At 46.4% G+C, this 72,089-nt stretch overlaps 1 protein-coding gene across 1 annotated transcript; it reads left to right on the top strand.

The window, feature by feature from the left end:
- The first annotated feature begins 66,457 nt into the window (after positions 1-66,457).
- GPR12 (G protein-coupled receptor 12) lies at positions 66,458-68,809 on the top strand. Its single transcript, XM_028504752.2, has 2 exons — positions 66,458-66,643; positions 67,344-68,809. Exon 2 carries the CDS (start codon positions 67,359-67,361, stop codon positions 68,364-68,366), a length of 1,008 nt encoding a protein of 335 aa, XP_028360553.2. The 5' UTR covers positions 66,458-66,643; positions 67,344-67,358; the 3' UTR covers positions 68,367-68,809.
- The last annotated feature ends 3,280 nt before the right edge of the window (positions 68,810-72,089 follow it).

Raw genomic sequence — 72,089 nt, 5'->3', positions numbered from 1 at the left:
CAAGTCTCAGGTCTAGACTGCAAGGGAGAGGGCAGAGAAAAAGAGAATCCACTTCATCAACAGGTGCAAACTGTATTCTCCAATATGCCCCTACCGGCAATTAAATGAATATTGCATGTTAATTTCCTCTGGGATCTGTGCCTAGTTCTTAATTAGCTTAAACTCTGGAGGTGAAGAGGAGGGACTAAGCTCACACAGACCCCCCAACAGCCAACATCAACCTCAGTGTGAAATCTGGGAAGTTGTGGGAAGGGCAATGGAACAGAGAGGTGCACTATAGTCACCATGATGGTGACAGTGATTGCTGCCATTAACTTAGTGCCCCCTGCCCTTTAGACACTGTTTCTATGCCCCAGGACACACCTGTAAAGAAATCGGCCCCACCTTCACTCTGCATGGAGGAAACAGGGACCCTGAGTAGTCATGTGACTAGGAAGTCTCAGAGCCGGGTCTTGAACTCAGGACACAGGATTCAAACTCTTAGACTCTGTCTACTGTCTCCCCTCATAGCACCTCTGTTATTTTGCTTCAGCTGCTCTCAGCAGCATATCACTAAATGGAAAGAATAAGTATAAATATTTAAAAAGAAGAGGGAAAATGTTTGTGTACAATTTACATAATAGAAAAGTCAAGACAATTAAGTGAAAAATAGTGAGAATTGGTATTTAAATCCTTCTTTGTCCTCCATCATTAGAGACCAAATGGCAAGAAATAACGACTGTTGTAAGGCTTTTCTCAGTTTACCCAGGTCCTCTTAGGAATAAAAATGTATTTATCTCAATCTTAATGAGTTGAACCTCTATCCTCGGAGAATCATTCAAATTCCATCTTTTTAAGGGAAGCATGCAGTCATGTGTAGAGATATGCATAATAAAAATGCCAATTTACTCTTTTTTCTTTACGAAGAAGAAAGAGCACCAGCATTTCATCTCTGATATCTGTATCCATGTCTGGCTTTGTCTTACCTAGTGTAATGCTCAGGAAATCTCCACATAGTAAGAGGCAAATGAATTAAATTGCTGAAATCATATTTCATCTAACCACTCTCAGTCAGGGAAGAAAATGATCATTTGCAGGGTCTTTTGGTTCACATTTTGGAGACTGGCCAGCTATACTTGAGTTCCTGGCTCATTGTGATTCCAGCAGAATCAAAAACAGATGCTGTTTTTTATTTGCAAACATGGCTTTTCATTTTGGTTGATTACTTTATAGTGTTGATGGCCTCACAGACATCTTAGGACATCTGAGATAGAAAAAGTCTGATCATAGGAAGGAGGTGGGAGAGATTCTTGCTGAGAAGAGAACGGCAGTGGGAGCAAACTCCCATTAGTCCAGCTCCCAGAGTTTTCACTGTTCAGCCCCGCCAGCATTTGTTTCCCAGAGGGTGTGTGGAGTTTTAGTCCAGCCTGGGTTCTGCGGGTGAGGAATCAGGCTCTGGGTTCATGAACATTCATGAACATCGCCTTGGCATAGTCACCCCTCTCTCAGTGAAGGAGGAAAAAAAAATGAAGCTGCACCAAAGCTTGTGGAGGCTCAGGAATGGAGGCCGGGCCCTCTGGCTTGAAGTCTGCCTGGAGGTGAACTCTTTTTAGGTTTGCCCCCTGTGCTGACCGGTTCCTGTGTGGAATGAGACCAATGAGCTTTTCCACTTAGTGAATTTCCCATTTGAGAATAGAGCTGTACCCGTCACCTTAACAAATCATTGAACCTCCCGTATTCCGTATTGTGCCCCTGAAAGCATAAAGGGCTCCCTTGGCACTAGGTCTGAGACCCAGAGGAGCAGCGATCTGAATGTTTGCTTTATTCTGTCTGAAAGAACTCCCTCGGTACACTAAGGTGAGAGCAGCCCCACCTTCTCTAATGCTTTTCATTTAGTCGTTTGCTCATTTACTCCAGAAACATACACTGATGACCAGCTGTGTGACAGGCACTCTTTTTCAGCAGTGGGGACACAGAAGTGATGAGCACACTGGGGTCCCTGGTCCAGTGGAAGAGAGAGAGTCCAGCAGAGAGGTAAGGAAGCTGCCACATGCCCAGTGCCGAGCCAGCTGGGAGTGAAAGGTGCTGGGCACACAGTCAAGCTCCGCCTCCTGGGAAAACCGAGGTGGGCCTTCAAGCAAGGCCTTCAGCTGGAATGCCCCCGACACAGCACAACACAGCAACAGGGACTATTGTTTTAGAACACTCTCCATGTGCTCGGCCTTTTCAGGAGCCTGGGACCCCCGACAGGCACCAGCATAGGAGACTCCTCTGTGAATTTGACCCCATGCCTCCATCCCTGGCTGGCCCACGGGCCTTCCTCATCCTCCCCCTTCCAGGGCTCCCTGCTGCTTGACTGAAAGTCTCTGTTTATGCATCTCCCTCTTCCCTAAAACTGCAAGTCCTGTGTTGTTGATGTGTAGAAGGCATCTGAGAAATTTTTGCACAATAACTTGTCAAAGTGATAATAGTATAAAATATTATATCATATTAATATATCATTGTTTCACTTATATATTGTAGAAATACATTATTTAATTAATATGTTGATAATAGATTAGTATACGGCTACATTGTGATTACTATTGAGAGACCTGAGTCCTGAGAATTCTCACAAACCTGCAGGCACCCATTGCATTCTTGGCTCAGTGGAAGTTCACTCCTTTCCATGTCTTCTCTTTCTCTCTCTCTTTTTCTGTAAGTCAAACAAATTTCCTCAGGAAGTGATTCTATGAATAAGCAAGGCTTTATAGAATTCTTCCCCTGACTGAGGCATTGTGGGAAACAATTTGTTACCCATTGTTTTAAAAATATATGAACATGCTCTTCTTTAGCAGTTGGCAATGTTACGTTATTTCTTTTTTCTTCTTTAAATCATATTCCCATTCTATTTTCTCCACAGAATTTTGTCCTATTAAACATTTTTCTAGGCCAGATTACTTTTTTAAAGATTTTATTTTAATTTTTAATTTTTTATTATTAACATTTGAATACAGTTGTCTCCATTTTCCCACCACTTTCCCCCACTCCACTCACCCCTACCTCCCACCCTCAATCCTACCCCCCTTTGACTTTGTCCATGTTCCTTTATACAGGTTCCTTGACAACACTTTTCCTTCTTTCCCTCCCCCTCCCCTCTGGTTACTGTTCTTAATTTCAATGTCTCTGGTTATATTTTGCTTGATTGTTTTGTTAGTTACCTTAGTACATTGTTGGTGGGAATGCAAACTGGTGCAGCCACTGTGGAAAACAGTATGGAACTTCCTCAAAAAACTAAAAATGGAACTACCTTTTGATCCAACAATTCCACTGATGGCATTACACCCTAAGAATTCTAAAACACTAATTCAAAAGAACTATGCACCCCAATGCTCACAGCAGCACAATTTATTTATTTATTTTTAGAGAGAGGGGAAGGGATAGAGAGAAACATCAGTGTGTGGTTGCCTTTCACACCCCACTACCAGGGACCTGGCCCACAACCCAGGCATGTGCCCTGACTGGGAATCAAACCAGTGACCCTTTGGTTTGCAGGCCCGTGCTCAATCCACTGAGCCACACCAGCCAGGGCTAGGCCAGATTACTTTTGACTTGTGTCAATGAATTAGTCAATATGCAGGTTCTACTACAATAACATAGACCCAAACATAACAGTGTCTTAAATAAAATAGAAGATAATTTTTCCTCATGTCAACTGTCCAAATGTGAGTGGTCCAGGCCTACTATGGCTCCTCAGAGGAAAGTGCGCTCCCTCCAGCCAGGGGAGGGTGAGAAATGACACTGGTTTTCTTGGACAGCCACCAGCAACAAGAGAACCACAGGGGAAGGTGGGTGGCACCCTCCCCTCTCCCCCCCAGACCTGCCCCTCCACCAGGAGGGCCTGGGCAGGATTCTCTGTCTTCAGGAATGTCCTGGCCCCCTGGGATTCCTGGGTCGGAGGTGAAGAGGTGAAGCATGTCATACAGACAGTCAGTGGTTCTCAGGACCGCCAGCCGTAGCCCTTCTGCCGGAGGGTGTGTCGCATTTCCCTCTGTCCCTCTGGTCCTATTTCCCTCTGTCAACATGGGAGACATCCAGCGTATCTTGTTTGCATAACGTGGATGCTTTCGCAGCTTAGCATTCTCTATTTCTACAAATAAATGCTTTTATGAGAAAACTGAAATGTCAGAAAAAGAGCGACAACCTACTTTAAGGTCGCTGTTGCCTCGCAGCAAGGGTGTTTAAAAATAACCCCCAATCTGCCGTGCGCTCACAACTCTCGCTGCGCAGGCTCAGCGGCAGGCCTCGTGCGAGCCTGGAAGGTGGCGTGGCAGGTTCCAGCCTGGAGCGTGTGATGGGAGGGTGGGGATGCTATTCTCAGCTGCAGTGCTGGCACCTGGCTGTGCACCGCCCTGCTGGTCAGCTTCTGCCTAGGGGCAAATTGTTGGCCCTCAGAAGGGGGCTTCTGGTATCCGTTCCCAGCTCTGGTGAAATGGCTTCAAGTCCAACTCGGAAGTGCTCTGCAGGAAGGAAAAATCTGAGGGGCTGAGGTCACAGGGCTAAGATGGGTATGACTGTCAGGATGTGGCACCAAGCGGACACACTGGGCAGACTCCTCAGTGAGCACCAGGCCCTTACCTGCAGGATCTGCTCCAGCAGCACTGGTGGAGGAAAACCCCGGGTTTCTGCAGTAATTTTCAAGCTGTGCTCCAAGGATGCCAGTGGTTCTGGGGAAGATTTTTAGTCCTTTATTTATGCTGATGGGCTGTGTCTGTTACTCCAAGTATGGCCTCCCCCAAGGATTGCTGCATTTCACTTGAGGGCATATTCTTTGTGGGGGTTTTTTTACTGTGCAGTTTTTCCATTACCATTTATCCTGCTTATACCTCTTCCACCTCCACCTCCCCCCAGCAATCACCACACTGTTGTCCATGTCCATGAGTCCTTTTTCTTTTTGGCTCAATCCCTCCACCCCCTAACCCTCCCCCCACCAACACTGTCAGCCTGCTGGAGAGCACACTGGTAAGTAGGGGGATGGAGCCCTGCTGTGGGCTCCCTGCAAGCCAGCAGCCAGGGTAGATCTGAAGGCCACAGGGCTCCGCACCATGGGGCATCACCTTGGACAGATGCCCCACACACCTGTGTCCAAAACTCACCCTGAGCAGCACTGTCTGAGCTGCTCTTCCAGTCAGAGCCAGGGGACAATGGGAGGGAGAAATCGGATCTCTGTTTCCTGAGAGTTTCCATAAAGACCAGGATTGGGGCTGGAATCTCGCCAAGCAGGGACTATCCCAGTGACTGCCTCCTTTCCATCTCTGCATGACGGGACTGTGTAAGGGTTAGGGATGGGACCGGTATCTCTCCAACCAGGCCCTTTAACCAGGACCCTCTCCTTCTGCTAATGATAATATAAACACAGTGTGGGTCCCCTTGCACCCAGGATTCCCACACGCTGAAGAAGAGGAAGACCTGGGGAGGTCTGGAGTCGTGGGAGCCAAAAGTTAAGAATCCAGTGTTTTCTTCACTTACTGAGCATCTACTGTGTGCCAGGGACCATGCTAAGTGACTTGTGTACATATCTCACTTAATCTTACCCCTGAGAGGTAGGAATCTCTATCCCCATTTTAGAGAAGAGGAAACTGAGGTTCAGAAAGTTTAGGATCTTGCCCTGGCTGGCATAGCTCAGTGGATTGAGCGTGGGCTGGGAACCAAAGTGTCCCAGGTTCAATTCCCAGCCAGGGTACATTCCTGGGTTGCAGGCCAGAACCCCCAGCAACCGCACATTGATGTTTCTCTCTCTCTCTCTCTCTCTCTCTCTCTCTCTCTCCCTCCCTTCCTTCTCTAAAAATAAATAAATAAAATCTTTAAAAAAAAAGTTTAGGATCTTGCCACCATTTAGGCTTTAACCCAGGTCTTTCTGACTTTGAAGTCCATCCTCTTAAACCTGGAGGTTTCAGGTCTATGGGAAAAATGCAAAACAGGTCACATTTGTCCTTAGCGGCCTCCCTACCGCTTGCTGCATGTGACATCTTCTTTCCCCTGGTGCCAGTCCCTGTTCTTCATGCCCTTCCCAGGCACACGTGTACTGGTGCACACACCCTCAATTATCTCCAGCCCCAGCCTACAGCCGGTCAGCCCCCAGTCATGTAAGTGAAGGCATCCTTGGTGCACTCACGTGTCCCACCTGAGCTCCAGCGGCCCCAGGGCCCCAGGGGCCCCAGCCAAACTCAGCCAAGCTTGGCCCAGAGCAGCAGAAATCCCCAGCTGACTTACAGATTCATAAACAACAATAAATGTTTCTATTTTTTAAGCCACTGAGTTTGGGTGGCTTGTTATTCGATAGTTAACTGGTACAGGTATGTCCACAGCAAGTGCACTTATCCCACAGGCGGCGTACACAACGCATTCCTTGAATGCCAGCCCTGTGGAAAAAATGTCAGCCATATATTTTCCCTGTATAATAAAATATTACTTGGATTTTGTGACAGCCAGAGTCATACTTCATATAATTTAGGTCCCTTTAACTTAAGTTTTACTTATGAAAGAGAATAAGAAACTGAAATTACAGTTAATGTTATGTGGTTGGCTACACAAATGCTCACTAAAAATTGATCTTACTTTCAAAGTAATTGTTTTAAAATGTCAGGGTCAAATTTTAAAAAGGGGTTTATTGAAAGCCTTGGTTACATTCTAGGAAACCGTTTGCCCACAGTTATTTGGAGGAGGCAGTGGTCTCATCTTAATGAGGTTTGGAGAGTCAGGACTCCTGGGTCTCCTTCTGATGAGTCTTCAGAATGTCGTTTTCCTCCGAGGAACCACACAGGATGTGCTGTCAGATGTCGTGTTTTGCCCCTGCCTTTAGCTTCCCATCCCAGTGCTTCTGCTGGCACTGTGACATCATCTGCTGAACCCCCTTCATTTTCCATTTAAAAACATTATTCAAACTATAATGATCTGTCAACACAATATCCAGTGTTGTTCATGAAGCAATTTCAACCAAGACCAGTGCTGTGGTCTGAATGTTGTGTCCCCACCAAATTCATATGTTGAAATCCTGCTGCCCATGTGATGGTAGTAAAAAGGGGGGCTTTTGGGAGGTGATTAGGTCATGAGGTGGAGCCCTCATGAATGGGATTCATGCCCTTATCTGAGGTCTAGAGGACACCAGGAGAAGGTGCCAGCTAATAAATCAGAAAGAGGGTCTCACCAGGCCACAACCACGTGGGGGCCTTGGGTGTGGACTTCCAGCCTCTGGAACTGTGACAAATGAGTTCTGTTGTTTATAAGCCACCCAGTCTGGGCTGTTTTGTTACAGCAGCCCTAATGGACTAAGACAACTGTTTCAATCAGGTTGCAGGCAGGTAAAGAATTTGTAAGAGGGAAACTCTTACAAACTGATTTAAGAGAAAAAAATGAACAAACAAGATATTGATGAGAAGTGAACACTCTCCACAAGACATTTTGTCATATTTCCTTGTAATTATTTTATTAACAAAGCATTGCAGATACAGATGAAGTCTCCCATGTATAATCCTCATCCCTGATCTGTTCCACTCCCTGCCTCCCCTGAGTGAAGCACCATCTGAAATTCCCATCACAAAGACAAAGACGTCACTAAAGATTTTCATCAGCATCTCTGCTAAAATGCTGATTTACTATGGCTGTCTCTATAATAACACCAAAATAAAAATAAATAAATATCACATTTTTAGTGAACACAAACTTGTCCCTAATTATTTACTATACTATATTATTAATGATATATACTGCATGTTATACATACTGTATTATAAATAAATTGTACTATGGCATACTTTATGGACTCTGTACTCTGTGCCAGATACTGTGCCAAGTACTTGTCACATTTTCATTTAATTCTCACAACAACTCCTTAAGATAAATATTTTTATCCCTGGTGCACATATATTAAAAATTAGCTTCAAAAAGTTGTTCGTGGACAAATGAAACAAATGTGTACCCACGTCCTTTTGATTTTAAAGCCTGTGTATGAAGTCTCACTCAGCTCTAAAGCTTTCTAGACTTTTAAATAAAGTTTAGTGTTAGACTAATTGGCATATAGCTTTGAAACATGTTCTTTATAAAATTGAAAAAATAATCTTGATTTTTGAAAGTCTTGACTTGTAGCCCTCCTCCCCTTCCTTATGATTTCAGAGGGTGGGACTCTTTGATTTGATCTAGAAGCTGTAACCAAAATAAATGGAAAACTTGCACATGTTTTAAGATTCCGTTTAAATACCACCAGATCTCCAGGGAAACTCCTGGCTCCTCTACCTTGCCTGCCTCCTCCATCCTCTTCACTCTGAGCCTCTCTGCTCTGCCCACCCATGTGTTTCCACAGTGTGTCTCCTGGTGCACTGCTATCCCCTCAGGACAGCCACCACCTTGTCCAGGGTTCGAGAAGGAGCACAAGAGGTCATGTCTTTCAGCCTGACAAATGAGTGAGTAAATGAGTGGACAATGACTTACCTGAAGCAGACAAGTAAGCTGAAGAGGAACCATTGTGCAAAATGGCATTTTTGAAATGGCATTTTTAAAATTGCACTTTAAAAAAGCTCTGTCCTGAGTTTTGGAAAACAGCATTTGTTATGCAGGTCCAGGGCTATGGGCCAAAGGCCAAAATATTTTAGTCTCAACTCTGCCATCTGGTAGCTTTGGGTAAATTTGACCTCAGTTTCCTCATCTGTAAAAGGTCGTGATCAGAAAATTTTCAAGATCCCCCCCAGCTGAAATGCTTAGGAAGAACAGCACCCTATCTTGTCTTAGAAGCTAGTGTCGTCTGGGAACAATTCTGAGGCTGTGGGGCTGCAGTTAGAATCCTGCTTCATGAAGTGAGTTGGGGAGACCGAGGGTAGAAGTGGGACACAGGTGTCCATGCCCCAGGCACCAGGGAAAACCCTTTCTATGTCTGCTGTCCTAGCCAGCTTGCAATAGTGCCCCCATCTGCTCTCAGTGTGCCCTGGTTTGGGCAAGCCCAGTCACAAAGCTCTAAGGCCCAGGTGAGTTGTGCTTGTCAGTCCCCTGTGCCCAGCTGTGTTCAGAGAGGCATAAACAACTCAAGTCAGCAGCACGTCCTTATGGGCTTGGCACTAACCCTTGTGGAATCTTTGTCCAAAGCTCTTTGGGAGGGAACTTTGTTCTTATGCCTAAGTCGAAAAGGTATCTGGGGGAAGCACACACCTAGACCTGAGCAAGGTGCTGGGGTGAGTGGGAAGTCCCGGTCCTCAAAGAGTTCAAGCCAAATACAGTGTAATAATAAAAATAGTTAAAGCATGAAAATAAGTAAAACGAAAATTCAAAAGTGTCACACAGGAGGTGCAGCAGATAGACAAGGCCTCCTCATGGAGTGATGAGGTGAGAGAATACAAACAAGTGCCCAGAAGCTCTGGGCAGACTGCCTGGAGGCAGTGCCATCAGGTAAGCAGCCCAGCCTTGTGTGGTACTAACATGCACCGCATGCAGGGGACAGCAGGCCCCCTGCAGGAGTCAAGACTGGGGCCCCAATTTGGTCCAGGTGTTACCTGCATTCCTGCTCTCTGGAACTTTGCAGCCCCTTCTTGCAGGATGGTGTGGAACACCAGGTCCTTGGTGGTGAGCACAGTGAGCCATTTCGGAGTGGAAACACAGGCAGCAGTGGGTGGGCAAAGGATTAGAGACTCATTTTCCTTATGGTGAAAGTGCTCACAGACACTGCATATGGCGGCTCCCTCTGGGCCAGATTTTAGGTATGTGATTAGTTATTAGCTGCAGACACACGCAAACACTCAGTTTTTCCTCCATGCCAACTTGAGCACAGACCTCAGCATCTCTTGGAATCCCTGGGCCAAATTCCATCAACATATAGCGGGGTAGAAGGAAAGTTGGCGGAAGATTTCTTAGAGAAGGCAGAAGAAGGAGTTACCACAAATGTCCTAAAACAAACCACATGCCCCAGATGCCCTTCCAGGCTGCACCCAACCGAAAGGGCAGGCCTGAGGGATTGGAGGGAGGTCTTAGGCTCTCTCTCTGGCTCAAAATATGTCTTGAGTATAACATGCCAAAGATGCTGTTATATAAAATATATACAGACTTCCAGTTAAACAGACTTACTCTCTTTATTTTTTTATTTTCTTAAATTATATTTTATTGATTATGCTATTACACTTGTCTAAATTTTCTCCCCTTTGTGTCTCTCTACCCAGCACCCTCCACTCCCTCAGGCAATCCCCCATCATTGTTCACATCCATGGGTCATGAGTACAAGTTCTTGGCTACTCCATTTCCTATACTGGACTTTACATCCCTACGGCTATTCTGTAATTACCTACATGTACTTCTTAATCTCCTCACCTCTTCACCCTTTTCCCCACACCCCATCCTTCCCTCTGGCAACCATCAAAATGCCCTAGATATCCATGATTCTGTCTCTGTTCTTCTTATTTGCTTAGTTAGTATTTTAGATTCAATTATTGACAGATATGTATTTTTGCCATTTTATTGTTTATAGTTTTGATCTTCTTTTTCTTAAATAAGTCCCTTTCACATTTCATATAATAATGGTTTGCTGTTGATGAAATTCTTTAGTTTTTTCTTGTCTGGGAAGATCTTTATCTGCCACTCAATTGTAAATGATAGCTTTGCTGGGTAGAGAAATCTTGGCTGCAGGTCTCTGCTTTTTTTAAAAAAAATATTTTTATTTTTTTAATTGTTCAAGTACAATTTTCTGCCTTTTTCCCTCACCCCAGCCCAACCCCCCAGCCCTCCCAACCTCCCACCCATTTCCACTCCCCCACTCCAGTATTGTCCATGTGTCCTTCATACTTGTTCCTGCAAACCCTTCACTCTTTTCCCCTGAAATTCCCTCCCCTCTCCCCTCTGGTCACTGTCAGTCTATTCTCAATTTCAGTGTCTTTGGTTATATTTTGCTTGTTTGTTTGCTTGTTGATTAGGTTCCTGTTAAAGGTGAGATCATATGGTATTTGTCTTTCATCTCCTGGCTTACTTCATTTAGCATAATTCTCCCAGTTCCATCCATGCTGTCAAAAAGGGTAGGAGCTCCTTCTTTCTTTCTGCTGCATAGAATTCCATTGTATAAATGTACCATAGTTTTTTTGATCCATTCATTTACTAATGGGCACCTAGGTTGCTTCCAGTGCTTGGCTATTGTAAATTGTGCTGCTATGAACATTGCAGTGCATAGGTTCTTTTGGATTGGTGTTTCAGGGTTCTTAGGATATAATATCCTAGCAGTGGAATTGCTGGGTCAAAAGGCAGATCCATTTTTAGTTTCCTGAGGAAATTCCATACTGTTTTCTATAGTAGTTGCACCAGTCTGCAATCCCATCAATAGTGCACTAGGGTTCCCTTTTCTCCACAACCTCTCCAACACTGTTGTTCATTGCTTTGTTTATGATGGCCATTCTGATCGGTGTGAGGTGGTATAGGTCTCTGCTTTCTATGACTTTGAATACTTCTTGCCTGCAAAGTTTCTTTTGAGAAACCAACTGACAGCCTCAGGAGAAACTCTCTGTAGATAACTAACTACTTTTCTCTTGCTGCATTTAAGATTCTCTCTTTATCTTTAAACTTTGGCATTTTAATTATGATGTGTCTTGGAGTTAGCCTCTTTGCATCCATCTTGTTTGGGATTCTTTGTGCTTCCTGGACTTGCATGTCTATTTCCTTCACCAAATTAGAGAAGTTTTTTTTCGTTATTTTTTCAAATAAATCTCCAGTTTCTTGCTCCTTCTGGCATTCCTATGATGAAAATGTTGGAATGCTTGAAGTTGTCCCAGAGGCTGCTTATACTATGCTCTCTTTTAGATTCTTTTTTCTTCTTGTTGTTCTGATTAGTTGTTTTTTGCTTCCTTATGTTCCAAATCATTGATCTGATTCTTGGCTTAATCCACTCTTCTGTTGTTTCCCTGTAAATTGTTCTTTATTTCACTTAGGGTATCCTTCATTTCTGACTAGATCTTTTTAATGCTGCTGAGGTCCTCACTAAGTTCCTTGAGCATCCTTATGAGAAGTGTTTTGAACTCTGCATCTGATAGATTGCTTATCTCCATTTTGTTTACTTCTTTTTCTGGAGTTTTGATCTGTTCTTTCATTTGGGACATGTTTCTTGGTGTGCTCATTTTGGCAGCCTCCTTGTGTTTGTTTCTGTGTATTAGGTAGAGCTGCTTTGACTCTGTGTCTTGGTAGTGTGGCCTAATGTAGTAGGTGTCCTATAGGGTCCAGTGGCACAGCCACCCCTATCACCCAAGATGGGTACTTGAGGTGTACTTGTGTGGGCTGAGTACACCCTCCTCTTGTAGTTGAGCCTTGATTGCTGTTGGCAAGTCAATGGGAGAGATTTACTGAGGCCCATCAGTTGCAAATATTGTCTGTGGCCTCTGACCACCAGCCTCTGCCTTCCATGTAGGATCAGTTGTGCAGGGAAAGTGTGGTGGTTCTCTGATGTGGTCTGTAGCTCTCCACTGTATGCACGGGCTCTGAGGTTTCCTGGATGGTGCAGCCCCAGCCTGCATTCTGCCCAGGGAGACCTGACATGAGCTGTAAAACAATCTGAAATGGCTGCTACTTGTGATGGGCTTGAAGATTCCTAGGCAAAGCCAAGCTGTGAATCTAGGTTGACTGCTGCTAGTGCTATACCTGGGGCCACACAGCTAGAGATACCAAGAACTGGGGGCTCACTGAGGCTGGCTGTTGCTTGTTTGTTAGGATTTAGGAAGTCGTGAAGCACAAGTCAAGACCAGCCATTCATATGGAAAAGTCATGGTTAACACTTTGGGCTGGCCCATAAGTTGGGTGGGACAGATTCTCAGGCAATCTCCAGGGTGGGGCAAATGGTCTCAGATATGGCCCCTGCCTGCTAGCTATGTGACTTTCTCAGGGGAGGGCTCAGAAAAGGGACAATAGCCTCTGCCCACCTTTCTGTCTAGGAGAAAGCCATCCCTCAGCTCCTGCTTGATACCAGACACTTCAGTTCCTACTTGTATGCCACTTGTGCCCTTCAAGCTGCTACCCTAGTGCTGGAGCTCAGAGGGAGTGAGTCTGAGTAAGTCCATGTGTGGGTTCTTTAAGGGAGACTACTTGGGACTCCAGAAGTTTCTTCCACATACTCAATTCCTGCTGGTTTTTCCAGCCATAAGTTATGGGGACTTATCTTCCTGACACTGGAACCCTGGGCCAAGGGTTCTGGTGTGGAGCTGGAACCCCTGAGATATCCCTTCCATACTTTTATCCACCACACTTGGGTGTGGGACCAGCCTATACTATATCTGTACCGCTCCTACCAGTCTGGATGGATGTGGTTTCTTTAATTCCATAGTTGGCAGACTTCCATTCAACTTGATTTCTGACAGTTCTGAGTGATGGTTGTTCTATATTTTAGTTGTGATTTTGATGTGGTTGTGTGAGAAAGATCCACTCTCTTTAAAAGGCAATATTCTTGGCAGATGTTTTAAGATTTCACACCAGACTACAATGTGTTTCTTTCACACAAATTCAGTGCGTTCTTTCCAAAAAGAATTTCAGTGAATATGCTTTTCTCCATCTTGTTATGTGGGTCACCTGAGGCTCAGGGAGATTAAATACTTTCCCCAAGGTTTTACAAATCCAAACCAGAGTTGGATTTCAGCTTAGGCCTGGGGAAGGCATCCTGCGACTTAGAATTCCACTTCCTGCTTGGATCATAAGAAAATACAGATCCTGCACTGGCATCAGGAGCCACTGGTACCTGCAGTCACCCATGCAATGACAGATTCAGCCCATGTCCTTCTCTGATGGGGCACTAAGGTGATATGTCAAGTCCCTATCAATAAAACAGTTGTTGGTCTTCATGGAGCTCAGAAGACTGAAGTGTCCCAGGTCTCCAGAGTAATCACCACAGCTCCACTGTGGTGATGCAGACAGTACCACCGTACAGCCTGGGTTGAGTCACCAGACTTCCTCTGCCCGTGTCCTCCAGACTGTAGTCTGGCATTGAAAGTGAAAGGTTTTCTTAGACTCTGCCAAGGAATAAATGCTAATCAGCCACAAAATTAGGCAGTATAGAGCTTTATTGGGGTTTGTGCGCCCGGGCAACATTCTCTGGCCCAGAGAAAGGGGGCCAGAAAAGTCGCACAGAGCAGGGAAAATGGTGGGGTTTTATTTTGGGTTGGCTCTCTGGGGGAGCTGGGGGTTGGTCCCTTGTAAACAAAGCAGCAACATATCATTGGTGGTTCCCCTCATGCCCTGGTGACATCAGCCATCTCTTCTGGGTTGTAGTTCAGCCACCATGATTGATTGTAGTCCAGCTGCCATTTTGTCCTACCCTGCCCATCCTGACAGAAAGCACATTCTAGCATTGAAGACATTCAGATACAAAGCAAGGACATAGAAAGGCTTGTGCCCTCTAACCTGAGCCTGGGTTGGAAATTGCCGTGGAGAAGCAGTGTTGGTAACACTCTCCCTGTTTTCTATGTCACATCTGTCCTCTGGGCCTGTCAGGACTTGACCAGACGTCTGGATTTCATGTCTGTCCTGATCATGTATCTGGGAGGCAACCCTAGACCCTGAATCCCCCTTAGTACGATCTACTATTAGCAGTAATAATATTATTGTTGACTTGACTATAAGACTTAGGTTATAAAAGCCATTTTCACTTCCCAACCCTGAGCCTGGATGCAAAGTTCTTTGTCCTATTTCTGGCATTTTATCTGTGCCTCCCTGTTTCCTGGTCTGTAAAACTTTGGCTTTAAAACTATAACTCTCTCTGTTTCAGTACCTTCAAGACTTGCTTCATAACTCTGCCATAATAATAAGCATGGGAGGAAACAATATAAAATAAAATGTGAAGGAAAATAAAAGACCAGCCTTCCTTGGGTTGTTTGTGGGCCTGACGCCTGACACAGCTCTGGGCCTCCTTCCTTTACTCACTGATTCCTTTAAAGAAGTTGATGATGTAGCCCACTTCTCAGGGCTATTAACAGGAATACAGGAGCTAGCAGAGACACTATCCACTATAAGGATAGTGGCTATAAGGATAGTTGGCTTATCCAATGACAACCTCTTATTAAGCACCTGCTGTACAGCCAACTCTATGCTCCTTGACACTGGGCTTGAATGTGACCCTATAGCTGGGGATCCCCTTCTCCCACCCCTTTGTAACATGTCACAGAGGCTGGCATGGCCTTCCATCTCTCCTCCCACTGCATGACAGTGCACGTGTCTTGAATGCTGGTAGTACCCCTGTCCCATGGGGATCCCCTTCCTGAGGTTAATCTCCTAAGGGTCAAGACTGAATTATTCATCCCCTAATACCTGGCTGGGAGCTAGACCCTGTGGTGGCATCCCTGACATCAGTGGTCCACGATAACAGGTCCCCTTCCAATTCTTCTCTAGACCTAGACACACCTTCCATCACCTCCCTGGGGGAGAAACAAAAGAGTTGTAGTCCAGTACTTGCCACCTATGCAACTTCATCTATGCAACTTTCATCTATGCAACTTTCTTGGATGGCTGCCTTGCACAAGGTAGAAAGTTTCACTCCTTCTCCATGAACCTGGAGCCAAGGCTAAGCCGAGTCAGCCTCATGTTGTTTCTTCTGAGCCCTCCTACCCTACCCTCCTTGAAAGGCTGAAGAGCCCCTGCCCTCAGGCAGAAGACACTCACTCCAGCTCTCCTGACTAGAGAGGATTGGGCCCAGAAAAGGAGGAGCCCCAACTAAAGAAACAAAGCTTTGAACCTGGGTTTGCTCCTTCTCCCTCAAGACACGCTTGTGACACACCTGGTTGTAACTGAGGTGGTGGGGCCATGTGGAGAGGTATGGGGTGCAAGGGCAGCTACCAGCTTCACTCAGTTCCTGTTTTGAGTTTATCTAAAATTGTCATAGAAGGTTCATCAGATGACAAAACTGAAACTGCCCTCAAAGCCTCATCCTTGCACCCTAAAGGGAAACCCTGTACCCACCCTCCTTGGTCCCATCGTCATTCTTTTGCATGTGGGTATTAGGCCTTTGTCTTGAACAGTTAAACTTCAAAATGCCTGCAGTGGGTGCCTCAGAGGAGGAAGACTCCAAAGGATGTGAGAGAAAGGTGCCCTGGTGGCAGGACAGTAGGACTTTCAAGTCTGGGAGGATGGAGAACAGCAGGAGTCAGCATCCCCCTTGCAGGAACTACCCTGGGGCACGAATGGCTCAGCGTGGAGCCTGAGTAAGCCCCCTTCCTGGCACAGAGGCCACGCAGGATCTGCCTTCAGAAGTACCCAGAGCCATGGGCAAGAAGCACAAAAGGAGGGCCGGGCTTCTTCCAAGGACACCAGATGCTCTGGAGCCTCTCATTCCCCTAGTTATGGATCAGCCTCAAAGTGACAGAGGTGTTTGCTCTTCACCACCCCAGTAGGGGTAAGTTGCCTGAGAAGAACGAAGCAATATTTCTTATTCTTCATATGTCTCGCTACAAATTTAAACCCATGATATTACTTTACAAACACACATATGGTGTTTATCAGAAGGCCACTGGCCTTCTTGATTGACACCCTATACTTTCAACTGTATTAAAATATTTACTTGTTTATTAATTATCAAGACCTGGGCCTGAACTCCTTTGTATGGCTGTAGAAGTTAATCTTTGGGGGAAAAGATTAAGATAAAATAAAATAAAATAAAATAAAATAAAATAAAATAAAATAAAATAAAATAAAATAAAAAGGCTCAAGGGTTTCTGGACTCCTAAGGAATTCAATAAGATATCATGAAAGAGGAAACTAAGAATTTTGCCAGGACAGGCAGGGACAACAGGAAGACTCATGTCAAAAAAACAGGTGCAAGGGGAAGCCAGGCCCCATGTACCAACTCCTAGAAGCAGCACAGCCATATTCCTGGGGCTGGGAGCTGGGACAGAGCCTTGCAGGGGTGTCCAATCTGAAGCCCGCAGGCTGCATGTGGCTCAGTATGGCCCAACACAAAATTGTAAATTTACTTAAAACGTTAAGAGACTTTTTTGTGATTATGTGTCGCAATGTGTTTAATGTGTGGTCCAAGACAACTCTTCTTCCAGTGTGTCGCAGAAATGCCAAAGGCTTGGACGCGCCTGTTAGCGGAGCCCAGACACATGTTGGATTTCTCAAAACAGAAGTTGAATCAGGCAGTGGGAAATATCGTTAGTAAGTCAACCCCACAGCCCTGATTATTTTTATGCCAGGCTAATTTAAAATGCTCTATTTCTATATGAATCAGTACGACTTCCGCCCATCTGCTGCTCCAGCTTCTTATTTTTGCTCTCTTCTCGCAGCCTGTTTTTCTTTTACTGCTCTGACTAAACTCTTGGAAACCACATTTACCTCCCAGCTGCCTCAGGCAGCCATTGCTCATCTGCTGCAGCACGAACTTATTTCAATGAGGAGCAGGACATTCATCACAATTATTATTATTTTTAAACATAAGCTTCAGTATGCTGTCTCCCTTCTCTGAATTTCCATTCATTTGCATACTGCTACTTCCTAATGAGAATTTCAGGTTGCATCCCCCATGAATACTGCAGGGGTCACTTGCAGAGGGAGGGAGAGAAGAGAAGGCACCAGGAACAGGGAAAGAGAACTATGGAGAAGACCAGTTAGCCAGGGGCGGGAGGACGCTGCACTGCCCAGCCATTCATCCAGGCGCTTCTCACTGTGGAAGGGGCTGCTCTGTGATGATGCTTCTTTGTAGGTCATCAGTCTGATTCTTTGGATCACATCTGCCTTCTCCACTAGACTAAGTGCTCCAGGAAGCCAGGTCCTCATCTTCACTCACCTGTATATTGACCTAAAGAATAGGCAGCTCCTCCTCCTATCCATGGGAGTGCAAGCTTGTTGACTACTTTGAAATAAATTTAAAAAGCGTTATTGAAGTCTGTTTTGTGCAAGCCACTGGGTGGCAACTTGGAAATTATACATTGTTCCAATAAATCTGGCCTGGAGGCAAGTTCTGGCCAGGTTCAGAGCTCGGAAATCTATGCCCATGGACCTCCAGCCCAGGCAAGTTTGCAGACCAGATTCTAGATGGCCCAGGGCTGCCCCTAACATTTCTGGGGCCCTAACAAGAGCAGAAACAAAGGCTCACATCTCATTTCTTAAATGAGTTTAATTGAATCTTCATATGGTAAGAATATGAAGTTTAAGAAATCGTATTTGACCTATTCAAGTTATTGATTTTTTAAAAAGTATATATTATTGATTATGCTATTACAGTTATCCTAATTTTTCCTCTTTGCCCCCCTCTACCCAGTACCCCCCTTCCCTCCAGCAATCCCTCCCTCTTAGTTCATGTCCATAGATCATGCACATAAGTTCTTTGGCTTTTCCACTTCCAATACTGTTCTTAATATTCCCCTGTCTATTTTGTACCTTAAGAAGCATACCATTTATGCTTCTTAATAACCTCATCTTTTCACCCATTCTCTCCCTTCCCCCTCCTCACTGATAACCCTGCACGTGATCTCCATTTCTATGCTTCTACTCCTGTTCTACTTGTTTACTTAGTTTGTTTTGTTAATTATATTCAGTTGTTGATAGTTGTGAGTTTGTCATCATTTTAATGTTTATAGTTTTGATCTTTTTCTTAAAAGATCAAAAGATCTAAGTGTCTTTAACATTTCATATAGTAAGAGCTTGGTGATGATGAACTCCTTTAGCTTTATCTTGTCTGGGAAGCACTTTATCTGCCCTTCCATTATAAATGATAGCTTTGCTGGATAGAGTTATCTAGGTTGTAGGTCCTTGCTTTTCATCACTTTGAATACTTCTTTCCAGTACCTTCTTGCCTGCAAAGTTTCTTTTGAGAAATCATCTGATAGTCTTATGGGAATCCCTTTGTAGGTAACTCTCTGTTTTCTCTTGTTGCTCTTAAGATTCTCTCTTTATCTTTAGCCTTTGGCATTTTAATTATGATGTGTCTTGGTGTGGTCCTCTTTGGGTCCCTCTTGTTTGGGACTCTCTATGCTTCCTGGACTTATATGTCTATTTCCTTTGCCAAATTAAGGAAATTTCCTTTCATTATTTGTTCAAATAAGTTTTCAATTTCTTGCTCTTTTTTTTCTCCTCTGGCACCCCCATGATTCAGATGTTTGCACATTTGGAGATGTTGCAGAGTCTTTTTATACTTGCCTCATTTTTTTTGAATTCTTGTTTCTTTATTCTGTACTTGTTGACTGTTTATTTCTTCTTTATGTTCCAAATTGTAGATTTGAATCCTGGCTTCCTTCTCTTCACTGTTGGTTCCCTGTGGATTTTTCTTTATTTCACTTAATGTAGCCTTCTTTTTCCATTTATGCGTTTGCTGTACTCAGTGAAATCTCTAAGCATCCTTATCACTAGTGTTTTGAATTTGCATCTAATAGGCTGGCTATATCTATTTCATTTAGTTATTTTTTCTGGAGTTTTGATCTCTTCTTTCATTTGGGCCATGTTTCTTTGGCTCCTTAATTTGGCAGCCTCCCTGTGTTTATGTGTGCGTATTAGGTAGAGCTGATTTGTCTCCTTGTCTTGGAGCATCTGTTATGTTGTAAGGGGTGGAGCCTTAGGTATTCGCCAGGGTCGATACCTAAGGTATTTGCTGCTTTGTGGTATTGTATGAGGGGCAGCGGTGAGAGAGAGACAATGCTGTTGCCCCATTTCCAGTGACGTCCCCACTTCCCTATGCTACTGGCACCCTTCTAGTTGCTGCTTTGGTGCTGAATTCCAGAGTGGGTGGGATTGCATACATTCTAGGGCTGTGTGGGTCCTTTATATGGACTCTTCTGAGAGACTGGCTTCTGCTACCCCAACCCCCACTGGTCTTAACATCTGAAGTTAATGAGGTTTTATTTTCCTGGTGATAGAACCCTGGGCTGTGCTGTCTGTCCTGCGGCTGGAATGGCTTACTTCCCAGGTGTCCCTCCTCATTTTTATCCACCACATGTGAGTGTGGGGGCTGCCTGTTCTGCCAGGTGCTGCCACTAATGACTCACTGCAGCCTCCACACTGCATCCTTTCTACCCCGGCACCCCACCTCCACCCCTCCTACCCGTCTGGATGAATATGTCTTCTTTAAATCTTTGGTTGTTGGACTTTCATACAGTTCAATTTTCTGGCAGTTCTGGTTGTATTTTGTTTTGAGGTTAGTTGTAATGCTTCTTATGGTTGTGTGAGGACGTGAAGTGTGTCTACCTATGCCTCCATCTTGGCTGGAAGTCTGTCAAGTTATTGATTTATAGACTAGTTTTCTTTCTATTAATCTATTTTTATTGTTTTGATTAGTAATTTAATTTTCATTAAGTAAAGAATTTGTTACATTTTGTTTGTAAATTTCATGTGTGCCAAGCTCACTAGAGATCTACTAAATTTTATTGTTTCTAGTTGTTAAAAACTTAAACTGACTATCCCTTTCAATATTTTCTATTTTTTAATATTTTTTCTTTTTTGAGCTCTATTTTTGTATTTCTATAGCTGTCACAATCTCAATTGCATTCATATTCAATGACTCAAATAACTGAAAAAAGATATGTAATTGTATTCAAAGTATATAAAATTTGAATATATTATCATCAAAATGCAAATTAAAATTATTTATCAAATCATTTATTTTCCTCCTAAAAGACACAAGATCATTTATGAAATTTTAAAAGCAAGTAGGATATAATTTATGATAATTTATAATTTATCAAAAATATGTCAAAATTATTTAAATAAAACTGGAATTATTATTAATATTTTTTAAAAGTGATTAAATCTTATTAAATAGAGTTGTAAAAATAAAGGCATTTACAATTCTAGCATTCAATGTCCATCTAGTTGCCAAGGTCGACACGTTGTCTCGCACAGGTTAAGTTTCCACCTACATATATGCACATTGGAGAGTTCCACAGCACAAAACGTTCTCCAGCCTCTGCTGTGAACACCAGACTAGCCAGCCTGTGCCCAGAGCCAGCAATGGGAGCATGAGGAGAAGCTAAGGAGGGAAACAAGATTTCCCTGTGCAAGAATCTACCACGTTTATATAAAAGGAAGGATTTAATGACTTAATTAATTGGTCTTTCTGCTATCTGCAACCTTCCAGAAATTAAATCTTGCCTGTAGTCTGAAGTGTCTTTGTCTGGTGTCACCGTGCAGCTCCTACAAATCTGCACAGTGTTTGAACCGTGGGGAAGGACAGTGAAGTGTATCCCTGCACTCCGAGTGCTGTTAGAGCAAAGGGATCACTCAGCTAGTGGAAGCGCTGGGTCCTGCATGGCAGAGGTGCTTGTGATCTTAAAGGCAATGATATTTCTGTATGTTTGTGACAAGCAGCACAGGTCCTCTGGTGGGCGCCCCTTAGACTATTGCCCTAGTCCAAGCAGCACTGTATTGGCCTGCCCCACAGAAACACGGTGAGACATGGTCCTTGCTCTCAAGAGCTAGCCTGAGCAGCCATCATCTACCCTACTTACAGGACTGTAAACCTGAGGCCCTTTGCATGTGTGTGGGCCGGCAGGCGAATTCTGCTCAGGCCCTGCACAGCCAGCTTCAGTGCGACGGTATTAGAGGCTCACATGTAACAGGGTGCAACCATGGGGCCCCCCAAAGAGGGATTTGTAATGGGGTCCAGAACTCAGGGTGTCCAGGAAGTATTAAAAATATAGGATGTCCTCACCCCCAGAAGTCTGAACTGGGAGATGGGACACATGGAGCAGGGCCATTGAGTTATTTTGCATACCAATAGTTTTACAAATAACCTTAGGCATGGTCATTTAATATATCTATAACTTTTAACTGGCTTCATGGATATGTTAAATGGTTGTGGCCATGCTTTGTGCCAGGGAGATGGGAGTGACTTTAACCCATGATGTAACTGGGAGGCAACTTCCCCTGCTTACAGCACCTGTGTGAGAGCTTGGAGATGATTGGCTCCATGCCATGGGCCCATGCCTGCCCAGACTTACTATGGCAGCCCACAAAATCTGGAAAAACATGGGAATGCTGGCAGGTGTAGCCGATTGTGGGAGAAGTTGGTAATGTGGCTGCAAAGGAAAATTGGCACTGGGATTTAAACCCAGGCATGGCAGCCATACAGGGAGAACCACACAGCTTTGTGGCTCCCTTTGCCATGCAGCTTAGGAGACCAGAAAGCAAGACATAGCAGCAATGCAGAGCTCTCTATTAGCAGTTTGGAAGAATGCAGGACAGATGCTGAGGGAAGGAAAGGGGTGAAAGGACTCTTGCTTGTGGGCCAGGAGAAGGTGCCATGAGGGAATGGATTAACTAGAGATCTCAGTGGTGACACAGCTAATGGTGCTGGGAACCAAAGGAGGCCTGCCAGCTGAGCACGGATTGCTGGGAACTGAGGGGCTACCTGAGGCATGGACTCCTATTTATTTTCCTGATACACAGTACCTCAGACTGGGCAAAGGGGGGAAGGAAGGACTGTGTGCATTTGTGTCTATTCTAAGGGACTTTGGGATCTCAATGAAGACATTAAATCATTACTCTAAGTCTGTATAATTTGAATAAATAGTTCCTGTCCTTTTCACCAATCCCTAGCATTGAGAGCTATAATTCCCTGGCGGCAGTCAAGGCAAACCTAGTACAAGGGGACCCCAGGAGAAGGGGGGTCCATTCAGTAATAGAATATCATCCCCACCCCCATTGGTCCATTCTGTAACACCCAGAAGGCCTCTCAGAAACCCCACCACCCTGGTTTTCCATCTGTCCCCTGACCCAGGGAAGACCAAGAAGCACCCTGCCTTGGCAATGGCAGTCCTGTGAGTCTGAGATGGGTTTCTGAGGAAGGCAGAGATTATGGATGATCTCCCTTCTGGGTTAGCACTCTGGACTTCAGAGAAGGTGGTGGTTAAAGAAAATGACACTTTGACTTGCGTGTCTGGTGCAGTCTGGCTCATCTCATTAAGACCATCTTTAAGTGGGTATGCTGTTTATTTGCTTAGCTACTTACCACCCTCCTTGTCCCATCTCTCCAGACACTGCTCAGTGTGGAAAGAAGGAGAAGTGGGGTGATATCTGTGTGTCCGTGATCCTCTCCTGACTGTGGGGTATCTCCAGGGAGGCCCCAGGCTTGGTCATGTTTGTGCTCATAGTCCCCCAATCCCCAAAAGTCCCCCAGAAAGCACCTCTCTGGTCCCGATAACAAGCCCCCACTCCTCGGTTCCTGCACTTGCCTCTGCTGAGCTTAGCTGGGCCCCACCAATTGGGGAAACCGAGCTCTCGGTGTCCTGACTTAGTTCTGTGATAGTGGCCTGCCCTGTTCCGGAGTCCACACAGATGGCCTTGAGCTCTCCAGGGCTCTCCAGTCCTCTCTCTGCACCTGCTACTCAAAGGAACCCTACTCTGCTGGCCCGAGAGAGCACCCACAGAGAACCCTCTTCCTTTTCCTCCTCCTTTCCCCAGATTTGCTCCCTGAATTTCTTATGCAAAATTGCTCTTCTATAAACCACATTTTGAATGAAAAGCCCCCCAAAAAGGAAAAGGAAATTCAAAATTTATATATATTTGGGCCACTTCTTCTGGATAGCCACAGTTTCTTAGAGTTTTAGGGTAAAAACCCAGAGGTAAATAGTGTCACTCAAGGAATCTTAAAAAAAAAATTTAACATAGTGTCCACCATATGTACCCCACATACTTACTGTCTAAGCCAGTTCAAGCTGCTATAACACAATACCATGGACTGAGTGGCTCAAACAACAATTCACTTCTCAGTTCTAGAGGCTGAAAGTCCAAGGTCAAGGCACCAGTAGATTCAGTGTTTGGCGAGAGCTCACTTCTTGGTTTGCAGATGGCCACCTTCTTGCTGTGTCCTCATTCATTAGAGAAAGAAAGCATCTCTCATGTCTGCTTTTCTAAAGGCACTAATCCCACCTAAAGGGGTCCTCCCTCATTACTTGAAGGTCACAGCTCCTAATACCATCACACTGGGGGGACACACACATTCAGTTCATTGCACCCACACACTACTTATGTGTTGCCCAGATAGAGGAGCTGCAACCAGCCCTAAGCAAACTTGTCCTGGCCTCCTAAAGCAGTCCAGAATCAGAGCAGGCTGTGTCACACAAAGGTTTGGTGATGCAAAGCTGAATCCCTAAAGGGAGAGAACCTTGGAATTGGGTGAAGAATGAAGGAGGTAGCGCATGCAAGTCTTCTGTTGTGGTTCCTCTGATTTTGTTTGAACATTAGGGTTGCTTTAGAAGAAATGAGGCCCAGGCAGCATCTGGCCCCTGCAACTGTAAGTTGTTAGCACTTGGAGCTAACAAACTAAGCACCTAAATCCAGACAGAAACAGATGGTGTTGCAAGCACTTCGTACACACAGGGAGCCTTTGTGTGCTGTCTGACTTTCAAATTATCACAGCGCACTGGGGTTCGGCAGACAGGAGGCTGGCTATTTGTGGATTTGCAAGTTAGGAATTGTTCTCCTGTTCAAGCAAGAGCAGATCTGACTTCATATTGACATCTTCCAGATGACAATATCTTAACCCTCAAATTGCAAGCAATCTCTGTGTCCAACACTTAAATTCCATGACTGATTGCCGGACAAGGGAGACACTGTCATCTCTGTCCCTGTTGAGGTGTTCCCCATCTCGGAGAGGAGTACCTCCCAGTTTGGATGGAAGGCCTTTGCTCAGACCCCAGCCTATTTAGTGGTGGGCAAATTCACTGGCCCAATGGAGGCTGAGTGTTATATCCCAGGTCAGGATAAATCTCCAAACAGACTTCTAAAACTTAAATTTAAATTTAAAAGAGACTCTTATTAAATTGCAAATAAGACAGAGAGCCTAAATTAAATTAAACTTTAGAAAGCCTTAATCTTTTCAATTCAATGAAAATATTTTTAAAATTATTTCTATTTAATCTCCATTCAGTTGGCAAGTCAACATGTTTCATTCCAAGAGATAGAAGCCTTAATGCCAGCTGGTTATTAGAGCAGGCCATTAGACAGGTTGTTAGGTTATTAGAACAGCTGCATATTCTGTTTCTTCCCACCGATCACACCCCATCCTTACCCACTTTTGCTCAGAGCCAACAGGTGGTCTGTCAGAGTTGGCTGGTAGAAGCATGGGAGAAGGGAGGGCAGAAGCAGGGACACCATGGGCAGTGGCTACATTCCCCATCTAAAGGCCGCAGCTCATAGCCAGAAGCTCTCTCCCTTTCTACAGCCCTGAGGTTCTATAGCCCTGAGGTTCTACAGCCTTCTCTGCTTGTCTTGTCAGGCCTAGGAGGTGGTGGCTTCCTGCTGTTCTTAGTCCCAGGGCAGGTTTTTCTCCCTCTCTCTTGACCCTTCACATCTTTGCAGAAAGTTTCTTGGTCATGTAACAGTGGGGAATGGTAAGCCACCCCACCAGTCTTTTGACGTCGTTTCCCTAAGTGCTGACTCTGACTAATGTGCGGCTTGTAGATGAACAGCATGCTTGGACAAGAATCCTAGGAACTGACTTCAAAAAACACAGGCTCCGACCTTCAGGCATCCTAGGTCTGGCAGATTTGCTGACCTTCAACCTTAAAACCAGGATGATGAAAACCAGGATGGCATGCACCAGACTGTCACTTGACCAGTTTGGGGGTCTCTATCAGAATGATCTGTGCTGGTCTGCATGTAGAGAACTTTTCATCCCTCTCCCCTTATTCTCTTTGTTCTGCTTTCCCTCTTCTTCCTTACAAAAACCCCTTCTGGCACTGAGATGTTAAGATGGGCTTTGAGACAAGAGTCCCCATCTTCTCAGATTGCTGGCATTCGAATAAACCACCTTCCTTCTCACCAGCATGTGTCTCACGAGTTTGCCTTTCATTGCAGCAGGCAGCCAGGCCTGCGCCTGGTCACAGGAACACAGGCAGATTTTCCCAGTTTACTGAGCCATCTGTTTCCTGCTGGAGCCCTGACTGACACAGGTGGGGAACACTAAGTATGAGCTTAGAGTAAGTTAGCTCAACATTATGTGCTAATTGACCCTGCAGCTCCACTGCCAGGTAGATCTATTTATTCAGCAAATATCTACTGAATGCCATTGTCTGCCGTCACCTGAGTGAGGTGACTTCAAGTAACTTAGAGATTAGTGTGGATATCAATTTAGTTTTGTGTTGGGCACACAATCAAGGAGGTCTTCCCAGAGGAAGAAATGTATAAAATCAAGAGTCTGAGAGGCAAATAAAAGACACCAGAAAAGAAGACAAGGTGTGAGGGTGTTCTGAGCTTGGGGGACAAATGCACAAAGGCCCAGAGACCATGTGCAACTTAGTAGGATGGAGGGACTGACATTCTTCAGCATACTTGTCAGCAAGGAGGCCAGCTGACTATAAACCATGGGAAGAAATGCTACTTTGTATGAAAAACAGCTAGCAGGCACACATGGAGGGCTTTAAGACCAGGTGGATGAGCTCGGATTTGCATCCCTACTGCAGAGGGGAGGAGCAGATGGGCAGGAGGCTCAGGAGGCTGGGAAATGAGTTAGGTGAACCTGAAGGAGCTCAGTATCTGGACCTCAGGGGGCAGCCCTGGGGTTGACAAAAGTGGATGGATCAAAATGTATTTGGGAAGGTGTCACACCCACCTGTCACAGACCCCTCGGCTTCGTGGCCCTGCTCTGATACACTTCTGAAGGTCTCTGACAATGAATGAGCTGCTCACTTGTCAGTTCCTGGTGCGTTTTCCCGTGTCTGTGTCCTGTTTTGAGCCAGTCCCTGTGTTGGGCCCCCAGCCCTGCCTCCCCATTTCCCAGCTCTGGCCCCTCAAAATTCCTGTGAAGCCACAGCAGGGGGAGATGTAAGCTCGGGAAATATTTTTATAAACACCCACTGTGTGCCAGGGTCAAGCTAGGGTCTTTCATGTGTTATCTTGTTTAGTCCTCATTAAAATTCTAGAAAAATTTTATTACTTCTTCCACTGTGCCAACCAGAAACAGCAGGAGCAGCCACCTCAACAAGGTGACCCAGGAGGTGATGGCAGACTGGAGACTGGTGTGTCTGGCTCTAACATCCACGCTTTCCCAACAAAACGCACTGTATTAAATTTAACTCTATTATTCAAGAGACTCTGTTGTATAAATACCTGCAAATGAATGATTGTAAATTCGGGTAGCCTTGAGGAGAGATGCTCTGTCTTGAAGATCAGACATAAATTTGCTCCCACTTGGCCTCAGCAGAGCCTAATTAACAGTCATTTTGTAACAGGGTACAGCCAAGAGGGGGCCCCAAATAGGGATTTGGAATGGGGCCCAGAACTCAAGGTGTCCAGGAAATATTAGGATGTCCTCACCCCTTCCCCTGACAAGTGTGGGCTGGGGGAAGGGACAAATGGAGCATGGCTATTAAGAGATGTTTTGCATAGCAACAGCTTTGCAGCTAACCTCTGGCGTGGTCATTTAACATATCTATAACCTTTACCTGGTTGCATAGATATGTTAAATAGCTGTGGCCATGCTCTGAGCCAGGGGAATGGAAGTAAATCGCTCCCAAAGATGTAATTGGGGGGGCAGGTCCCCCGAGTTACAGTGCCTGCATGAGAGCTTGGAGAAGATTGGCTCCATGACATGGGGCCATGCCTGCCCAGACTCACTATGGCAGCCCAGTAAAGCTGGAAGGATATGAGAGTGCTAGCAAGTGTAGCCAATTGTGGGAGGAGTCGGAAATGGGGCTGCAGAGGATGATTGGCATGGGGATTTAAACCCAGACTCAGCAGCCATTGGAGAGAGAACCATGTAGTTTTAGCAGAGTGGGGACTTCCCCAGCCCTGAGAGAGAGAGAAACACGCGGCTTTGCCAGAGTGGGGACTCCCACAGCCATTGTGCAGAGAGGACCACTCAGCTGTGGCAATAGAAAGGAGAGCCACATGGTTGTAGACATGTAAGAGAGCCATGCGGCTTTGCCAGAGTGGGGACCCCCGCAGCTTTAGTAGGGGGAACCACCACCCGGCTTTAGCAGAGATCCTAGCGACACAGCTGATAGTGCTGGGAACTAAGGGAGGCCTACCAGCCCAGATGGATTACTGGGAAGAACCAGGGGCTGCCTGAGCCATGGACTTCTATTTCTTTTCCTGAGATATGGTACCCCAGACTGGGCAAAGGGGGAAGGAAGGACTGTGTGTGTTTGTGGATGTTTTAAGGGACTTTGGGATTTTGGTGAAGACATTAGGTCACTACTTTAAGTCAGTATAGCATTAAATAAATATTTCTTTTCCTTTTCATGAATCTCTGGCATTGAGAGATGTCTTTCCTATAAGGAGGTGGACATAATGAACCTGGAGGGTTCCTTTCGATAGTAGTATATTGCCTTTGGCCCCCCCCTTGTTCTGTAACAATTTCTTTAAATGTAAAACCATATGCAGAGAGTGACACCATGACCCATGTTCCCTCTCGGTGGGCCCTGCCTCTCTTACTTTATCTGTATCATCAGCCCATTACTGTTTATTTTGAAACCAATGGAAAGCTGACACCTGACAACTTTTGTTCTGCAATGTTAGCGCCAGCCCCCGGAAAGGTCGCGCTGCCTTTTAGCTCTGTTTACCTCAAGACAAGCTGTGTGGTTAGAAAAGTAATGTGACTGTTTTTTAAACTCTATAAAAATGTTGCTATTTAACTGCAAAAGTGTGAGCTCTTGGGGAGGGGGTGGCAGGGTGGGGGGGAGGGCAGTGGCAGTGGCAGTGTGCCCAGCTCCTAGCACATAGCGGGGCTTGGGAAGTGCCTGCTCGGTGACGAAGGAACTGAAGGAACACTTCAAGATCACCCAGGGCACCCAGCCTTCAGGAGGACTGGTGGACCCTTCCCTGCCTCTTCAACATCTCCCTGTGCCCTGCAGCCCGTGCCTCTGAGGGGCAGGCCTCCCATCGCCTCTGCAAAGGTCACCTTATTCCTGAACCATGGACCGTGATTCAGTAGACCATCCTGCGTGGTGCGGGCCCAGCCCCCAGTGGCAAACATTTACTGCAAAGTAACTTCCTAAAATCCATGCTAAAACCTTCCAAGGATCAGTGTAACCAGTCCAACTACTTTTGTCTTTTCATTTGCAAATATCCCTCTTCTGTGATGTGATTACCTGCATCCTCTCCTTTGTTTTCTGTAAAAGGTAACCTCCCAAAGCGAGCCTGTGCATAGTTAATGAGGACCTTCTTGTAATGTGCCCAGTAAGGCAATAAAAGCTGATTGGAGCAAGGACTGAGGCTTTTGCTCCCCTTGAGAGAAAAGCCATGCTGTCCCTTTTCCTCCACTGGACTCGGTAGTCCATGAGAATGTCTCATTTCATCCATAATGACGTGGACACTGTGGGCCAGTGTCTGCATCACCCTGACCCACTGTTTTGCACCACACCTTTCAACTTGCAAATTGTTCTCCTCCCAGGTAAACTTTGTTATGAACCAAAATGTTCCTCCAACTCTTACCCTCGAGTACCTCAGAATGGAAACTTAGACATTTGGAAATAGGGTTGTTAGCCAGTGTAATTAAGATGAGACTGTACTGGAGTACAGTGTGGCCCTTATCCAATGTGACTGGCGTTCTTACAGAAAAGGGAAATTTGGACACAGAGGCAGACGCGCACACAGGGAAAGCGCCACGTGGAGACAGGGTTGTGCTGCCACCAGCCATGGAACTACCAGAAGCTGGGAGAGGCCAGGAGCAGATCTGCCCCTAGAGCCTTCCGAGGGAGCACAGCCCTGCTGACACCTTGATCTTGGACTTCCAGCCTCCCAATTGTCAGAAAATAAATTCCTGTTGTCTAAGTCAGACAATCTGTGGTGCTTTGTCACTCGGTCTGGCAGACTAACGGGGCCTTGGAACTGACCCTGGCCCAGCTTCTCTGGCCTTGGTCTTTGCTTCCTTCCTTGCTCAGGTACCTGCCTCGCTCCCAGCTCCTCCACCTCTGTCTGCTCTGAGGGGCCGGCGGCACACCTGGGCTGTGCTCCCATGCAGGCTGTATTGGCCCCTTGGGCAGGTGCCAGACGTAAATGCAGGGAGAGCTGAATCAAATTGCTGCATCAGCACTTGCAGCTCCTTGTTGGGTTCAGAGGTTCCCTCAAAGGTAACATGAGCAGGGTGAGGACCGCTCTTGGGTGGGCACCGAGGGTCCAGTCCCCTGTGCTCCGCTGCTTGGGAGCCACCAGCTTGAATAATCGGGGCACCAGGAGGTGAAAAACTCAGAGGAAAATGACCAGTCCTCAGTATAAGCCTCCATCTTTTTCCTTAACAACACTGACCGGGGAGGTGTGGTGTTCACACTTTTCCTTCCTTTTCTGACCCAGACTGGACAGCACAGCTTCAGGCAGAGCAGCTTCTGGGGAGACGACATGAGGCCCCTTGCCCATGGGCTACTTTGCAGCCCTGATGGGTCTGCCCAGAATAGCTGCTGTTCTTTCCTAGAGCTGTGATGACGAGTTCTGTGGTGACACAAGGCAGGGAGAGGAAAACATCCAAGGCATCCCAGGCTTCTGAGGGAGAAAGGCCTAGTCCACTTAATAAATGGAGCATCTCATACTCTTCGGGCTCTGTTTTCATTGTTGTTGGTGGTGGTAGTGGTGGGGTGGGGGGTGGTGCTGGTGCTGGTGTTGAATCAAGAACTGCAGTGCTGTGCTTGTCCTGCCGCCTGTGCTGCCCTCAGAAAACCCGAGACCTTGCTGGCAGTGGGAACTCAAGATCTGGACCAGGTGTTCAGGGGTCCTTGGTGGAAGGCCGAGACAATGCTCTGCCAGTCATCTTGTGGATGGGAGTTACCGGGGTCGAGAAAGGGGAGGAAGAGCTGGCAAAGCATGCCTTGCCCCATTCCTCATGCAATTCCTCTTCCAGAGGTAAGAGTTGCCAGGGAAGAAGCCCCCAAAGCCGGGCTCATGCCGACTCAGGTTCCCTCGTCTCCTACGATGCTCCTGACCCGGATGTCCTGGGTGCCGCCGGGACAGCGCTGCAGTCTGCCCTGTGCAACAAATGTGCACTGGCTCTTCATGAGAAAGGGAAGGGAAAACCTCAAAAAGGAGCTGAGGCAACTTTTAAAACAGAGAGAATAGAGTGTAAACAAAGATTAAAATTCACCTCAGAAGCGCACGGCTGTGCTGCTGTCCGTCATCGGACAGGACAGCAGAAGCAGGGGCTTGCGTGCCCTGACTGTCAAGCATGCGCCCAGACTTCTTCCGCACAAAGGGCCTCTCTGTCCTAGGGGGGCTTCTAAGGTGGCTGAGGGAAAGGTGGGCAGAGAGAGAAGCCAGAAGGGCCACAAGAGGCCAAGAGAAGGCAGCAATCAGAACCAATCTTCTATTTGGAGTTGGGGTTGAGCATTGGGGCAGAGAGAAGGTGACTCCCAGAGGTACCTGGTGCCTAGACCACAAGCTCCAGGAACAGGTACAATCATCCAGGAGACACCTGGGTACGGAGATGAAAAGGACTTGTACCTTGGAATCAATCAGACTTGTATAACCCTGGGCAGGTTACATAACTTCACTGAGCCTCAAATGTCTTCTATAAAAATAAGGATAGCAGCTACATTGCAGGGTGGCTGAGATGCTTCAAAGTCATATATAAACAGGAACTAGAACCTAAGAGACCCTCGATCAAGTTAGCTATTCATGAGAGAAACAAACCCTGCTTATTTGCTACAGGACATATAAGGGTCATCTATGTCGGGATGTCCCACCACCTCCTGTGCTTTCTAGAGTGTGGCTTCAAGTGTCTGGACGATGGTTAACTCAGACTGCAGGACGCAAGGTTTTCTGGGACTCTGGTCTGTATTTCACACAACGGAATAAAAGGATTACAGAGGGAGCCAGCAATGAATGATCATACTCCTGCCTGATTATTATGTAAAGTGAAATTTAGAGGGAAAGAGTTTGTAATCAGATAAAGCAGAGAAACTGACAAAGAAAAGTGATTATGTCCTGAAATGTTTAACCCAGCTGACACGGAGCTGGCTGCCTGCAGAGCTTCATTTATCAGTGGGGAGGTGGCCAGGCTGAGTTCCCATCTGCACCCTGGATCTGCCCGGCCAGGTGAAGGAGCTTGCGCTTGGCAGGAAGAGGCCCGCTCTTGCTGGATGGGGCTGAAGCACGCAGTCCCTTTCCTCAACAGTACCGTGATCGAAATGCCGAAGTATTCCATGTATTTTATAAGAAATTGGAAACCCACAACTTTAAGTATCTTAATTCTACTTTTAAAGATATACTCATTCATTTGGTAATGGAATATATCATAAAGAAAAAATTCTAGTCTCTTTGAATAATAAAGTTAATTATTCATTACTGCTTCTAACCCAAAATTGGTGAGAGCTCTTTTGTTGAAAAGTGACATTTTGCAAGATTCCAAGTGCAGTGTGAAAGCACAACAGATGGTAAACAGGTTTTCTCCCTGTTCCAACACGTCACTACCACAAAAGAAACTGTGGCATTAATACTGTATTTAAATCCAACGTTGAAAACTTAATATGTTAGTTAGGTCTCTTTCATTATTAGCCACTCTCTTTCCCTTTGCTCTCAAACTCCACTTCTCTTTGTGGGTCTTTCCTACACTAGTCAAACTTGCAAAGATAGATACACAAGTAGATGGGAGGCACTCGTAGATCAGGAAGTACCATGCAGTTTGAAATAGGCTGCATGCTGACAGAGTTGCTGGAGACACGGAGCTCCTTCGGCCATCAGCAGGCGGCGGCCCCGGCCCAGCTGGCTCCACCGAGTGCCGACTTTGAGAACGTACTTGTCATGACCACTCCCACCCTCAGTAAAGTCTCACCTGTAAATGGGGTAACAGTCTCAATAATTGCCTACTGCACCACGTTGCCTGGAACAGATGATAAAGCCCTTGCCATATGTGGTTAGAAAAACAAGATGTCATCTAAGGAGACAGCACATGGGGGCCTCTCTCAGGCCCCGACGGGAAAGGGTTCAGCTTCAGTTTCAGATTCCAGTCTCTTAGGGACAATTCCCAGTAATGAAGCTCAGGAAAAGCTGTAAGGGTGACCCTTGGAGCAAGGCCCCTCATGAGGCCCAAAGAGGCTGACACTGTCGGCTGGATTTTCTGCTCATGGTGTGTCTGTCAATCAGGGCACAGCTGAGGAAATGGAAACCCTTCTGGCATTATCAGGATGTTAGGGTTTAACACAAAGGTTCATGTTCTTACAAAATCTTTGGAAGGTCGGAGAGTCATGGCAGTGTATCACCTTGGGCTTCTGGTTTCTGCTTTTAGAAGATAAATAGAAAGGACTCGGAAAACCTTTCTCTCTGTGGTGTGGACCCTTGAAGGTAGAGGCCTGGCTATAAGTCACAGGCCACGCCTCTGTGCTTTCCAACCCACCCCAGGGAACAGTGCGGGCTTTGGGCCCAAGAGCCACTCACAGAGAAGAAGCACACCTAGCTGGCATTGAGCAGGAGCAGCTGGGGGAAATCTGCACATCGCTTGTCACCGTCTTGGGTCCGACACGCTTCCCTCAAGGTGTCTGTCTGCTGGGGGCCACCATGTTTGTCTACTTGCAGTCAGAGAAAAGCAAAGTGGACTTTTGACAGCAGACACAGCCTCTATTGGACAGTTCTTGGAACGCAAATGGAGACAGAAATGACAGTCACTTCCCAGGAGAAACACAGCTGCCAAAAGGACTACAGGAGTCAGGCCAGGGTGGGGCCATAGTGCTCTCTTCGAGGCGAAGCCCAGGGCCTCCCCCTGGCAGACTGGGGACACAGGGCCACATTCCTGCTTTCTGACTGTGGCGTGGCGTGCCCCAGGCCCCACCTGTCGGAACCCTGCCTTCAGTTGCATGTGCTGCCATCAGTTCACATCAGTTTGGCTCTCTCCACCCGCCTGAGATCCATTTGAGACAGCCATTCTTTCCTGAAGCTCCTTCTCCCTGACCCAAACCATTCCTTAGGCTGTGACGTTTCTGTAACTGACTGGTTCCAGTTATTAACATTTGTTGCTCCTAGAGGAAACCCAATGTGGATGTTCTGAGGGCGCATGACAACCTCCCGTGAGCACTTTCCGTCTTTCCACACTGCAGCTTGCATCTGCTTAGAATTGCCACCAGCTTCACCACTTCCATTCTCCAGCCCCCAGAAGGACGGAGGGCTCAAACCATGTGCTCCCTCAGAGCTGTCTTTCCAGAGAAGGTCAAAGTGGAGAAGAGGATCAGGAAGGGCGGGAACCAGGAGGGGACTCTTACCAGACAAGAGGCAGAACTTGTGGGAACAGGAGCAGGGAGGATGGGAAGAGGCCCTCTCTTCTGGACACTGGCGAAACTGGAATCGGGTTGATATAGGAGACTGAATCCAATAAAGGCAAACGCTGAGATGGAAAATAAAGCTGCACCTGGCTCTTCTCTTCATTTATCTGCCAGCTTTGCCGACCTTCTTTATTGAATTCTTTGCTGCCCACGCTCATCATCATTTGCTGGAGATTAAAGTTAACTCTGAGGCACCAAGTTAATTTTTGTCTTTAATTTCAGAAAAATTCCCAGCAATTTGCTACATACCTGCTTCTTTAAACTGTTTTTCTTGTTATTAAATTTTTGTCTTTAAGTGTCTTATCTCTGTTTAAAATTTTTAAATTGTATCAAATTATTCTGTGGGAGAGTAAGATAACAAGATACGAGGGGAGACCCCAAAACTCTGATTTATTTATAAAAACTGTGTGTTTATTCTCACATGTTTAAACTTCAGTCATCTTCAAAGTACTCTCCATTTGATGCAGTGCACCTATAGAGATGTTTTTTCCTCTGCTCAAAGCAGTTTTTGAACCCATCAATTCTGATGCCTTTTAGTGCTTCTGCCACTTTCTGTTTCACCTCTTCCACATCAGCAAAACATTTCTCTTTGAGAACTTTTTTCATCCAGAGAAACAAAAAAAAATGTCACTTGCAGGTGAGATCAGGTGAATGAAGAGGGTGGGGCATGGGGGTCATGCCATTCTTGGTCAAAAGCTGCTGAGCACTCAGCGTGGTGTGGGAAGGTGCGCTTGTAAATCCCCCGTCATGAAATGGGCAAATGCTTTGAAAGAATCTTCAGAAAAAATTCACTGAAGCCGAACATAGCTTCTCACAACAATGCCAGCTGGTACAGTACTACAGATGGGTTCCTAGAACACTCACCTAGCAGGGGAAACCTGTAATGCAAGGGGCCCGACCTCCAGAAGGTAATTCCAGGTTTTTGCCCCTCCCCCTCATAAAAGTGACAAATAGCTAATATTTCTTTTATGGTTTTTTACATAGGTACACCACTGCAGTGTACAATTTGGTAACGAGGCTATAATGATTTCAGCTGGGGTGTCAGTAGACTGTAATTTGATCAGATACTCTTTCAGTTACTCACCAGAACCTCTGTCAAGCATTGCCGTGTGCCAGCGCCACTCAGGCGTGAGGGATGCAAAGGCCACTCCAACACTTGCTGTGTTCTGAGAGAGCTGCCTGTCTCTGCTGAGGTTTCTCAGAGTGCAGCCCATGGACCAGCACCAGTATCACCTGGAAACTTGTTAAAACACTCATTCTTGGGCTCAGTCCCAGACTTACTGAATCAGAAACTCTGGGGGAGGAGAAAGAGGTGCAGTCATCGGTGTGTTAACAAGCCCTGCAGGTGAATCGAACACATGCCACTTTCTCAGTGGATGCTGTGCTTTGGGTTTGACTTGGTTATACGTTTTTATGGACGGTGTTGTATGCCTCTGTATGTTGTTGGGGTATGTTCTGTTAAGCAATTTCATCCTTCTGAGGTCTAAATCAATCCTCGATTCTATATTTTGTTAGGGCAGATCGAAGGCTAACTTGGCCCCACCTCTAAGACAGTATCCTCTGAGGCCACTACCCAGTTCCCCAGGTATTATGAGGTCTTTCCTCCCTGGCTGATGGAGCACGCATTGTTCCCAGTCCTGCATGAGCTCCACTGGTTTTTCTGTCTGCTTCTCTCTGATGGTTCTTTCCTGGCCTCAGGCAGTTCCTTGCACATGCACACACATCAGTCCTCATCCACACACTCGTAGGACCCCTCTGCAGACATCTGGAGTGCTCTCTCTGTGAAGTTCCCTCTTCTCTGATATTTTTCCCTGGAAATTGTAGCCAATTTGGCCTCACTGAACTCTGACTCTATTTACTCAATTCAGCCCAACTGCCATGTTCTGCTTGGGTTCCCTTCTCTGACCCCAGCCTAGATGCTCTCTGCAGACTGCTGTTGACTACCCAAGGCGATGTAGGGCTCGTTTCAATGTCTCCCTTTCCTCAGACGGCAGTGTCCTCTGCTGCCTGTTGTCCAATGAACGAGAACTCTTGCGTCATACATTTTGCCCATTTTTCTAGTTATTAAAGCTGGGGGGAAGTTCTGTGACTTCACCGTGTCAACTGATGTGGGAGTTTGTCTGTCCCGGTTCAGACGGGACTTCCGAAGACATGGTGTACCAGGGCACTGTGAAGAGAAAAATGGAATAATGACATGAGACCCTGGAGCACAAACACTAAACTTGAATGCCTCAGTCTTTTGTTGGCCGGTTCTGGGCTGCTGTCGTGGCAGAAGGGGAGTGAGCATGAGAGGCTCATGGGGAATTTGAACCATGCGTTGGGTCTGATGCACACTACATTGCCAGAAATACAACATACACTGTTTTCCCAGATGTGGCAGAAAGTGCGCAGTGTCCTTGGAGTTGCTGGGTAACTGGGCGTCTATCTCTATGAAGTTTTCATTGTGACCTGGAAAAGTCACAGCTACTGGTATTTTCCACGTGGGTATAGGATTAAGTACATAGGAGGGAAGCTTGGAGAGAGAGAGAAGATGAGGCTTGATTATGAAAGGCCTGAATATTTAGCCAGAGAATTCCAACTTCTCCCACGTAGGCGCTGGGGAGCCGCTGAAGGAGGATAGACTTTCAGAGACATGCGAGCTGGTGTTCATTTGGGAAACATGTTTCAGAAGCTATTGGCGTAGTATGTGCGGCAAAAATAAGTATCAAATTTATATGTCATTGTATAAAATCCAAGATGCGATAGTTCTATTAATGTGAACTCTGAGTCAACTATTTCATATATAAACTACTTGATAATGGGCTTTCCGTTTGACTGAGGGAAGGAGGAAGAGAAGGAGCAGCACACGGGGCACAGAGATGAATGCAAACACACCCGCTGCTCTTAACAGGGGTAAGCTTGGTTCTCAACCAAACATGGAGTGAGAAGCTGTGGATTTGCAAATCAGTCAGCAGGATTAAAATGAGCAGAAAATGAGCCAGGAAGCACTTTCTGGCTGACAGGGTAGCAACAGCCCCAGAAATAGATTAAAGGGTGGATTAGCCAGGCAGCCAGGCTCAATGAGGCAGCACGAAATATAATGATGGGGAGAATTTACTTTCCAGAACTTCCCTTGACATAAGCACGCACTAGATGTGGTTGAAAGGAGTGTTGTGATGAATCACTTTGGGGAGGCTAATGCCCTCCAAATTGTGGCCCTGGCATCCTCGGATGTTTGGCAGGAGGCTCCTCATTGAGGAGGAGGGTTGGAGCACCTGCAGAGTTTCTCTGTGCTCAGCAATGTCTGCTGGTGGTTCTTGGCAAGGTGACGCTGCCTCTCCAGGGGTTTATGGGACCTGAGTCTAGGGAGGTTACTATGGTTTAGGAAACAGCGGCCAGGGATGCTGGGACACCTGAAATGTGCAGAAAAGTTGGCATGATGGAGAACTGTCCCAGCCAAACACCGATGGTAAGAGGGGATGCCGACTCCTGCCAGCAGTGGTCTTTGCTCATCTCTCCCCCAAATAATCAGTGAATACGTATTTAAAGACTTTTGGCTGGAAGGCAGGGTATGCTGTCCTGCCCAGGTATGCTAAATGATTGCTGGCCTAGGCCATCCACACCTCTTGGCCTAATTATCCCAGAATAGGTGACCAGGAGATTTAATAGCTCAGTGTTGGGTTTCTACTCTTGCTTGGAACTAGGAGAGAAAAGAAGACTCCTTCAACCCGTGGGTTTAGACTACTGTAGCATGTGGGTTTCCCTAAGTCTGGGGTAAAAGTCAAGATCACAGAAAGAGTATAATGGCATACTCTGGCTTCTCCCCTCACTTCTGCCATTCTTTTCCTCTAGTAGGGGAGGTCCCTGCTGTCATTGCTACCAAGACCTTCGATGCTATGTATTTGCCAAAAGCCAACGAGAGCCCCTCCAAAGTGATGGAAAACCACCTCCCATCACAGCCAAAGCAGCTGCTTCCTGTTCCTGTTCATGCCCCAGTCCTTGGTCAACACTGGGCTGCCCACCGAGCTGGCACTGTGAGCCTAAACCATCTGGTATTCCCAATGCTGCTGCGTACAATCCTCAGGGCATCAGGTCACACTGTGATCTCTGCCAGTTCAGGGACGCACCTCCTCCCTGCAACAGCACCCCCATTCACCATGAGCTTGGGGAAAGCTCTTCTAGGTTTTTTCACACCCCTTCTCCGGGCCCAGAGTGGAGCAAGGTCATGTGGACAGGCAGGAGGACAACACGGGGTTGGGAGCCTGCTGTGTCCCCAACAGCCCACTAACTGTCATCATCCTTGTTCACAAGACTCATTCCCTCGGGTTTGCTCTGTCCCAGCAGACCCCTGGTTCTGTCACAGAAATAGGCACCTGGCAGCCTGCACTATAAATGGCCACTCAAGCCCAGACTTGCCTGAAGCTCCTGATAAACACGGGCTGTGTCAGGCCAGACCCCTCCACTCTCAGCCTAAAGAGGGATTGGATGGCGCTTAATGGTGTTCTCTCTGGGACCTGAATTGCTCTCTGAATTGTTCTGAAATAGAAAAAGAGACCTCTAGGGAGAGGCAAGACTTTCCAGGCCCCAGCAGACTTTCTGTGGGCCTTGTCGGGGGAGCCCGTTCCTTTCCCCTGGCCTGAAGTTGCCAGCGTGACCAACCTGGAGCGTGCGGGCGGGCGCCCACAGGAAGGTCCTGTGTAGGGCAGTGAGTGAGGGACTTAGTGTCAAGTAGAATGGGAACTACTTCTGGCTGTGAAAGCCTTAAGGTTCCCTTCAGGGCTGGGGAACCAACTTTAATTTGTATTAAATTCTATAGTATAAAATAATGTTAATAAATCATATCCTTATTTGGGACATCAGAGGGGAATATCTACCACTGAAATTCACCAGTCCAGAACCTCGACTCACCTGTTGACGCCAGGCCTCTCCATCCACAGCCCATGCCTGGAAGTCTTCATCTGGAAGGCCTCGTGTCTCACTTCGCTGACCAAGAGTAAGAAAAGATTCTTTGAGACCAGCTAAGCCGAAGTGTTTAGAATGTTGACATCACATCCAAATTTGCTCCAGACTTAGGGCATAATGGGTAACTTCTATCTGCCTCAGTTAAGGATAAAAACTATATCTACTTTTCTCTGGCTGGGTGGCTCAGTTGGTTGGAGTGTTGTTCCATACACGAAAAGGTTGTGGGTTTGATTCCCAGTCAGGGCACCTACCTAGGTTCCAAGTTCAATCTCACGTTGGGGCGCGTATGGGAGGCAACCGATCAATGTTTCTCTCTCACATCGATGTTCTCTCTCTCTCCCTCCCTTCCTCTCTTTCTAAATATGTTTATCGGAGGATAAACATATCCTCAGATAAGGATTAAAAAAATAGTACCTACCTCATAAGTTGTGAGAATTGAGGGTGTTTTAATATAAAAAGCACCTGTAGTGCCTTAAAAATGCTCAACACATTTCCAATTCTGTTTCTGATCCTGAGCCACCTCTGTGGCTAAAGAGATAGCTGTGGCCTGCACTGGATTCCTCATTCTGTGTCTCTGGTCACCCCCATGCTGGGACATCTGCCCTAGGATGCCTGCGTCTGTGTTCTGGGCCCTGATTACTTAAAACACTGTTAATTGCTCACATGCTCACTTACGGTGAAATGTGGAAGTATCAGTCTTTCCTAGCTGATTTCTAAGGAAGGCTTTGCTCTGCTGGGAGGTGATAGTCCCAAGGCCCGAGGCCCCTCAGCTTCTGTGTCTCTGTCTCTCTCATCTGAGTGCCCCATGTCTGGGCTGGTGCTCCTCAAGCATGATCAGTGATTTCTGCTCAGAGGGCTGTGGCCACCCTTCTGGATCGGTGCTTTCTGTCATGGTGACAGAAAAGAGGGGCATGGGTGGGGTTGAAGTCCATTCTTTCCCTACTTGGAGCTGGAACTAAAAACAAAGTTTCCACTGTCTAAAATCTATACACCATAACTTTTCTGTGTAAGAACAATGAGTATCTACCAAGAGGGCTGAGCTCTTAGGTCTTACTGTCTTCATGTCAAGTGACACTATCATTTATCATGGCTGCATGGAGAAGGGGACAGGGATCCCAGGGATGCTCCCCAGGACATCTCCCTTCTGTGACAACATTCCCTCCCCTTTCTCTATCATGAAGTGGGGGAACCACAGGATGGACCCTGCCTGGGTCCCTGAGTTGCCACATGAACGGGAGCTGCCTTGGAAAGGCATCGGATTCACAGAAGACTGTGTGGGAGTAAGATATAAATTCTGACACATTAAGTAAAAGCATGCTCTGATTCTCCATTATCTCTACAGGCTCCAACCCTTTCATAAGTTTTTCACTTCAACTAACCATGCGGGAATGGGACTTCGTTACACGCTGGAGCCAAGCACACAGAGGCCTGCGCTCCAGTGAGGGAGGAGGCTCGTTTCCTTCGGCCCCAACACAACAGCACAGCTGACACTGAACTTCGACAGAAGCAAAGGCTGATTTCTGGCACTGCAGACCTGGTCCTTCATGTGGAATCCACAGGTCAGCTTTTCTTAGAGGTGATGGTATCGTAAAGATATTCTCTAGACTGGAAGAGTGAGGGTTTCTTTTTTAATTAAAATTTTTGGGGTGACATTGGTTAATAGGATCATACAGGTTTCAAGTGTACATTCCTATGATGCATGATCTGTATGTTGCTTCGTGTGCCCACCACCCCAGGTCAAATCATCTTCCGTCATCAAATACTTGGCCCCCTTTACTCCCCACTTCCAGCCCCCTTCCCTCTGGTCACCACCATATTATTGTCTGTGTCTATGAGTTTCTTTTATATCCCACATATGAGTGAAATCATGTGGTTCTTAGCTTTTTTTGACAGACTTATTTCACTTAGCATAATATCCTCAAGGACCATCATGTTGTGGCAAATGGCAGTATTTCCTCTTTTCTTATGGCTGAGCACTACTGCATCGTATATGTGCACCGCATCTTCTTTACCCAGTCCTCTGTCAGAGGTCACTTGGTTGTCTTGTCTCCATGTCTTGGTCACTGCGCATGATGCTGCATTGAACATATGGGTGCATATGACTTTGTGAATAAATGTTCTTGAGTTTCTCAGGTAGATACCCGGAAGAGGGGTTGCTGGGTCATATAGTAACTCTATTCTTAGTTTTTTGAGGAACCGCCAGACTGTTTCCCGTAGTGACTGTAGCATCTACATTCCCACCACCAGTGACTGGGGCTTCCTTCTTCTGCACAACCTCTCCAGCACTTGTTAATACCTGTCTCGTTGATAACAGCCATTCTAACAGGTGTGGGGTGGCATCTCACTACAGTTTTGATCTGCATTTCCCTAATAGCTAGTGAAGTGGAACATCTTTTCATGTATCTGTTGGCTGTTTGTATGTCTTCTTGGAAGAAGAAGAAGACCTTGGAAGAAGAAGGGGGCTTGTCAGTTCAAGCCCTCTGCTCATTTTTTAATTGTATTGTTTGTTTGTGTGGTGTTTAATTGTATGAGTTCTTCATATATTTTGAATATTAACCCCTTGTCAGAGCTCTTGGTTGCAAATATCAGCTCCTATTCAGTTGGTTGCCTTCTTGTTTTGTTTTTGGTTTCTTTTGGTGTGCGGAAGCTATTTAGTTTGATATAGTCCTATTCATTTATTTTTGCCTTTACTCTCCTTGTGTTAGGGGTAAAATTCATAAAATATTTTCTATGACCAAGGTCCATAAGTTTAGAACCTATGTTTCCTTCTATGTAATTTATTGTTTGATCTTATTTTAGGTCTTTGATCCATTTTGAATTCTTCGTTCGTGGCAATAATCAAAACAGCATGGTATTGGAAGGGTGAGTTTTGGATGTCTTCCCCAGAAGCTCTGCCTGTTACACACCCAACCCTCCACAGAGCTCAAAGGGAACCCCAGGCATGAGGCAGTCCCTGGGCCCCAGTGGGGAGTACATTTGCTCACCGGGGTGATGCCTACCTCCCGTCTGTGTGGCTCTGAGCAGCGCACTCCCCGATGTTCAAAAGGCTTATAAATAACACAGAATACAGAATTTCTGTGAAAAGCCTGACTGCATACTGTCACCATCCCTTGATGTTAACACAGTGAGGACATTATTATAAATACAGTACACCCTGGGTCCTGACAACCAAAAGGATGCTGTCCCGGAAGGGTGTTCTCCGGGAGCACAGTCTCATATTGTTCCAGCAGCAGAGCGAGCCGCTGAGTTAACCCGATGGATGGTGTCCTCTTCAAAGGTGAGTACCAATTAGAGTATGTGAAGAAAAACAGGAATTCCTTTCCCTTTAAAATCATGAAAATACCTTATCTAGCTTCTAGGCAAGTTATTTGAACTATGTTTATTTGGCTTTGATAAGCCAAAAAGCAGGCAGACGTAATCTACTCACAGGAAGTTTTGCTGAAACATTGAATGTGAGTGGAGTATGTTTTTTAAAAGCACACAAACTTCTACATAAACTATCTCCAAAAAGATATTTAAATTAAATGGCAACTGTGAGGATTACCCTCCTTGGAAAAGTCTAGTTTTACGGCTAATAAGAAATGCTATCTTAAATATGGTTATATTCAACTGATTGAGGTGACATTTTATAGCTAAATGGCTTCTGCCTTTTCCTCTTGACTTATTTATTATTTTTATTATGATTAATGGGAATAACCATTTAGATAGCCATCAAGGTAGATGGCAAAATTTTTGAAAAGTTGTTATAAAGGAGGTCTCTAATAAAATAATAAACAAAAAGGTGCTTTTTACGTGATTGTACGCACACAGGGAGGAAGAGTGCCCAGCCAGCCCTCACTCCAGGTCAGGCCCGAACTTCTGGCCCCGAGGGAACAGCCTGGCTCCATCTATTCCTGTGACTCTGGAGCCTTATTCCCAGGAACAGTGAGATGAGAGGGATCCTGGACCTGCTCATCTGACGATCAATAACAAATGTCTATTAAATCCCTACGGTGTGCCCAGCACTATTTTAGGTGCTGCAGACTTGACAGTGGCTAAGACATATAGCCCCTGCACCCACTCAGCTTTAGCTCTAAGGAGGAATAGAAATAAGTAAACGTGGTTTGTTGAAAACTGTTCTGGGGGATCTACAGGGTGCTGGGAGCTTGGAAAAGCGGCACTTCCCTCAGGCTTGGAGGGTGTGAGAGGCTTCTGGGGGAAGTACAACCTATACCGAGAGCCCAGGGATGAACTGAGCTTCTCTAGGCAACAAGGCCAGGAGAGAGGGTGTTCTGAGCAGAAGGAACAGCTTGAGCAGAAGGCCTGGGACATGGCTCATTTAAGGAACCAGAAGTCTGCAGAGGACCCTGGCCCAACCGGATACCCTCTCCATGAATCTGCAGAATCAGACCCTTTGCTCTGGTCTCTGGGTAACAAGTCAGCTAAATTAACTTCATTAAAACTCTTTTAAAGAACCATCCAGAAAGTAGTAACAGACATTTCTGAACAAAAGGGATCAAACTGGGTTGAGACAAACCCTTAGAGTAAATAAATATGTTTTTACAGAAGCAGAGCTGGTAGCTTCCAAAGCTTCTGAAGTTTCTCTCCTGAAGTGGTGGCTGCATCCATGACTTTAGGCAGGACAGAAGCTGAGCTGTGGGGATGTGCTGGGGACAGGAGCAGCAAGGAGCCCACTGGGCAGATGGTGCAGGAGAGCTGAGAGTCAGAGCAGAAATATCAGCTGCCCAGGAATGTGCAGGCCCACTCCGCCTGCCCACACTGCTGACAGCAAACAGAGGGCAGGGAATCTTCCTGATCCTGTCATCACAAACCCTTTCAAGCCATTGCATTCAATTACACGAAAGAGGCCGGGAGGTTAATACAAACACAAAGATTGCTGAGCAGTTAATGAAATCACAATAAAAGGATTGAATGACCACAATCTATGATTAATGTAAAATTTAATTTGATAATGAAGAATAATGTCACTGTGTTCATATCTTTCTAGGTGATCTATTGCTCTCTCCACTCAGCAAGCACTTCTTGAGTACTTACTATTGGCTGCACACGAGATGCCAAACACTGGGAATATAAAGATAAATAAGACCCAGACCTCAACTTCAGTGAGCAAGGAAGAAGTCACCGAGAACAGCTTGGGAAGGAAAGAGTATGTTTTAGACATGTTTTTTGTTTTTGTTCCTTCTGATAGCCTATTTCTGATGTGTTCCTTTTCATCAGTCACTTTCCTAGAAACTCTCCTTCATTGTCACATGGTTTTATGGTCTGACAGGTCCTTAAAGATCATACAGCCTTGCTGTTTTCAGACTGTTTGGGTCCTAAGGTTTTCTGGCAGTGCCTACGGGCCACATGCAGACAAGCAGGCAATGGTTCTATGCTCACTCACTCATTCCTTTGACAGAAGTATAGAAGACCTACTTATTCTAGGCACAGCATGAGGCATTGAAGATACAGCAGAAAGTAAAAAAACTGGAGGTGCAAATGGTCATGGTGGTCCCTGTCCATGTGGTATTTAGAGTCTGTGGAGAGGGACATTAGTGAAATCATATCACAAATATAAACTTACAACTGTGACACTTGTGTGAGGAACAGGCATATGAGGTCTGTCCAGAAAAAGTCCAGCCACTGTTAATATAACGAGAATGGTTTGCATGACGTGGATGTAACCTGGCAGCCAAGGAGAGTGGACTGGAATGTGCATGCATGAAGAATGACAACTTTACTGTATTAGTCAGTGGGGGCAGTAGATGCTGTTGAGTTGAGCATGAGTACTGTGTGGCCATTGCATTCAAAATGACTGAGCAAGTAGAGCAATAAATCTGCATCAAATTTTGCACTAAGCTCTAAGATGCCTACACAGAAACTATTCAGATGATTCAGAAGGCTGCAGCTATGGGCAACTGGTGATCAGCAGCTTCATCAGGACTACACACCTACTCATGCGTCTCATCTTGTGCACAATTTTTTGGCAAAACATCAAATCACTCAGGTGACTCAGCCCCCTATAGCCCATATTTGGCACCCTGTGACTTTTGGCTTTTCCCAAAATTGAAATCATCTTTGAAAAGGAAGGGATTTCAGACCTTCAATGAGATTCAGGAAAATATGCTGGAGCAGCTTATGGCTATTTGGAGAACTGTGTGAAGTTCCAAGGTGCCTACTTTCAAGTCTTATGTACACTGTTTCTTGTGTCTTTTGTCTTCTTCAATAAGTGTCTCTATTTTTCATATCACGTGGCTGGACACCTCCTGGTCAAACCTTGTATCTCACATGGGAGTGTTGAGTAAAAATGGGATCTGACCCCAACAGGATGTTCTGCAAAGTCTGCCCTGGGGCTGTGGGGGTTGGCAGGAGGCCTGAAGGATAAATGTGAATTATTAGATGGGAGAGGAAGGCAGTCACAGAGAGGGATGGTGTGAGGAAATGACTCAAGATGGGAGAGATTTTGGTCTTTCCAAGAGTGAGAAAGAAAGCCGTGGGATGGAGCTAAGACAGCGAGATGAATTGTGGAGCAAAACGAGGCCGGTATGTCGGGCCCAAAAAACCACATACAGATTTGGGTTTTTATGCTCCAAGCAGTGGGAAGCCATTGAAGGAGATATCAATGACCACATTTGAACTTGAAAAGGTCTCTTTTCACACTGTGGAGACTGGACTGGCAGACACTGCATGAGTGTCAGGCCTGGCAGGGGAGCTGCCGGGAACCGTGCAGGGAAGACACGATGCTGTGCACTCGGAAGCCGGTGGTGGGGCAGCAGCTGTAACAGGCACTGATAGCCCCATGACGCCCAAGGGGCAGGAAGGGCTTTGTTTCTTCTATAGAAATCAAGCCAGATTCGCCTCCAAGTGACCACTTTCTACCATGCGCAAGTGACAATTTGGAACATGATTTTGTTTGGTTGTCATGGCCTCCAACCCCTCCCTAGTGCTTCCACAGGAAAAATGGGGCGGGGTGTCTAGAATGCTTTTACTGCTTGCCGTTTACTTTTATATAGAGAAGACCGCATATGAACTGTGTCCACTGCCCAATTCTAAAATGAATTTGGATCTGCATGACCCCAAATGCCAGCCATCTGTCTGTAACTAAAAGTCAAACACTGACACCTGGAAACATTTATTCAAAATTTTTGACCACACATACACACAAAAAAATAGATCGCCTGTAAGATCCCATTCCTTTCAGGTTCCAGCTTTTCCATCGCTATATGAGGTTACAATGGCTGCCAAAGGAAGGCACTGTTTGTGTGTTAGAAATGAACCCCAGTAGCCTCCTTGCCCATCAGAGGGCAGTCTCTTCTCTGTTGCCGAGCTGCTGGTCAGCAGTTCACAGGGCCCTGTGCTTTTTGCCTTGCCCTTCATAGACCATCATGAGGTACAAAGTCTGCTAGTGACATCACTGTCCCCACCCCAGCTAGGCCATGCAGCTGGATCCTGTCTGTGGCTCCCAGGATGAAGGAGCCAAGTGAGAGTTCCCAGGCACCTCTGCAGCCTCCCTGACCCCAGGTCCTGCACCCTGATGTTGCCATAATCACAGGGCAGGGCTCCGCTGACCCTGAACCTTAGAAAGCTCTCTCTTTTCCTAACACACTTATTCCTTCCCCTTGGATATGTTCTCTTCATCTGCCTACGTATTTCAAATGAAGAACTGGCTGGTGGTGATTTTGAGGATTACCTACCCCCACCTTGTCTAGAATGGAAAAAGGTTATCAACTTCCATAGAGCAAGGGAGCCCACAAATCTGGAACCTGAATGTCTTTGGGAATAAGAAAGAATACCCTGTCACATTACTGGTTAATGGAAAGTGCCTTCCTACCATGGCAAAAAAAAAAAAGACAAGATGCTAATTAATTGCTCAGTTAGGCTTGCTGTGTCCAACGCTGCTTGGTTCATATATTGCCCATCTCTCTTCCTTGAGGATGGTACTCCAAGGTTGGCTGTTCCTATGGTCACAGCACCCACAGCCCTTCAGAATGGTCCCTCCCCCGGAGGGCATGTGGTACTACCTGTTCACAGTCCTGAGCAGGCTGACCGGACCAAGGATGCTTACCTGGAGTACCACTGCAGCCTACTGTACAAGTTATGCCTCAGACAAGACACCTGGCCCAGAGGGTAGTGAGGACTGAAATCCAGGCCAGGCTCCTCAACAACAAGAAATGTGCTGGCTGGGTATGCAGGAGCCAGGAGAGGGCTGCTTGTAGAATTCGTCCCCCCAGAGCCAGGCCCTTTATAACCACCTGTCCTGAAGTGGGGTTTATTCTGATTGGCAAACAGGAACTGCAGGTGGGAGACAGGGCCCTGGGCACCTGACCCAGAGAATCAGACAGCTGACCAGGAATTACGCCGATGCCCAAAAGTTCTCAAAACCGACACGGCGGCGAAGCACAGGGAGTGCAGCAGTGAGTCAGGGCTGTGAGGTGGATCAGAGCTAGCAGTGGCAGTATCACTGTGGCTGAGTGGACCTGGAGATGGGGCTCAGATCGGGAGCGATGGGTGTCTGCTCCTGGGGTCTGTGCACCCCAGAGCTTCGGGTGGCCAGCTGGCTCTTGCCAGGTGCTGAGTGACACCTGCCAGGTCCTGGCAAATGAATGGCTATTGATAATTTCTTTATCTTTTCTTGTATCTTAATAATAAAATGTGTTGCTTGGGGCAGACTGAGGGTTTTCTTACTTGGTTCTAGAGACTTTGAGGAGTAAAATAGCCAACACAAAGTGTGAGAGTAAATGGACAAGACAGAAACACAGGGACGTGCAGGCAAGTCCGGCCACAGGATGAATGCCAGGCCAGGTCACAGCCGGCCTCGGTGTGGAGTTGACCTTGGTGTCCTGTCTTGGGACCTGAGCTCACCAAAGAGCTTCTCACAACTGTTTCCTGTGTGGTCCCTGTAGTAGCCAGTCCTACCACCAGGACCACCGTGCCTCCCTCTGTCGCAGAGAGGGGACAGGGCTACAGAGTTACCAGGCTCCTGCTCTGACCAAATTTCCCTTCTAACAAAAGATTCCCTCCCAGCACTTGTCACTGGTGCGATCACTGTCGATTTGCTTTATGTCCGTCCTGTGCCAGGTGACGCCCTTTCAGAGGACGGGGAGCCTCTTCGCTGTGTCCCTCATGTCCAGGGCGCTTCACAGATACTGAGTTGAGGTGAACAAACCACAATACATTTCTAAAGAAGCCTTGTTCGCTACAAAATAATTACCTCATTAAGCATTTTTCCCTAAGTGTTTTGGAACAAGGCTTTCAGAATTATGTTCAGAAAATTAGTTTAGAGGAGTCATAAGAAAAAGAAGCATAAATGCTTTATACAACCAACAGTTAATGAAAAACAGGACGATATTAACACATGAAAATTAACCACAAAAACCTGCTGTTTAGGGAAATGTCTTCAAGTGGCAAACTTAAATTTTTACTGAAATTCCTACTTTCCTGGCCTCTGCATGTCTGTGTTGGGTAAAGCCAGAACGCCGACCTCTGCTGTGAGAGCTGGAGGTCATGAGCATCTTTAAGAGACTGTGTTTCCAAATAGGCTCACCATATTCTTTTTGATAAAAAAAAATGTATTAACAACACTTAAAATCTATGTGTAGATCTTGATTCTGGAGCCAAGCTTGTCCATACAAAGGAATCCTTCGGCCCTAGAGTCTCTAAGTCCTGCCCCTTCTCCCAAGTCAGGTGTGTAACTCCTTGACAGTGACTTCTGCCGGTTGTAGGGAACTGTAACTATCAGGTGGGATCGAATCACAGCTGATCCAAGACCCCCCAGATCCTGCCCCCCTCGCCACACCCTCCTTTGGGACTGGCGAGTCCAGCCCAGACTCTCCAAGTGCCCCTGTGGTTTTCCCACTCAGGAACCCCCACACTCAAGGGGATCCTTGACTTTCCTGAAGAATTAATTAAATGGGCTCCAGGTCAGAATAAAACACTTTGACATTGACCTGAAGGCCATGAACTCCTCTGAGGAGATCTGCACCCACTTTGGCAGAGTGTCAGAGGAGCACAGTTTGACAAGGCACAGAAAGTCCTTTCCAGCCCACGCCACCACGTCACAGGATCCCTGTGAGGACAGCGTAGCAGGTGAGGACAGTCAGAGCAAAGCAGTTGTGCGGGGCTGGCCTTAGAGGGGCAGCAGGCACGTCCCCTCTTCCTATAGCTTTGCTCAGCAGGAGCTGTGCCTGCCGAGTTCTCCACCAGGAGACGTGAGACCTGCACAAAGCGCAGAGAACATCGGCCTGAAAACCAGATGCTCTGGGGCCTCTTCCCTGGACAGCCAACCTTTGACTCCGTAGGCTGTGGACTTCTGCTGCCTTGACCTTTGACATGCCTGGTTCCTCCAGCCTGCCTGACCCCTGAAGCACACCCAGTGCCCTCCCTATCCCAGGGTCCTCCCTGAGTCCCAGGTTCTGTTTTTTGTTTCTGAGTCCTGACCCAGCTCTTCTAGCGCCCCTGCCCCTGAGGTAGGGAGGCTGTCCAGGCAACACAGCAGGGACAGCGCAGCCCCTGTGACACAGACTGTAGGACCTGCAGCCAGATACCACGGCTCTCAGAAACGTTTCAGTGGCATTCCCATCCCCACCCCACCTTCAGACTCACACCTACCTCATGCCAGCCCTGTTCCTTGCTCCATCAGACTAGACTTTGTGTATTTATTTTAAGCAGGTCATAATTCTGCACCTCTGTGCTTCATGTAAGCTGTTCCCTTTGCTGCGACCTCCTTCTCTGCCCACCATCGCTTTTCTGACACTTCAGTTCTTCTGAGACATGTCTCTTCTCTTATCCCCAAGGCTCGGTTGACTGTGCTTGCTGGAGTTTCCACAGCACCCTGTCATCACATATTACATCCTGGTGTGATTGTGGATCTCTCTCACTGTACTGAAAACTCCACTGCACTGAAAGCCTGCCAAGTTCTTTCTCTGAGCTTAGCACTTAACACAGGCTCAAAATGCTCTTTAATGATTGGATAAGTGAATAAATGAATGAACGAGTGAACGAATGATTGACATCAGAGTGCACCCGTGCATGCATGCAGTGCAGCTGAGAGGACCACAGTTTGCTCCTGTTGGCCAGGCTCAGAACTCCTGGGCCAGTTACGTTTCACTGACATAAAGTAAAAGGCCTTTCAGCTCTGACTGGTGTGGCTCAGTTGGTTGGGCACTGCTCTGCAAAGTGAAGGGCTGCTGGTTTGATTCGAGGTCAGGGCACACGCCTGGGTTGCTGGTTCGGTCCCCAGTCAGGATGTATGCAAGAGGCGACAGATTGATGTTTCTCTCCCACATCAATGTTTCTCTCCTTCCCTTCCCTTCTCTCTAAAAAAAGTGAATAAAATCTTGTTTTAAAAAAGGCCTTTCAAAGTGAAAGACAATAGGCATTTATTGAGATCAATAAAAATAGCTATTTGGGAATCATCAATTCAGGCACAGGAGCAGATACGGTTCCAGTTAGAAAGCAAAGGCGATGGGCATTTCTGAGGAAAGGAAGGGGAACAATCACACCGGTGGAAGGAAGACAATCCTGTTGGTGCAGATAACACAACATTGTGACGTTCATTCTAAACATGTCTCTCATTTTCAGTTTAGTAGTCTTTATTAGTCCAGTAGTCATAATAGCTCCGTTTGTGTTGTTTTTGCAAACAGTTCTTTGCAAGGCACGAGGCTGCTCAGGTGCAATCCAGCTGTGATTTTGCCCTGTGGTAACATTCCGCAGGTTTGAGGCAGGGGATGCCCGAGGCAGGGCCTCTGGGATGGCAGCTCCCGCTCCGTCTCCAGGCGGCTCGTGTCTACTGCTGTTCACCGTTGCTTTTATCATTCACTTCACCCAACGCTTCCACTCAGAACTCAGTGCCATAGGGAAATAACACACATCTGAAGCCTTTTCATCTAGAAAACAAGTGCTGAAGTGTATCTAATTATCTCTAGGTTATTTCCTCTCCCAAAGAGAGAGAGCAGTGTGGTAAAACCGCACATGTAAAGCAATCACATTGCTTCCCTTACTGGTCTTTTTTGGTGGCTATTGTTCTCACTTTCTGGGGATGCTGAACAGACCCACGGCCCCTATTCAAAATCTTCGAGGTCAAATGTGTTTCAGATTTCAGACATTTGCAAATTTGAGGAAGGCAATAAGTGCAAACATCATATTTTATGTAACAGCCCCAGGGTCTGGGACAGTATAATTAAACTCATTAATATTTCTGTAGCTAAGGGCGTGAACAGTCACCCTAAGTGTAATGAGTTAAGATCCTAATTTGCCTCACATTGTTTTAGGTCAGGTTTTGCCACCAAATAGAAAGGCAAAGAGAGCTCTCAGTTTTGGGACACTGGAATTGGAGATAATGGATCATGGGCCTGTAATCCAAATATTCTGACTCAGCCCCTGAAAATCAGTTATTACATCTTCTGTCTTTCTTCTGCTTATGTCTTCCTTCCTTTGTTCATGCTCTGGGCCTGAGACTGGAGGCTTCTCCTTGTCCTTCCCCAATCTCGTCATTCTGAGCACCTCAGGTGTAAACATCCAACTAGTTTTCACTTCCCAGTCCTGAAGCTGCAACCCCCTTGTGCTCAGAGAGCATTCAGGCACAGAGGGAAATGGTCTAGACTCGGACTTTAGGCTTCTGAAAAAAGGTTTGTGTCTTAAACAGCTTTGCAGACTCCACAACCTGAGCCACTTACAAAACATATGGGACCTCCCGTGTTTGAAGAGCTAACATTAAAAAGGACATTTTGGGCACTGAGCGGCTCCCTCACCCCTCATTCATTGGTTACTCAGGGAGGGTTATCAAATGGTTCCTAAGCAACCGATCTCACAAGACTCCAGGAGAACTGCTTTCTGGTTGCAAGTGACTTTCTGAAGCAGCCTGGAGTTACACATACCTGTTCATGCCAGGACATAAAATCTTCAAAACCGTTCAACAAAAGCAATCAGGTGTTTCAAACAGGACTCTGCAGTTATTTTACCCATCAGCAAGTGCTGGTTTGACATCTCTTGGCTGGCCTCAGTCGTGGGCGGTGGCTCCATGTTTTATGCAATTCACTCAAGAATTGCTCATCTTATTGTGCAACTGAGTAAGTAGCATTATTCACAATGGCCAAAAGGTGGAAGCCACCCAAGCACCAGGTGACATATGGATGCTTACACAAAACCTCGTATATGCATACAACAGAATATCATTCAGTCCTGAAAAGGAAAGGTACTCTGTCACATGTGTCTCCACAGATGAACTCTGAAGGTGTTTTACTAAGTGAAATAAACCAGTTATACAAAGACAACACTGTACGATCTCCCTCACAGGAGACATCTAGAGAAGTCAAACCCACAGAGATGGCAGTGGCCAGGTGGCGGGGGAACAGGGAGATGCTATTGAGTGAGCACGGAGTTTCAGCTCTGTGCGACGAGGAGATTCCGGGGACTGGCTGCACGATAACGTGAATATGCTTAACGCCACTGAGCTGTCCACTTAAAAAGGGTTACGATGGTAAATCTTATGTTATGTGTATTTTACCACAATTAAATATAAAAAACACAGAAACAAAAGCTACTAAAAAGAGGGAAAGAAAATCTAACAGGTTACACATGGATTATGTGCAAAAAGCCAGGCACAAAGGTGCTAATCTGTGGTGATTTCTTTGGTGTGAGGTCACTAAACCAGTGAAACTCACAGAGGCAGAGAGTAGAATGGTGGGTGCCAGGGGCTAGGGGAGGGGTGGAGAGTGTGTGTTTCATGGGTGGGGGTCTCTGCTGGGGAAGATGAGGAGTTTTGAAGATGAACAGTGGTGATGGTGACACAACAGTGTGAATGTGCTAATTCCACTGAACTGTATGCTTAATTGTTTAAGTGGTACATTTGTATTATGTGTCATTACCACAATTAGAAAAAAGAATTGCTAATGCAAATGAAGATAACTCTTGTTTTGTAGAAATGTTTTCTGCATCAAGTGCTAACATGAGCCTAAAATGACAGAACAAGGCATCGACACATACCTAAAACTAAAAAGCAAAAGGACAAAAATAGAACCAATCATATCCACAAAGAAAAGCTTCCACATGATCTTGGACATTTGCTTTTGTGTGTGAATACTTTGAATATACAGTGGTAATGACTTTGAAAAAGAAGAACCAAGTGACTCTTGGCTTCAAGAAAACTAGGCCATATTATCATTTATAGAAACAGGTGAAACTGGTTTTACTTGGAATTTTTTCTCAACTATCTTCATGATAAATAAGAGCAGACACCATGTCAAATGAACCAGGGGACTTTGCTCATGGCTGTTGGCAAACTGCTAAATTCCATGGAGATCGGATTGACCTCAGATACCTCTATGCTCCAACTTCCTGGCGCTACTGGTGCAGCTGACTCCAGCCCCCGGCCACTCTGTGGTCAGGCTGGGGAGTCACACTTCACAACGCACACGGCGAGTTTCCAGATGGCTCTCTGCGGAGTCACGTGTAATTGTCACACCCTCCTCACCTCTACAGCGCTGGTTCTTAACCCTGGCCACACACAGAACCTCCAGGGAGACTTCACAAATCCCAGCGCCCATCCCCTACAGCCAGCCCCACAGAATCAGAATCTGTGGGGCCAGGGCCCACAGTCGAGACCCCTGTTTTAAAGTAACTATAATTCTTTATACGGTATTTGCTACAGTAATAAAACTATATATTTTCTCCTTAAAAATATATTCTGTATTGCCCTGGTTGGGTGATTTAACTGGTTGGAGCATAAGTGGTTGAATTATAGTCTAATAATTGGCTTCTAGTGAACAAATATTTATTAAGTGCCTACTATTCTAGACACTGGAGATGAACAAGACAACTTCTTAGCCCTTCTGGAAGCTCACCTTCTAGAGGAAGCAAGCAGACCCCATTTGGGGCCAAATGTATCCTTCCAGCTAGCTGGAGGGGCTACTGACCCAGGAAACAGAGCTGAGCCCCCTCTGGGGAGCTGCCTTACCTGTGGGCTGCCACAGCCAGTGACTGGTCCATGAAAAGTGGCAAGGGGGGCAAAGGCCGGGTTTTCTTGCCTTGATTTGGGGCACCCCAAAGCTATCCTAGTGCTCCCAATGGGACTGGCAGATGCTTCTGTTACTACAAAACCTCATTCCCTTGTCTCTGCCCCACCCTGCTTTCCTTGTCCCACCTGCAAAAGTATGCATCCCAGTGAACTTCCCACATACAAACCTCGTAGTAGTTTTCTGGGGAACTTGCCTCAAGTCTGTGATGGGTATGAGGGCGGCAGTGACGTGGATATGCTGAGGCAGAGCAGTTGAAGATGCGTGTTGGAGGCAGAGCTGCCGATGGATTAAATGCGAGATGTGAAGCAGAGTGCGGAATCAGGGGTGTCTCCCAGGTTGAAGGGAAGCTCAGTGGGTGATACTCATGCTGTCTTCTGAGATTCTGTGGGGAGAAACACTGGCCACAGAAATCTTAGTGTGGTCTAAAAATTAAGGGCGTCCAACTACAGTTGATAAATTATTAAGTAGTCCCCTAATAATAGCTATTATTTTTTGGTGTTCTAAGCAGTTCATCTACATTAGGTACCTTAACTTGTTTAGTTTGCACAGCAGCCTTGCAGGGCAGGTATTATTTTCCTGCTCCTGAAATTCCTGTGACTCTGCACATTGCACCATTCTCCTCCTCTGACTCTGGTCAACAGGCTGCACTGGCCTTCTCTCCCTTCTTTGCGTGTGCCAGCACCCTGTGACCTCAGGCCCTTTGCACTCACTGTCCTCCATGTGGGGTGCTCTTCCCTCCCACTACCACCACCTCCTCCATTCTTCTAGCTGTACCTTCTTCAGCCATTACTTCTTCAAAGCGGTGTCTGTTGTTGTCCCCATAGCAATCAGGTTAGGTTCTCCTGATCAGACAGTACCCTAAAATATTCCTTTATTGATTGACTCTATAGTATTCTTTTATTAAATGAGCATATGTTATTTAATATTTCTTTCTGATTAACCTTATAATATTCCTTTGATGATTCACTACAATTACAATTACATGACTGCATGTGTGACGAACCTCTTCCTTGGTGGATTTTAAGCTCCCTGAGAGCAGGCACCGCCTTGCTCTGCTCTTGGCCCTTGCACAGTGCCCAGCACATAGGAGGCTCTCAAGAAATATTTGTTGAATGGATGGTAGAAACATCGGGGCTTAATGAGATTACAGAACTTCCCCTGGTTACCAGTAATTTTGTTGTAGAGCTGGATGTGAACCCAGGTCTATTTGTCTCCAAAGGTCAAAATACATCATAATTTTCTGACCAAAGTTGTGTGGGCTGCCCCACCCGTCTGCTCAATGTCTGCACTAAGCCAATGTGCACGGCAGCTCAAGAATGACCCCTGAAACTAGATTAAAACATGGGTTCCTATAATGCCCCGCTCTTCACAGTGACCCCTTCCCCAAGAGCAGTGAAATGGTAATTTTCCCTCCACCCAGACCAGAATTCTAAACCAGAGTCAAGTAACATGTGTGCTCAACATGATGCTAAAAAACAGGAGGTGGGGAGGACAAGAGAAAGAGAGAGAGCGACAGGAAGCTATGAAAATGGAAAATCAACTAGAATCCTCAGGGACTGAGATAGGGTTATTCTAATTGATGAAGTCTTTTCTGAGTGATGACATATTCACTAGAAAACCCTTTTATTTTAACCCTCACAGCAAAGCTTTCTAAAACGGGTTAGTTCATTTCCTTTCAATAATAAATACTTTTTGCTAGACAAAAGTGACTTTGTAGTGATGGTGGAACTTCACAGGGACCCAAGGTGACAGTCAGCGCTGTGATGGAGATGGACACAGCCAGGCTTGCAGAGAGCACTCAGGCTCGGTGAGCTTCGGGCGCGTCCTGACACTCAGCCAGTGAACAGGAGCAGCACGACTCACCCAGGGGGACCTACGCGTCGTCCCCCAGAAAGAGTGGGCAGGCTGCATCGGTGTTTGCCGATTTATTCTGACCGCACCCCACCGCTGAGCTGAGTGCCACTCAGAGAGCTCGTACGTATATGCACGTTTGTGTGGAATTGAAACAAAAATTTTATGAAAAATACACTTTGTGACGCATTCTTTGATTTTTTTCTATTTTTCAAGAAATAGTGTTCACTGATTTCACAATCTGCTGAGGATTCCGAGGCAGCCTGAGCACCGCCAAGCCAACCCCAGGTGTGTGATTCTCAACGAAGAACTGGGTGAGAGATGACAAACCTGTAACATGCACCGGGATTTATTTGTTGTTTTGAAAATTCAGTATCATATCATCTTCGTCATTTGCATCATTTTTATAAAAATTCAGTAGAAAAAAAAGAAAACCCACTTTCTGCTTAAGAGAGAATTCTGGGATGGTGGTAAATCTGGCTGACTGAGGTTAATTTAAAACCTACCCCCCAGTCCCAAGGTCCCCCAGGATCTACACCAAGGGAAAGAGAGCTTGGTCTCGTGATACACGATCAAGGCCAAAGGCGTGGGCAGTGAGGGGAACACAGAAGGGAGTGAGGAACTGAGTCTTCTCCTCAGGTTTGTCACCTCATCTATGGCTTAAAGGGGTCGAAGGGGTGGTCTCATTGGTTCCTCCTCATTGTAAATGTCATGTCTCTGACCCTGAGGTTTTCGAGTCCCCGAGACTAGTGTTGTTAGAGTCAGGGGCCTCATGGGCATTGGTGGAGGCAGATGAGAATATTCTGCTGGTCCAGTGGGGCGCTGAACCCCTCTAAATCCACCCTGGACCAGGAACCTTCCAGCCAGCATGGCATGGCGGCCTACCAACTGGGCCGAACCACAGAAAGACCGCACGGGCCTTGCCTCTGAAACAGCCCAGCAGCTTCATCATAGAATAATCTGCTAACTTGTTTTCCTTATGACCTGGGGCCTAAATGAGCTTCAGTGTGCTGGGGTTGGAAGACCCAGGCCTGCAGCTCATTTGCACCACAGGGGGTACCGTAGCCACTGTGACTGACCTGTCAGCCTCCCAGAGTGCTCTTCCAGCCCGGAAAGGTGTGGCTGCCTTTGTGGGTCAGAAAATTCAGACCCAAGGAAAAGGATGCACACTAGGTTACCCTCAAGTTAGGGACAAAATGGGGACCTGAATCTGAGTATTCGGGTTCCCAATTGAATCCTCTAGTGCGTATCACTTGAGCCTGAATGGAAGGAGACTCAGGACCGATGATAGTGTCTTGCTACTAAGCACTTCATGAGCACCTACTGTGTGCCAGGCCTTGCTCCAAGTGCTTCACGTGCATCAGTTATTTTAATCTCAAAACACAAACCTCATGAAACTGGTAACATTTTAATTCCTGTTTCCCAGCTGAGTAAACTAAGGGTGGCAGCTGGGGTGTTTCCACTTCCTCCAGGCCCAGGGGTCCTTTCAAAGTCCAGATGAGGGAGAGTGGGGCTGAATGTGTCGCACTGAACAAAACCAAGATGGCCCTTGCCCAGATTCCTCTGAGTCATGGATAAATCCGTTAGAGAAGGAAATGCATTCAATTGAGCTAATTCAAATTTCATGCCACTTAATCTTAATAGGAAGAATATTAGCCTATAAATAACACTTTTAAATAGTTCAAATATGGATATGTGCAATTTGATGTTGAACTGAAGATATTATTTCAACATCATTTAATCTGATTTGTCTCAGGGGAAATGAAGGAGTATTTTAGGGGCCATAGAAAGAGTTGGCTGAAATGCTAATCAATCTGGGAGCGAATGAATAAAGCACTGTCGCACAACCGATGACCAAAGCTTAAGCATCTCTGAAACCTCTGGGGGCTCAGCCCAAAGCAGGTAGGTGACTCCTTCTCTTTCCTACCACTGACGCCCCTGAGAGCCAGGCATGGATCAGGTGTGATGTGGTCACAGCACAGGTTTCTGCACTGGGTTCCTGCACTGTCATTGCTGCTCCCTCCTCTTTCTCCCTCGCTGCCTGTGAGCCCCTGTGTGCAGGGGCCATGCACTTTAGGGCATTATATCAGCAGACCCTTGCCGAGTGCCCCTGGGTGAATTATAATTGCTGATGGCCACTACTGCCAAGTGCAGGCAGACCCCGGCCTCTGCCCTCATGCACGTTCCTCCACCTACGCCTCCAGCAGGTCCCCCAGGACCAAACCCTGCTCGCCCAGCAGGCATCACAAACCAACCACGTGTGCTTCCACCTTTCATCAACACTACAGCAGCATTGCCAAAGAAGTTCTGGGAAGTGTTCGGGAACATTCCAAGGGAGCTAAGAAAGGGTTTTCTCAGCCAGGGTTTCCTGGCTGAGAAAGTTTGTGAAACCCTGGGGTAACTCAGTGAAATGTTTCTTTAGGGAAGACTCCTTGGAGCCTGTAATATGCTACTAAGTGCTATAATTCTCCTAGAAGGATATACAGCTTTTAGCTTTGCTATCTTAGTTGGGTTCCCCCAAAGCCTTTGACCCGGAGTGGGCAGCACAGCCAGAGCAATTTACACGTCATCTGGGCTGTGGTGGCTTCCCTTGCTCCATCTGAAAAGTTTTGCCAACTTGTTAGTCCACTTAACTGTGACCCAGAGAGGAGAGAGGACCTGGACCTTCGTACCCCAATTCCCACGAGTCACTGGCAGACAGCTGCTGCAAGGACATAAATTTTCTGAGACTCAGACTCAACCTAAGTAATTTATTTTGGACGCAATCCCAGGAAACATTGTAGGGGTGGAGAAATGAGGCAGGAAAGAGAAAGCAGGCAATAAATAAGCTGTTTGTTTTTTTTTTTTAAATCAAGTTACCTGTTATGGACTGAATGCATGTATCCCCCTCAAAATTCCTATTTTGAAGCACCGAGCTCCACTGTGGCTGTGTTTGGGGATAGGGTCTTCACTGAAGTAATTAAGGTTAAATAAGGTCATGAGGGCGGGGCCCTGATCTGATAGGATTAGTGTCCTTATGAGAAGAGACTCCAGAGACTTGTGAGAACTTAGTGAAAAGGTGGCCAGCTGCAAGCCAAAAAAAAGAGTCCTCACTGGAAACTGAACTCTGCCAGAATCTGGGTTTAGGACTTTAAGCTTCCAGAACTGTGAGGAAATCAGTTTCTATGTTTTGGCCACCTGGTGCGTGGCATTTTGTTATGGAAGTCCGAGCTGATGGATACATTTCCCCTGTGAGTGACGAGCTCAAGTTTGCTAAGAGTCAGAGTCAAACATACACCAGAGGCTTGGTTAACCGCAAGGAAGCGAGCTTGAGAGCTTGAGCTGGAAGTCCCCAAATAATAATAAGATATAAAGCAAGCTTCATCATGCTGGAGGTCTTGGCATACCTGGGACTGAGTGGGAGCACAACCGGAGCAATTTACACAAACAGAAATCCGTTTTCTCACAGTTCTAGAGGCTGTGAATCCAAGATCAAGGTGTCATCAGTGTTGGTTCCTTCATTAGCTTCTCTCCTTGGTTTGTAGGTGGCCATCTTCTCCTGCCTTCATTTGGTCTTCCCTCTTCCTGTGTGTCCGTGTCTTCAGCTCCTTTCCGGTAAGGACACTGGTCAGATTGGATTAAGGCCCCACCCTACTGACCTCACTTTAACTCAGCCGCTTCATTGAAGGTTAAAGGTCTTATCTCCAAATACAGTCATATTAGGAGTGACTCAGCATTAGGACTTACGTACCCAAATTTTGGAGGAACAACACATCTCAGCCAATTACACCATCGCAATTCCACTGAGAGAGCAAGGCAGGCTCCTGAAAAGGACAAAAGGGTTCTGAAGTGAACGGGAAGCATCTCAGAGCCGATTCCATACATGAGCACCTTTGAAAGAACATGTCACTCTGAAGGGAGTTCTTCAGGCAGGGTGGAAAACCCGGGCTGAGTCCCACCCAGCATCGCCCGGGGGTTCTGCTGGCCGCGGGACAGTGAGTGTCCCAGGCCCACTGGGAAGACCAGCCCCGGGTGCTGCAGGCAATCTCCTGATGCCACCTTTGCAACATTCAGTTCTCCTCACTTCCCATCCCGAATCCACTCCCATTCATCATAAATAAGGCCCTCCTATGCACTAGACAAGGTTCCAGACACCAGAGATACAGCAATGGAGCAAGTAGAGCTAGTACTGGGGGGAGGATACAAATGAAGAACAAGGTAAAGAAACAAAATACCTATCATGTCAGTGGTGTTAAGTGCTAAGGAGAGACAAAAAAAACCCAAAACAAACAAACAAACAAAAAAACAGGAAAAGTGAGCCCTGGCTGTACAGTGTAGACAGTCTGGCTGAGGCCTCATGGAAATGTGACGTTTGAAGAAAGACCCGAGGGAGGCAGGGGCCGTCAGGGGCATCTGGGGGATGCAGGAAGCCTGGGCCTACAGAGTGGCAGGAAGGCTGGATGGTTGGAGACAAGATGGGCACTTTGGTTTTACTCTGGGTGAGATCAGACTGCATTGAGGGCTTTGGTGAGGAGGAACACGATCTCACGGAGGCGCATTAAGAAGAGGCAGAAGGGAGGTGAGAGCAGATGGAGGAAACCAGCTGGGAAGAGCTCCCGAGACAATCCAATGAGGATGATGGTCGTCTGCGGCCAGGTGGTGGCAGTGGAAAAGGTGAGGAGTGGTACTGTTTTACCTTAAGATTTTTATTTGATTATTTAATAGGTAATTCACTGAATTTACGTCCTACAGTGTTCCTTTATTTTTTAAAAGGATTTTATTTATTTATTTTTAGAGAGAGAGGAAGGGAGGGAAAAAGAGAGGGAGAGAAACATTGATGTGAGAGAGAAACATCGTTCCATTGCCTCTCACTCTCCTGTGCCCTGACCGGGGACTGAACCTGCAACATGGGCATGCACCCTGGCTGGGAATTGAACGGCAGCCTTTCGTTTTGCAGAACAATGCCCAGAGAACTGACCCATTATGGTCAGGGCAATGTACCTTTATTTTTTCAAAAACAGACCTTGTTTTTTAGATAGGTTTTAGGTTCACAGCAAAACCGAGCACACAGTGCAGAGTTCCCTATGCCCCCTGCCCCATGTGCACAGCCTCCCTGTCCATCAGCACCCCCTCCGGGGTGCACATTTGTTAATGTCTACAAACCTGCACTGACATGTCATTGTCCCACAAAGTCCATACTTCATAACTGAGGTTCACTCTTGGAGCTGTATGTTCTGTGGGTTTGGACAAACGCATAACGACATGTATCCACCATTGCAGTGTTATACAGAGCAGTTTACATGCCCTAAAAGCCCTCGGTGCTGCGTCTATGTATCCCTCCCACCCCAAACCCCTCTTTTCTTGTCTCCATACTTGTGCCTTTCCCTGAATGTCACATGGTTGGAAGTAAACTTTTCACACTGACTTCTTTTGCTTAGCAACATGCATTGACAAATCCTCCATGTCTATTCATGGCTGGCAAGCTTATTTCTTTGTATTGCTACATAATATTCCACAGTCAGCATATACCATGGTGTGTTATCCCCTACCTACTGAAGGGCATCTTGCTTGCCTCCAAGTTTTGGCCACTACCCATCCTGGATGTATTTTGATGGTAAACAGAGTTTACTGCCAGGTTGGGTGTTCCGTGAGTGATGACTGCAGTCCGGAGGCTGAGGCATCTGGCCGGTGCAACTGAACTGATAGGGTTCATGTGGACTCCGCTCACAGGAGGGCCAGCAGATGCTACACTCGCAGTGACCACAACAAGAACTGTGACCATTACTTACAGACCCTTGGCTTTCTTTGCACCAGGCTGGGATACACGTGCTCCACCCTGTGTCACGCACACACCAGCCCCAGGAGGTCGATGTTGTTCACAGTCTCACGTTACAAATAGAGGACACAGGTGGAGTGTTGACTTGCTCAAGGCCTACTCATACCTGGCTTTGAGACTGTAAATATTTAGATGCTAGTTGGCATTTTGGCAAAAATGTATCAGACTAGTTAATATAAAGCTCTCTAAACCAGAGTAAATTTGCAGAGAAATTAATGTGAGGCTTCATGGGAGGCAGCTGGCTGGCCATTTTCCCTCACAACAGTGTCCAACAAGCTGCTGGTGGTGGAGTGCGTCCTAACTTCTGGGAAGTGAAGAGCTTGCCGCACAGGGCCCTGCGCCCGGTGGGGGCTCCACAGACTCAGGCTATCAGGTCTGAAAGGCAAGAGATGCCCTTGCATGCCCAAAAGAAAACCGAGTTTAGCCTTCGTAGGGTAAGCCTGTTGGTTGGAGCATCATCTCGTACACCAAAAGGTTGGGGGTCTGATACCTGGTCAGGGCACACACCTAGTCTGCCAATTCAATCCCGGGGGTGGGGGGATGCATGCGGGAGGCAACTGATTGATGTTTCTCTTTCTCCCCCTCTCCCTTCTTCTGTCTCTAAAATCAATAAATGTATCCTTATGTGAGGATAAAAAAGTAAGGAAGGAAGCGGGAGAGAGAGAAGGAGAGAAAGGAAGGAAGGGAGAGAGGGAGGAAGGAAAGAAGAAAAGTGAGTTACACTGCCAAAAAGTAAATCCCAAATAACTGAATTAAAAACTTACCTTAACAGAAGTTCCCAGGGACTATCTCTGGAAGTGAGAGTACAGGTAATTTTACTTTTTAATTTTAGTTACAGGCTCTGAAATTTCTGTAATGAATATGTATTACTTTATAATGAGAAAAAAACATTCAAAGTTTAATACAATTTTAAAAACACAACAATATATACAGAAACGAGGCCCTGTTAGCACTGACGACAGAGCTCTCCTTACTCACAGACTCAGACTAAACATTTTCAGGGATGTTTCCTTTCTTTCTTTGTCTTTGATTTTCTCATGAAACATCTTCCTCCTCTGTTCAGAGTTTAAAGTGACTTACGGGGAAAGGACAGGTATGCTATGATTTTTTTGTAGGCCTCTCACTGTCCTTACGTTGAAGCCAGATTTGTTTAAGTAGAGTATTAAATATGAACGTGTACTAGATGGAGAAATTCTTCATCCTATGGGACATGCCTAATAGAAATATATACAAATGAGCATCATGTGACATGTATAAGGATGTTTATCGAGGTTTTATTTGCAGTAGTTAAAACAACCCATGTTGCTTAATAGAAGGTGGATTAAAAAACTGGCATTTCTACAATAGAACACTACACAGCAATTAAAAAGGTGGAACTACTGCTCCATGCAACACATCAGTACACCCCACAGAAATCATGGTGAGGGAAAGAACCCAGATACAATAGTTTATGGGGTATATGATTCCACTGATGTCAGTTCAAAACCAGGTAAACCTAGTCTGTGGTGTCCGAATGCGGAACAATGGTTTCCTTCTCCCCGGGGGGATAGTAACTGGCAGGGGTCAGGAAGAAGGCTTTTGGGTGCCAGCAATGTTCTATTTCTCAAGATGGTTAGAGTCACTTGGTATCTCTTCATCATACTGTACACTTCTGAAACAGGAACTTTCTGCAGTAAAATTCACTGTAAGATAAAGAACTAATAAAAATTAAACTTTACTTTGGACTCACACTTTAATCTCAGGTATGATGTAGACCCTTGGCTAGACAAAAGAAAGTATGGTTGAGCTGATCCAGATCAGTGCCCCAATTAAATACACACAGGGAGGAACTGACTAGTAACCATCAACACAAACGGGAAGCAGACTAGTAACATTTTGACACCATGGACACCACATAGTGCTCGCTCGGGTCTGTCTTGCTCCAGCCGGTGATCTGGGACAGCCTGTGACTTACACATTCGGTCACCCAGAAGGGTTAGTAGATGCAGGTGCAGGGTGATGGTGGTGAGGACTCTGCATAGATGAAGACAGGCCCAGAGCTTTTTCCTCACAAAACAGTAATTGTTAGCATAGGTTGTGGAAATGCCCGATCATGCTTGAAGGTTTATAATTTCTTGCAAAGTTATAAAAAAAAGTGACAAAAAGGATAAGTGATGAAAGGACAATAAATGTCACATACTGAGGTAATCTGCGACAGTGTCTTGCTACGGTGGTGAATACACCGAGAAGCACCTTGCAGACAGCTACTTCATGACCCCCATTACAGGGGCCGTGGAAACCTGTCTGCCCGCCATACTGCAAGCTGTAGAGGACACCCAGTATCTTCCTGACCCGTGTCCCCCCTCACTTCTTCCCTCTACGGAAACACCCACTCCGTGAAGTTCAGATGGAAATGCCATTGCGGGACTCTATGCACGATCCAGGCCCGGCCACGATTCGTCCTTTCCCATCAGCCACATGGTTAGTTCAGAGCTGGGCTCACACCAGGCTGGCCAGTCCTTTGGGAATTCCCCTCACCAGCTAGGAAGATGTCTCAGCATGCAAGCCAGGGGCTGCCAGGGCCACCATCATGGCTGCATGGGAGATGCTTGGGGGGGGGGGGGCAGTTTGAGCCTGGAAAAGACAAGAAATAAGGCAGGGACAGGGACTGGCCAGGAGTCTCAAGAATTCCTGCCACTTTTCCTGCTTCTCTGTGAACCACTGAATGGATCTTTCCCAGGCATGCGAGTCAACACCCGTTTTTTTCTTAAGCTACTTTGTATTGGATTTCTGCCCCTTAGCAACAAAAGTCCAAATACACCAGTGAACATAGAATTAGAAGTATAGTAAAGCTGACACTCTTTTTGCTGTAAGTACTCATTCAAGGGCAAGGGGAACTGAACTGAACTGTGAATACACAGCTAACTGTCCTGTTTCTTCCTTTAACCCTTCCCAGGTTTTACTGCGGAAACATACATACCTCTCCCCCCCACCCTCAGTTCTTTCTTTTTCCTCCTTTCCAAAGACATTAAACAGGGGATAAATTCCACTACTGAAAGCTCTGTGAGTGAGTGCTATTGGCCAGAACAGTGCCTGACGGGTGCTGTGCCCTTACTTTCCCTAAACTGCCCTGCTGATGTGAGGCTCCTAAACTTTCATCTGGTACTTTGAACTCTAGCATACTGAAGTTGCTATGTGCATTTTAAAGAATGATTTTTCATCGTTTTTTCCAAAAATGCGTTGATTCATCACGTAGCACTTGAGAGGAAGAAGTACATCCATTTATTACAGCATTTGCTGCCTGGTGTCATTGCAGCTCCATGTGTCTGTCGCCACCAGACTACACACATGTCTGAATTGGCATGCCCAGCATTAATATGGTCCTTGGCGGGTACAGACATCTGATGACTCCCCATCAGTTACAAACAATTCTTAAAACTCCACGGAACCTTGCTTCTCCAAGTGTGGTTCACGGACCAGTGGCATCATGATCACCGGGAGAGAGGATTGCAAATGCAGAATGGGGCCCTACCCCAGAGCTGCCGATTTGTAGTTGAGAACTGACAGGCAGGGAGAGCTGCAGAGGTCTTGCAGAGGCTGGAGTTGCCAGATGGGAGGAAGGAAGGAGGGGAGAAGGGGATGTCAAGGGTGGGTGCGCCTGAAGGCTGGGGTAAGGAATGACAGTGAGAACCAGGGGGGGACAGGACGGTCAGAGAATGATAGAAGGAGTTCTAGGGTCCTGTGTTCTGCAGACCATCTCTGTTGGCACATGAGCCTCCCAGTACATGTGAAGAAAGGTAGTTGGAAAAACCTTCTGCTGAGGGGGAAAGACCAGAATATCAGGCCTTTTCCTTCTCCCATCTTTGAACTGGGAGGCCATCTTTCAACTTAAGATCTATTAGGTGCTCTGGTTTTTGATTCCGGAGGAAGGCATAGGCTCCAAAGAGCAGCCTGCTATCAGGTTCTCAATGTTAGAACCTGTGTTAAAATGGAAAAATAAATTAACACTCCTACTTCAGTACCTAAATGAATTGGCTTTTGGACAGCACCTGCAGGAAGCTTCTGCAGAAACTCAGTGAGTTTCCCTTGAAAACACAGCTCAAGGAGCACTTAATAAGTGCAGTTTGATGATGCTAATGATGATTCACATAGCCAGGCCATATTAAGCAAACGTTCCCGGGGAAAAGTAATAATGAAAGGAGTCCAGGCACACCTAAGGAAAGGGACCCCTTTGGAATTGGGATGCAATGTGTTCAAGGGCAATTCCAGAACAGCTGGCTGCGCATTTTGCTGCTTTAAAGATCTGCCTCTTGTAACCCGCTCACCCCACATTCCTGCTGCGAATCCTGAATACCACCCCAAGCAATTCTTTTGACTGTGAATGTAGGTAGCAGTTTAGGGAAAGGCGGAGAGAAGAGGCCACTGGAGACGCGGACTCTCCAGGGAGCCCTCAGGAACGAAGTAGGTCACGGGGCTCCCTGGACCCAGCCGGACGCATGCCAGCCCTGGACCGCCAGTGGAGGTGGCCTGCGGGGCGGCGGGCAGCATGGGTGACGGCACATTTCTCGGCCTCCGGGTTCTCCGCCTCCCCGAGGGCGGTGCGGGGCTTCTGCCCGCGCCCCCTCGCAGCCGCAACCTGTGGGGGCGCGCGCCGATCTCTCGGGGCTCCCCGTACGGGAGCGAGCGGGGCGGGCGCGGAGCCAGGCACGCGCGCATGCGGGGAGCGTGCGAACTCGACCGGCGGGCGGGCGGGGAGAGCCGGGCGCTCCAGCCCAGCCCGCCGCTCACCTGGCGCCCGCGGCTCACCTGGCGCCCAGCGCGCCCCCGGCTTCCAGCCCTTCTCACGGCCACAGCCTTTCGCGGCCGCACGCCGCGGCGCCCACCTGCGACACGGTTTGCCACGTGCTCCGGACGCGTCGGAGGAGCCCCCTCGGCCTGCGAGCTCCAAGGTGACCCCCTCGGTGACCCCAGGGCCGCGGGTCTCGCCACCCGATCTGTTCCCCTCGCGTCCGCCGCCGGTCCCCACCGCCAGGGGAGCGGTGGCAGTGTCTGAGCATCTGTCGGTCTGTCTGTCCTTCCGCCTGTCTCCACACCTCCATTGCACACACCCGCCCATTGTGTACACAGAAGTCCAGACCCCTCTTTGTTCTGGCTGGGGGTGAGGACGAGTGTGAGCACGCGCCGGGGTTTTTTTTTTTTTTTAGAGGGGGGCGCTCGATGCAAACGAGTGATTTAAATATGCATTCGGGATGGCGGCTGGCTCCGACTCCTGGCCGCGGCGTGCCGGGCTCCGGCCGCCAGATGTCACAGCCGTCCGCTCCGGCTGCGGGCTGCGGTGCTGGCGGGTGCGTCACCGCACTCCAGCAAGCGGACCGCGCCGACCCCGTGGGCCTGCCTCACTCGAGACTGTGTTTTGAAGTCCTTTCCTGTGCTTTCCCCAACGCCACATGGCAGTGTTTGCAGTGGGCTTTAGATCACGGAGACTTTGGCTTTTGTTTTATTTCACAACAGTTTTATAGTTCACGAAACTTGTGGCATTTGATAGCGGTATTGGAAGAGGGTCTGGCTTTCATTCTGTGTCGTTTTGCATGATGTTGGACTGTCCCCCTGATGTACCTTTCCATTAAAAAAAATGTCTTTTCGTTGAAGAGGCCAGGGGTTAAAATGAACGGAGACCCGAAGGTCAATTTCAGCGGCTTGCTTCGGGATTACTTAGATGCCGGTGCTGCTCCAGAGAACATCTCGGCTGCCGTCTCCCCCCAGGTTCCTGTTGTGGAGCCACAGCCAGAGCTCGTGGTCAACCCCTGGGACATTGTCCTGTGTACCTCAGGAACTGTCATCTCCTGTGAAAATGCTGTGGTGGTCCTCATCATCTTCCATAACCCCAGCCTCCGAGCACCCATGTTCCTGCTGATAGGCAGCCTGGCTCTGGCAGACCTGCTGGCGGGCATTGGACTCATCATCAATTTTGTTTTTGCCTACCTGCTTCAGTCAGAAGCCACCAAGCTGGTCACAATTGGACTCATTGTCGCCTCTTTCTCCGCCTCTGTCTGCAGCTTGCTGGCCATCACTGTTGACCGCTACCTCTCCCTGTATTATGCTTTGACATACCATTCGGAGAGGACAGTCACATTTACCTATGTCATGCTTATCATGCTCTGGGGGACCTCCATCTGCCTGGGACTGCTGCCCATCCTGGGCTGGAACTGCCTCAGAGACGAGTCCACCTGCAGCGTGGTCAGACCACTCACCAAGAACAACGCGGCCATCCTTTCCATCTCCTTCCTCTTCATGTTCGCGCTCATGCTCCAGCTCTACATTCAGATCTGTAAGATCGTCATGAGGCACGCCCACCAGATAGCCCTGCAGCACCACTTCCTGGCCACCTCGCACTACGTGACCACCCGGAAAGGGGTCTCCACCCTGGCCATCATCCTGGGGACCTTTGCTGCTTGCTGGATGCCTTTCACCCTCTATTCCTTGATAGCTGATTACACCTATCCCTCCATCTACACGTATGCCACCCTCCTGCCCGCCACCTACAATTCTGTCATCAATCCTGTCATATATGCTTTCAGAAACCAAGAGATCCAGAAAGCCCTTTGCCTCGTTTGTTGCGGCTGCATCCCATCCAGCCTCTCCCAGAGAGCTCGGTCACCCAGCGATGTGTAGCAGCCTTCCACTCCCAAGCTCCTGCACACCCAGCGCTGCATTTACCAAGCACTTCCACTGCCCGGCCAACGGTTGAGATGCTTTCCTTAAATTCTTTATACTGGATTCTCTTTGGATCCACAGGAACCCTTAGCATTTGTGAAGCTTCCAGTCAGATGAGTTAAGTAATTGAAGCGAAAATAATCTTACCAGTGTTTTCACCCTTTTAAAAAAAAGGTGTTGAGTTCTTTGCTCAACATTTTTTGTGTGTGTGTTTTGTTTGGGAATGGGGGATTTGTTTTATATTTTATTTGGAGACAAGGTTTTTATATTTTATTTGTTTGGAGGGTTGGTGGTGGTTCAGAAAGGAAGGGATGTGACATGACCATGATGTTATACAAAAGTAAACTGGTCCCAGAGTTTTTACCTGGACTTCAAAATAAAACTGAGTTATTGAGGAAAATTAAGTTACTTTTTCCAGACTTTTTTTTAATGTCAAGGTAGATTTTAATGCTGCATGTACCTAATTAATAGAATGCAATCTCCTTCAAGCTGATGAAAAGATTTCACATGTTTATGTTCGGAAGGAACCTGATTTTGTTAACATGAACTCAGTAATAAGTTACTAGCACTGAAACTAGGGACCCACTCTTATTCATTCTTCCTTTACTTTCAGCAAGAATTACTCTGATATTTCTGTGACTGTTGTAACTCTTCCTGCATGGTTGCCTGTGTTAGATAGACCACTAGCTTCTAATATTGCCATGTACCAAAATCAAATGAGTTCTTTTTCAACATAGGTTTTTAATATGTCCTTTTAAAGTGAATGACAACATTGGTTTTGATTTACATATCAAGTAGGATTCATTAGATTCACCCTGGTAGTTTCTTAAGTGACAGTCTGATTATTTTCAGGAAACAAAAGGAAAAAATTAATAACTTTTGAAAGTAGATTCAGTTTATTTCAGTATATTCTGAAAAACAAATCAATGTAACACAGTCACAAAATATGAAAAACATCACTTTTTCTATCTTTAAGAATGCATTAATAGTTATTCTTGATTGAGACAAATAGAATTAATATTGTAAACCAAGTATTTCTGGTTTATATTGTCAGTGGTGTCAAATGCATTTGAAACAGGTGGTCTCCTATTTTAATGATTAATTTGTTTGTGAGTGCATAACACCCCTATCTGACTGTGATATGTCATGTAAGTTCACCAGTGGCCATTCATAGAAAGCTAAGTTTGAACTTTTCACCAAAAGAACAACTTAAATACAATAAAAAAACATATTGCCTGTTTTCAGAGAGCAAAGATTTCATGACAGCACTCCCGTTAGTGCAGAGGGCCTGGGTACAGACCTTCCTTCCACGGGCAGTGGGTTTGCAGCTGCAGCTCTGCAGCCAGCAGGAGAGTTTCTGTCCAGCTCGTCAGCGGAGCCCTTTCAGATGGTGCTGAGACCAGTGTAAGGGTCCCTGGGGAATCATTTGCAGTAAATGACCTCACTGGTGTGTCCCCGGTGGCCTGCCCATGGGGGTCTCAGGACTCCTCTGGCTGTCCGCATGCTGATGCCATCTCTCCAGAGCCCCTCCTTGTGTAGCACGATTAGGAATAAATCCTCTGGAACCTGTGTCTCCTCCCTTAGGCTACTTGTGGAAGCGGGAGAAAGTTTAAAGTATGTCAGAAATGGGAAAGGCTTTTCAATGCACATTACCTTATGATCAACCTAATGAAGTGGATGCCTTTTAGAAAATTTCTTCAACGTGTGATTGAGTTGGTAGATTGAGTAGAATGAGTCTGTTTTTAATCCTTAAAGTCAATAGCATCTCCATGGCAGAAATAATTAAGGTAAGTTGGTTTGGTCAGGGGCTGGGAAATATTCATAAGGAGGTTTGAAAGCAATAAATGATGTTTTTGTAGAAATGATGGGTCTCTCCAAGTCAGAATTATCATCATAATAATATATACTGTTCTGCACCACACTCTGAGTGCCAGGCAGGCCCCTCTGCTGGGTGCTTCGCCCGCTCTGTGACTGTACTCAGTGCACATGATTACAGGTGAGATGCCTGAGGCTAATCCAGGCTGAGAAATGTGTTTGAGGCCACAGCTCCAAGGGCAGAGTCAGGATGGGAACCCAGGTTTTCCAGCGTCTGTACCTGCCGTCTTTCAGCACCGCTGCCTCACTTCCTCTTGATTTCTAACACGTTATTCCTACCACCTTTTAGTTCTACAATTAAGATATTCAGCTTATTATCACATGTGATGTATCTATCAGCGTGGTCCTATGTAGAAAAGCTCTGTTCTTAACATCCTCTTCTTTGCTCAGCATTTCCCCCCTTTGGAGCAAGGCCAGTCCACGCCCAGAGGCCCAATGCAATGTTCTAGTGCAAATAGGTGAGAGCACTCTTACTGTACAGCGATTTTCCCTCCAGTTGTTACTTTAAGCTCTAGATCATTCACATACATCAGTATATAATGCCCTCATAAATGCTAGTTAAATGATTGCCTTTTACCTGTTCTTGAAACATCTGCTTTCAGCTAAGATTTTTCACTTTAACTATAACATGTTTAAATTGTGAAAGTTTTTTGGAAGTTTATGTGGTTTCCTACAAAGCGTCTTCATTTCTGTGAGGTTAATTATTAAGTGTGCACATGTCTTAATATGTATGTATATGTTTAGATATGTGTGTGTACCTCTATATACATATATAGCTTCAAAATGTTAACTTTGCAACAACACTAAATGCATCATGTAAAACAGTCATATTTCCAACAGTCCTGAGGTAGCAGGCATTCTTACTCCATGTGATCAAAAATTCTAGCTAGCAAAGAATTTCTGTCATTTCCAATAGAAACAGGTGTCCTGGACAATTTAGTTACCGTACCTGAGTACTTAGTCAAGGCTCACTATCTAGGTTGTAGCTATCCATGGTTTGGTTTCCTTTTATCCCTATAACTCTGTTTCTTTGTATTATCAAGTTTGTTTCTTCATCGTAAAGGGGGTTGTCTTCCTTCCTGGTACGTGGAGGCAGAGTTGGGGTCGGGGGGCAGAGCACCCCCTTTCCTGGCAGCCAAGTTCAGGGGAGAATTCCTCATCTGACTCAGTGAGTGTGAATGGTCTTAAAGTGCCTGGAATGTAAAGTGGGATTTAAACAAGTTTAAATGAGAAGATGAGAAATACAGATGTATAGTGCCAATAAAATCTCTTGGAGACTTCTTAAACATTCTTCTTAAAGAAATGCTCATCCCTTATTAAAATAATGATTGACTTATTTCATAGTAACATGTATAAAATTAAGACAACTTACTGATATACCAAATTTAAATTACATATTAAATGAATGGTGTTATATTAACTGATGCTATGTCTCTACTTTGATTACATGCCTGGTGTAATAAAGAGACAGACTGCCTTCTTGTCTCCTTTAAAAATTTTAGCCACTATTGGATGGTTTTGATATTTGTTTGGAACCTTCAAATCTGGTGAGAACGCTTAGAGTCAGAAGTAGTTGATAGATTTCAAAGCAGTATAAACATGGTTTGAATTAGCAGACAGATCTACTGTCCTTTAACAAACAATGCAGGAAAAAATACTGGTGATTTTGACAAGATCCTCGAATTTAAATGTTTAAAGGTCATACATCCCACCTAAAGATCTTGGTGCAATGCAGATTCTGCATTCTCACAAGCCCCGGGGTGCTGGTGGCGGTGGCCTGCAGACAGCTGCTCACAGGTAAGGGTC

Source organism: Phyllostomus discolor, chromosome 2 (assembly GCF_004126475.2).
Source record: "Phyllostomus discolor isolate MPI-MPIP mPhyDis1 chromosome 2, mPhyDis1.pri.v3, whole genome shotgun sequence".
Lineage (NCBI taxonomy): Eukaryota > Metazoa > Chordata > Mammalia > Chiroptera > Phyllostomidae > Phyllostomus > Phyllostomus discolor.
The sequence above is the reverse complement of the archived record's forward strand: the minus strand, read 5'-3'. Positions and strand labels throughout refer to the sequence as shown.

Excerpts from the sequence above, each read along its gene's own strand:
- GPR12 (XM_028504752.2), top strand. The coding sequence starts at position 67,359 with ATGAACGGAGACCCGAAGGTCAATTTCAGCGGCTTGCTTCGGGATTAC.